The sequence below is a fragment of the Danio aesculapii genome, chromosome 9 (assembly GCF_903798145.1).
Source record: "Danio aesculapii chromosome 9, fDanAes4.1, whole genome shotgun sequence".
Taxonomy (NCBI): Eukaryota; Metazoa; Chordata; class Actinopteri; order Cypriniformes; family Danionidae; genus Danio; species Danio aesculapii.
In genome coordinates, this window is record NC_079443.1 from 17,337,199 (window position 1) to 17,401,171 (window position 63,973).

Here is a 63,973-nt window from a genome sequence, read left to right on the forward strand (position 1 = left end):
TAAAGACAAAACAGAAAAAATAAAAGACAGAAAAAAGGAAGATTTTAAAACCATTATTAAATCGGTTCCTCCACAATTATACATGGGTCAACAATGTTACACAAATATATCTAGGCCAGTGGGCGCTGGCAATATGGTGATCTTGCAGACGAAAACAGGGTTATACCTTTAAACTGTTATCCTGGGCATTTGAAAAATAATTAAAAAAGGGTTTCCAGGTGGCTTCGAAGCCGGCAATGTCATCAGAAAGATTGTGTCTTAGCCTCTCTAAATGTAAAGTGGTAGAGTATTCTGAAAGCCAGGACTTAAAAAGTGGTTTTGATGGCTTTTTCCATAAATAAAGAATCATTTTTTTTAGCTAACACCATTCCATATTGAACAGCTTTTTTAATTTGATGACTGAAGCCACAAAGTGAGTCAGATCGACCAAAAACAGAAATTGCTGCATCAGGGGCAAGGTCACAAGAATAAGCCTCAGAGTAGAAGTTGAAAATTTCGCTCCAAAACTAAAAAAGTTTTGGGCATGACCAAAAAAGATGCCCTTCGCGAGAGAAATTTAAGTTATCAAAAAGCAAACATGGCGGCCTCTGGTAGATTCATGAAAACAAAAACTGGAACAAAAAAAAACAAAACATAGCTCTTGGGATGTATTTGGCACTCTCCAGAAATGTGTACAGGGGTACGTAATCAGAATGAGCCTGGGTTGCATTTATTTGGTGTTGAAAATGTTTGCTAATAATGCTTTATTTGTCAATAATAAGTCCCTGTAAATATCATTAGTCATTCTGCCCAGTAGCTTTCATTTTTCGTACTCTAGAAACTGCAGCTGTAGAAAGTTGAAGTTTTTGTGGTTTCACAAACAAAGTAGGCTGAAGCACGTATTGAAGCAGTTTAAAAACTGGAATGTCTGCCTGAAAGTGAAATAACAGTTTTTTGCTAATTAAGAAAATGAACACCAGGTGTCAGATTAACACCAACAGCTAAGAGGAATCTTAAAAAGTTTGGTAACACTTTAGTTTAGGTCACAATTCATGTTATGGTCTATTACCTGCCTATTATCAAGATATTAACTGTTCATTAGTAGTTATAAAGTATGATCTTATTCTGCGTCCCTAATCCTACCCAAAGCCTAAACCCAACTTCTACCTTACTAACGATTAATAAACAGCTAATTAGTAGTTTATCAAGATTGTGGTTAATGGTTTGTTAGTGTCATGTATTGTGACCTAAATTAAACTCATGAAATATGCTTACAAAAATGCTCTTTTTAAAATGATCACTCCATTTATTTGACATTATCATTTAGAAAAACTATGTTATTTGATAATGTGATATTGGCATAGGGATAAAGATTTATCAATATGTTTGCTCGTTAATCGGTTGAACTACACTGTAATCAGATTATTCTTAATCTAAATATGCTTGACAGATTTTTGGGGGGATTTACTATCGTCACACTGACTGACATTTTAGTGTTTGTTTTTATGTGAAATATGGTACTTAAAAAATCAAACATGACACATTTTAGTGTACATTTTCATTGATTTTAATGCTTAAAAAACCCTCTAAACCATATATGTAGGCTTATTATCACACAACCTTAAAAGGGCACCAGACTGAAGAGGTAAGTCCAAACGCACATGTGTGTGTGACAACACAGATGGGCTTTATCTTCTGTGGTGGCGCTGTGATGTATTTATAGCTTGTCTTGATAGAAAAAGCCTGCCCAAACCCTACCACTCCAATTAGAGCCTCCATAGGTGGAGTAATTTAATCAGGAGGACCTACAACCCCAGCCGAAAGTCTGCACGATCAGTCTGGACAGACTCTTCACACGACCAGCAGCTCTGCTCCTGAGGTAAGAACCTTATACTGGAAGATACAGTCTGATACTGCAGCAAAACTACTAACATTCTTTACTAAACCTGTCAAGGTGACTCAAATATGTGTTACTATATGTCACGTCAATGTCTCTGTCACCACTTTTACCTCTCATTCTTATACTCAGAAATAAAGGTACGCGAGCTGTCACTGTCACTTTTCAAAAGGTACTAATTTGTACCTAAAAGGTCTATATTAATACCTCAAGGATACATATTAGTTCCTAAAAAGTACAAAAGTGTTCCTCTTAATTTTTTAGGTGCTATTATATACTTTTGAGGTACCAATATGGACCCTTAAAGTACAAATGTGTACCTTTTCAAAAGGTACCACCCCAGTGACAACTCGCGTACCTTTATGTCTGAGAGTATAGGATTTATCTTTTCTCAGTGAATATGTCACTCTTCCAGACCAAAAGATGCTATTTTTTATGTAAATAATGACTTACTGGTAGAAATGAAACATTTCTATATTAGTTTGTGCATTTCAAATTCTTTGGTTATGTATTTTCTTTGAATTGAAAAAGGAGTTTTCTTGCCTTAAAATTATAATTTTACATTTGAAATTTTGAAATGAAGAGTTCAGATGCAAAAACCTCTAAGTGGCATCTGAAATAGTCTTCTAAAAAAATTTTCTCAGACTCATGTGTGCAGGTTCAGTAATTTCACTTTTATGACAATTAATATGTTATTTTCATGGTTGTATGAAAAATAACTGAACATAAACATGAGACAGAAATGATAATTTTAGAAGACATTTTCAGACGGTACTTGGAGGCTTTTGCATCTGAACTCTTCAAACATATTGCTTGGTCATATTTTATCTTAAATGAATTAAAATATGCCCTCATGTGGAAATACCAAAGACTACACATACACTAGCATTCAAAAGATCTGTTTTTGACAGAAATCTCACCTAGAGTACATTTACACTCTCAGAAATAAAGATAAAAATTCTGTCACTGGGGCGGTACCTTTTAAAAGAACATTTTTGTTCCTAACAGGTCCTTAACTGATACCCAAAAACCCAAATGTGTACCTCATAGTACCTTAATGGTCACTTGTACCTGCATGGTACAAAAGTGTACCTTTTGAAAAGATACTGTCCCAGTGACCGATTTTGTGCCTTTATTTCTGAGTGTGTATTTGTCCAAAAATACAGCAAAAACAGTAGTGTTTTAAAATATTGCTACAACTCACTCATTTTTATCTTAATCACTTCTATGACAAGGTTGCTGCAGTGAAATGAATCTGCAATTGTAATAATAATAATAATAATAACAATAATTAATAAAAAATTTAAATCATAATTTAGCTGAATATTTGGCATAATTACTCTAGTCCTCAGTGTCACTGTCACGGATTGGCCAGGCTCTTCCACCAACATCACGCACCGAGCACCTTCACCTGAGTATTAACCACGCACAGCTGCACCCAATCACTCCCATTCACTATATAAGCACACACCTCACTTCACTCAGTGTCCGGTCTCGTTCCTACGAAGCGGACTCTGAGTGAACCACTTCCTAGGTTTCACTCCCCTACGATCTCAGCAATTATACTTAACTTTATTCTGTTTCCTTCTAGTCTGTCCAGTGTTCCCGGTGTCCTGTCAGCGTTGTGTGTCTCGTCAGTCTGTCTTCCCCGCAAGTCCTCTGGTGTGTGCATTCGGTCATCCTTCAGTGTTTGTCATCCCACCTGACAAAGAGGATCATCAGTTCCACTAAACTCCGTTCATCGCTCCATCAATATTCATTAATACTCTACTGTTGGAATAAACATTGTTTATACTCACTCCCCTTGTTTGTCCGTCTGCTTCCGTAACAGAAGACCGGACCTGAAACTACCAACAGCATGAGCACTCACGATCCCCTTCAGGAGTTGGTGGATTCATTGAAGAGAGTGCTACTACCATCTGCTCCACTTCCCGAAGCACCACCAGCACCGAGCACTTCTTCACCGTCCATCCACTCATCCAGTCCCATGGCTCGACCAGCGCCCTACTCTGGCGGGGCGGAGGAGTGCAATGGATTTCTCCTGCAATGTTCTCTGGTATTCACTATGCAACCCGAGTTATACCCTACAGATCGGTCCAAAATCGCTTTCATCATCTCCCTCCTCTCTGGGTCGGCTCTTCGGTGGGCTGAAACCATCTGGCAACAGTCTGGGCCGGTAACAAATTCCATTCAGTCATTCACAAAGTACTTCAAGGAGGTTTTTGGTCGCGCGGATGCTGAAGTAGCAGCTGGAGAACAGCTATACCATCTCAAACAGGGAGCCATGTCCACTCAGGATTATGCTCTCAGGTTCCGAACTCTGGCTGCTGCTAGCGGCTGGAATGAGCGATCTCTCCTCACAACCTACCGGTTCGGACTAGAGCCCAGCCTCCGGTTACAGCTGGCCGCCCTCGACGATACGATGGGATTGGAGAAGTTCATCCAACACTCTCTGCGCTGTTCCGATCGTCTGAGGGTCTACCAGCATGATCCTCCACCAATATCCCAAGCACTCCTCCGTTCGCCAGAGCCAGCCGTCCCTCCAGAACCAGAACCCATGATCATCGAATCTGGTAGACTCACGATCACCGAGCGACAGAGGAGGCTGACCCGGGGTCTGTGCATGTACTGTGGCGCCAAAGGACATGTCAGGCTGGACTGTCCCATTCGTCCAGCACGCTCTGTGGTGAGTTTGTTCAGTTCTCCTATTGAAAAGATGCATCCTCTCACCACTAATGTCCAGTTAACTACCCCTTCTGTCTCAGTTTCAGTCACAGCCCTCATCGACTCCGGGTCAGCAGGAAATTTCATCTCGCACGCCCTCTGTCGCAGACTCCAGCTTAACACAGAAGCCTCGACGCACGTCTATCAGATTCAGCCCATAACCAAAGATATCCATTGTCAGGCACGTATCCATCGAAAATGTGAACCCGTCAATCTCCAAGTAGGACTGCTCCACAAAGAGGAGATTCAATTTCTGGTTCTGGAGGGTGCATCGATGGATATCATCTTAGGGCGCCCGTGGCTGGTGAAGCACGATCCCATCCTCTCTTGGGGCACAGGAGAAATTAAGAGATGGGGAGAAGAATGCCGATCCAGCTGTTTTCCTGATCTACCCTTACAAATTCGAAGACCCCTTACCGTCTACGTCACGTCTGTCGAAAGTCCAGTCGAGAAAATATCCATTCAGATCCCGAAGATCTACTCCTCATACGAGGATGTGTTTTGCCCCAAGAGAGCTTCCCAGCTACCTCCACATCGGCCATGGGACTGCGCCATAGACCTGCTTCCAGATGCTCCTATGCCCAGAGGTAGGATCTACCCGTTGTCCCTTCCGGAGACCAAGGCAATGGAGGAGTACATCCATGAGGCTCTGAGTCAGGGGTATATCCGTCCATCCACGTCACCTGCTGCCTCAAGTTTCTTCTTCGTGGCTAAGAAGGATGGAGGGCTGCGGCCATGTATCGATTACAGAACCCTAAATCAAGGGACAGTCAAGTTCCGGTATCCCCTTCCTCTCGTCCCTGCGGCCCTGGAACAACTCAGATCCGCCAAAATTTTCACCAAGTTGGACCTCCGCAGCGCCTATAACCTGGTGAGAATACGTGAGGGGGACGAGTGGAAGACTGGGTTTGTGACCCCTACTGGACACTACGAGTACCTGGTCATGCCCTATGGTCTGGTTAACGCCCCCTCCGTATTCCAAAACTTCATCCACGAAGTCCTCCGGGAGTTCCTCCATCTCTTCGTCATTGTATACATAGATGATATCCTGATTTACTCCCGGAGTGAGGCCGAACATCGCCACCACGTTGCGGAGGTCCTGAAAACCCTCAGGAAACACCGCCTGTACCTCAAGGCTGAAAAATGCTCCTTCCATTCACCATCTGTTCAGTTCTTGGGGTACATCATCGATCAAAGAGGGGTTCGTATGGACGAGGGGAAGGTCACTTCCGTCATCTCCTGGCCCGAACCAAAAACCATAAAGGAACTCCAACGTTTCCTAGGATTTGCTAATTTCTACCGACGTTTCATCCAGAATTACAGTCTCATCACCGCTCCGCTCACCAACCTGTTGAAAAATAAACCCAAAGCACTACCCTGGCCTCCCGAAGCCGCCGCAGCCTTCCAAAACCTAAAAGAATCCTTCACTCAAGCCCCACTGCTGACTCATCCTGATCCTGACTTGCCGTTTGTGGTCGAAGTGGATGCATCGACCACCGGAGTGGGAGCCATCCTGTCCCAGTACCACGGTACTCCTTCATTACTCCATCCATGTGCCTATTTCTCCCGGAAGCTCAGCCCGGCGGAAAGGAACTATGACATTGGGAATCGAGAACTTCTGGCCATCAAGCTCGCCCTGGAGGAGTGGCGACACTGGTTGGAGGGGGCCAAACATTCGTTCCAGGTGATCACAGATCATAAAAATCTCCAATACCTAAAAGATGCTAAAAGACTCTGTCCTCGTCAGGCCCGTTGGTCATTGTTCTTCTCCAGATTTCAGTTCTCTATCTCATATCGACCAGGTTCAAAGAATATCCGAGCAGACGCACTTTCCAGAATTCACGACCAGCATGAAATTATTGAGACACCGGCCAAGATCCTTCCCGATCAGATCACTATCTGTCCCATCCAATGGTCCGCTCCTACAGTAATCGCCACTCCAGAATCCAGAACTCCGCCGGGCTGTCCCCCCAATCGACGCTTCATCCCTGAAAACCAACGGGTAGATCTCATTCATTCCAGCCATACATCTCTGGGCACAGGACATCCTGGGGCCAACAACACCCTCTCGCTGCTATCCCAACGCTTTTGGTGGCCGAACATGGCGAGGGATGTGAGAAGATACGTCCAGGGCTGCAGAGAATGCGCTATGGCAAAGAGTCCTCGCCATCTACCTGCTGGTAAACTCCATCCCTTGCCCATCCCAAACCGCCCCTGGTCACACCTAGGAGTTGACTTCATGACAGACCTCCCATTGTCTGAAGGTAACACCTGCATTCTAGTCATCATAGATCGATTCTCTAAATTCTGTCGTTTGATTCCTTTGAAAGGTATACCCACAGCCCTAGAGACCGCCGAAAACCTGTTCAACCACGTCTTTCGAAATTTTGGGTTACCAGAAGATATAGTCTCGGATCGAGGACCCCAATTTATCTCCAGACTATGGAGAGCATTCTTCAGACTCCTAGGTGTGACCGTAAGCCTCTCGTCTGGCTATCACCCCCAAACCAACGGCCAGACAGAGAGGAAAATTCAGGAAGTGGGGCGGTTCCTCCGGACCTTCTGTCACGGTCACCAAAACTCCTGGAGCCAGTTTCTGGGCTGGGCGGAATACGCCCAGAATTCCCTGCGGCAACCTACCACCGGACTCACGCCATTCCAGTGCATCCTAGGGTTCCAACCTCCACTCTTCCCGTGGGATGGCGCACCATCTGATGTCCCCGCAGTGGATTACTGGTTCCGGGAGAGCGAGAGAGTCTGGGACGATGCTCATCATCATCTCCAGAGGGCAGTACGCAGAACAAAGGAGGTATCGGATAAGAGGAGGATTCCAGGCCCCATCTATACTCCAGGACAAAAGGTCTGGCTCTCCACCAGAGATATCCGGTTGCGACTGCCCTCCCGAAAATTAAGTCCCAGATTTGTTGGTCCCTTCACCATTCTGGAACAGGTCAACCCCGTCACATACAAATTACAGTTACCACCACAGTACAGAATCCACCCCACATTCCACGTGTCCCTTCTAAAACCCTTTCACGATCCTCTGATTCCCTCCACAGAGCCTGGCCATGAAGAGGAACCTCCTCCCCCCCTGATGTTAGAAGAAGGGGCCATCTACCAAGTCAAGGACATCCTACGGTCCCGGCGTCGTGGTGGTCAGCTTGAATACCTCGTCGACTGGGAAGGATACGGTCCAGAAGAGAGGTCATGGGTCTCCAGATCCGATATACTAGATCCCGCACTTATGGAAGAGTTCCACTCCAATCACCCAGAATTTCCAGCACCTCGAGGACGAGGTAGACCACCACGACGTCGGAGGTTCAGGCCCTCAGGAGCGGGCCCTGGGGAGGGGGGTAATGTCACGGATTGGCCAGGCTCTTCCACCAACATCACGCACCGAGCACCTTCACCTGAGTATTAACCACGCACAGCTGCACCCAATCACTCCCATTCACTATATAAGCACACACCTCACTTCACTCAGTGTCCGGTCTCGTTCCTACGAAGCGGACTCTGAGTGAACCACTTCCTAGGTTTCACTCCCCTACGATCTCAGCAATTATACTTAACTTTATTCTGTTTCCTTCTAGTCTGTCCAGTGTTCCCGGTGTCCTGTCAGCGTTGTGTGTCTCGTCAGTCTGTCTTCCCCGCAAGTCCTCTGGTGTGTGCATTCGGTCATCCTTCAGTGTTTGTCATCCCACCTGACAAAGAGGATCATCAGTTCCACTAAACTCCGTTCATCGCTCCATCAATATTCATTAATACTCTACTGTTGGAATAAACATTGTTTATACTCACTCCCCTTGTTTGTCCGTCTGCTTCCGTAACAGTCACAGAATGCTTCATAAATCATTACATTTTAATTATTTGCTGCTCAAAAAAAATGAGTATTATAAAAATTCAAGCAGTTGTGGTGTTTAATTTGTTTCGTAAACTCTTAACAACTTTTTAAAGATGATTTGATGTCTTTATTGTTACTTTACATCATATAATATGCATCTTTCCTGAACATAACTATTAATTTGGTACTTTAAAAATCTTGCCCTAAATGTTTGAACAGTAAAGAATAGAATTGGTATAAGAGCAACTTGGTATTTTGTTAACCATTTGCCATAGTCATTGTACTGTATATGTTCCCCCCGTGTTTGTGTGGGTTCAAGTTCACGGGTGCTCTGGTTTCTCCCACAGTCCAAAGACATGTGGTATAGGTGAATTGGATAAAACTAAATTGTCCATAGTGTATGTGTGTAAATGAGTGTGTATGGATGTTTACCAGTGATGGGTTGCAGCAGTATGGGCATGCGCTGCGTTAAACATTTGCTGAAATAGTTGGCGGTTCATTCCGCTGTGATGACCCCTGATAAATAAGGGACTAAACCCAAAGGAAAATTAATGAATGAATGAATTGTACTGTAGATGACCCCCTAACTAACATATATGTTAGCAATAATTCCCTTTTAACGCTTTAATGCATACCTTAGATCGGCAGAAACCCAGAACATTATTCACTGCCCTCCCTTTGATTCACATTTTTTTAATGATGACATTTTTAGCATTCCTCAATATAAAATAGATATAAAAGACTGTTTTATTTATTTTTACTATATGAGGTCACAATGAATGGGGTATGAAATGGATGAATGGGGTATGAAACTTATTCAACATTCACTTCAAAATGTATTAGATTTTTTTGTTTGTTTGTTTGTTTGTTGGACTCAAAATATTTTAAAAATGTTGGTTTTCTGGCACTCATTGACTTCTTTTTTCCTATTAAAGAAAGTCATTAGGTGCCAGCAAGCAGCATTCTTCAACAGTTATTTTGTGTTTAACAGAAGAAAACTCATAAAGGTTTAAAGTCACATGGTGGAGAGTAAATGATTTTTGACTGAGCTGTCCCTTTAAATATCTAATGACTTAGTAAGGTCAATTCACATTTCTTCCTCAGGCATATATCTGATACAAAAATTTCACTCATAACTACCACAGGAGATTATCAACAGTTTCTTTGTCTCTTTGACAACATTGATTTGAAGGAATTTTAAAATAATAGTTTTGAGACAATACAGAGTATCACATGCAGCATAGTATGATTATGGGCCAGATGCTAATTGTTGCATAGATCCACAGTGAAATTTGTGTTCTTTTTTTAGTAGTCAAGAAATTTTCACAGTATTCTTATTTTGTTCTTCAGTAAAACCATTTTTAAAATTATTTAAAACCAATTGTAAGGTCAATATTATTAACCGCCATTAAGAAATATTATTTTTTACAACTGGCTACAGTACAAACCAATGTTGTTTAATCACTTGCCCAATTAACCTAACATAAACCTAATTAACCCATTAGGTCTTTATTAGAGAATTTAAATACCAGTATTTTTGCAAAATAACTAGTAAAATATTATGTACAGTCATCATGGCATAAACAAAATAAATCAGTTATTAGAAACTAGTTATTAAAACTATTATGTTTAAAAATATGTTGGAAAAATCTTCTCTCCAATAAACACTTGCAAAATATTTGACTGGGCTAATAATCTTGTCTTCAAATAGTCTGGCTTATTAAAGAACCAAAAAAATTAAGAATGATTGGCAAAACATTCAAACATTTAAGGTTTAAAGCATTTATAGAGATGATAAACTCTGGCACGGTGACCAGAGTGCTGATGGGTGGTCAGACTATTGTCTCACCCTCTCCATGGATATGTATTTTGCCGGAGCAGGAATGGGGGCGCGAACACAAGACACTTAATCTCAGGAGGGTTAGTCCTCCATCCACCTGTCCCCCAACTCTTTTTAGTGTCGTCTAAAAGCATTCCATCTATCTTTCAGACGTCCGCTGTACTTTAAATTAGCATAGTGGGATCTGTTTATGTGATAGCACTTGCAAATATCTCCAAGCACAGCTGAGGATTATAAAAAGAGAGATTAGAGGAATACCGAATGATTCCCATGAGAACAGATCTTGTTAAAAGAGATCGAATTAGATCAAGTGTGCTGGAGATCAGAAGTTTTATTTTATTAAAACATTTTTTTTTTTACTTTTTTTTTATATTATTATTTGGCATTCAGTTTTTATTTTAATTTCAAAAATGAACTTATAACATTTTACAATAATCAGAAGAATAAGTTTAACAATTATAGAATTGTATAATTTACTGAAGAATTCTTCAGTTAGATAACACTTAATTCCATTAATTATAAATTATATAGGTGGCACGGTGGCTCAGTGGTTAGCACTGTCGCCTCACAGCAAGAAGGTCACTGGTTCGAGTTCTGGCTGGGCCAGTTGGCATTTCTGTGTAGAGTTTGCATGTTCTCCCCGTGTTCACATGGGTTTCCTCAGGATTTCAAACACATGCACTGTAGGTGAATTGAATAAGCTCAATTGTCCGTAGTGCATAAGTGTGTGTAAATGTGAGTGTATATTGATGTTTACCAGTACTGCTGGAAGGCATCCGCTGCGTAAAACATATGCTGAAATTGTTGGCAGTTCATTCTGCTTTTTCAACCTCTGAAATAGAGACTAAGCCGTAGGAAAATGAATGAATGAATGAATATTAATTATATATAATCTTTCATTATTTTCTAAAGAACAGCCAGCCACCCACATATTTAACTTATCCGTCCATTCATCCATTCATCAATCCAGTCATTCACACAAACATCCATTCACTCATCCATCCATCCATTCACCCAAACCCGTCCATAATAATAATATTAATTCCCTACATTTATATAGCACTTTTCTAGACCCTCGTAGCGCTTCACATATTGGGGGGGATCTCCTCATCCACCACCAGTGTGCAGCATCTACCTGGATGACGTGACGGCAGCCATATTGCCCCAGACTGCACACCACACACCATCCATACGTCTGTCCATCCATCTATCCATTCATTCACCCAAACCCATTCATTCACCCATCTATCCACCCAACAATTCATTCATCCAAACCCATCCATCCACCATCCATTCATTAATTTACCCAAACCCATCCATTCGCCCAAACCCATGCATCCAAACATTCACCCAAACCCATCCATTCACTGACCTAAACGCATCCATTCACCCATCTATCCATCTATCATTCACCCAAACCCATTAATTCACCCAAACCCATCCATCCATCCATCATTCCATCCATTTATTCACCCAAACCCATCTATCCATCTATCCATTCATTCACCCAAACCCATCCATCCATCCATCCATCATTCTATCCATTCATTCATCCAAACCCATTAATTCACCCAAACCCATCCATCCATCCATCATTCCATCCATTCATTCACCCAAACCCATCTATCCATCCATCATTCCATCCATTCATTCACCCAAACCCATCTATCCATCCATCCATCATTTCATCCATTCATTCACCCAAACCCATCCATCCATCATTCTATCCATTCATTTACCCAAACCCATTCATTCACCCAAACCCATCCATCCATCCATCCATCCATCCATCCATCCATCCATTCACCCAAACCCATCAATCCATCCATCCAACCAACCATCCATCCATCCAATCATCCATCCATCCATCCATCCATCCATCCATCCATCCATCCATCTATCCATCCATAAATCCATTCACCCAAACCCATCAATTCGCCCATCTATACATTCGTTCACCCAAACCCCTCCATCCATAATCCATTCATTTATTTACCCAAACCCATCCAGCCACCCAACCCCCCATCCATTTATTCAACCAAATCTATCTATCTATCCATCCATCCATCCATCCATCCATCCATCCATCCATCCATCCATCCATCCATCCATCCATTCATCCATCCGTCTAACTTATATTTTAGGCAACAACTAACTAACTAACTAACTAACTAACTAACTAACTAACTAACTAACTAACTAACTAACTAACTAACTTGGATGTGCTATATATATCTAACCATCACACCTTTTTTACCATAATTAACATAAGATACACATCTGTTTGTGTGTAAAACTCTTATTAGAGTATGAGTAGACTGTAAATTAGGGTTAGTATAATAGGTTGACTTGACCTGGCAAAGTAGAATCACTGTTGAGGACCACCAAAACAAACAGCTGTTAGCAGATGTTAATCAGAGCTATAGCTGACAGGTAATTGTTCAACTTCAACTGAACATCCAAAGGAGAACATCACAATCAAGTCTTGACAACTCACTGACAGGCATCTGATTACAGCCCAAAACAGCTTACCGTATTTCCACAAGCAGATGTCTGAATAACCTGCTGTGTAAAAAAAGGCAAAAAAGGGAACCTAATGGAAAGAATTGAGATGGTTTGCCAACTGGACGGAGAAAGGGAGAAAGCCTGAAGAAGTGAGACAGCGAAAAGGGCAAGACAAACAGGAAGCAGAGGAGGGGGGGAGTGAAGGACTGACTGTGCAAGTCAAAGAATTTTCTTCGAAGGATTTTTGAGCAAAGAGCTGCTTCTGCTGCTTTCCATCTGCTGCCTTTTATGGTAAAAGTGTCGAGGGAGATTTGGTGTAGTAGTGAAGCCCGAGCCGGACGAGGGCTCAGTCAGACGGGCTCACAACAGGACAGCAGTTGGGAGACGGTGTGTGTGTCTGCGGGACACTGGGGACCCCTGAGGCGGCACTCAGCATCACTGCTCTCATGGGATAAATACACACAGCTCAGGGGGCTGCGTGAGTACTGAATGATTTAGTGGAGTTACACTTTGTTTTCATGGTTGACTTTAAGTATAACTGCATGTCAACTAGCAGTCATTGAAGTATTCTGTCTGATTGATATCTGAAAACCATTTATTTGGTAACACTTTAGTTTAAGTGGCAAGTCACTCTATTTAGTACTGGCTTATTAACTGACTATTATTAAGATATTAACGGTTTATTAGCACTTATAAAGTGATCCTGTGCTACATCCCTAACCTTACCCTAATACCTAAACTCAACTACAACCTTACTAACTATTAATAAACAGCTAATTAGTAGTTTATAAGCAAAAGATATTAGTTAATAATTTGTTAATAGCATGAATTGTACCTTAAAATAAAGTGTGAACATTTATTTAGATGATTCCTTTTCGACATTAGATTGACTTTAAACAACAACATGTCGACTAGATGTTATTTAAGTATTAAAAAACTGTCAATATCTACTAAGACTTTATTTTGATGCTTCACATTAGTTAACTTTAATTAACTATATGTCAGCCTGCAGTCATTAAACTAATAATAGATTGTGTGATTAATATCTGGTAACTATTTTTAATGGTTCTCTTTATTCAGCGGGCAAAAATCGATATCAAAAACACTTAAAAATATCAAAAATGCTAATCGATCTGATGTCAAAACCTTGACGTCTATTTGACATCCACACATTGATGCCCTTTTGACCATCAAAATAACAACACAAACAAATAATATTAATCTGAACGCTTCAATTCCAAATTCACACTGGATTTTGTATGCCTGCAATGCATGTAAACTATCTTGATGTCAAAATGATGTCAAGTTGACATCTAAAATTGACGTCAAATAACATGTCAAAAACCTCTTTTTGATCAATAAGCATTTTTACATGTTTTTGATGTTGTTTTAACACCCCCAAGTCCCCACTGGGTAGGCATTTATGTGACTATAAGTCAACTAGCAGTCACTGAAGAATTAGTAGGCTGTCTGATTAATATCTAATAACTCTTTGGTTTGAAAGCTTGCAGGTCATTCTGAAAACGTACCTCTATATACATTTCAGGAGACCGCGAAATACGTCATGAGGGTAATTTTTTTTGCAGTTTTAGTTTTATTTTATGAATCCGCCAGAGGTCGATGTGTACACATTTTGAGATCTCAAATATCTCTCCCGAGTGTAAACCCACCAGAGGCCGCTGTTGACTGACTGTTCGACTGACCCACCCACTTCACTAACCCCAACCATGAATTTTCAAAAGCAATCCAGAAAAGTAAAAGCCATTCTCACATTCTCACTCTGGCATTTACTGGTTTATTTTATTTTTTTGGATTCTGTTTTTGTCTTACCTGCTTTCTGGAACCGTTCTTCGAACAACAAATTGGTTACAGCGGGAAAACTGTCCATACGGAGGTAAGCAGTCAGCTGGTAAGCGCAAAAAAAGAATGCCGTTTAAAAAATAAAATGCAGCCATACTTATCTCTGGCAACATAATTTGCGGTTTCCAGAAACTTATATAAGGCTACATTATCAGAATGAGCCCATGTTGGCTTTAGACATTTGGTTGACTTTAAGGGTCAGTTTCACTTAAAATTTTTCTCAACCTTATGTCATTCAAATCCTCTTTGACCCTGAAAATGTGGTTTTTAACTAATTACATGTCAACTAGTAATACATTAAGTAGTACTCTCCAAATAATATATAACACTTAAAAAACACTTATGATTTATGATGCTTTATCAAACAATAGATAATTAATAGCTTTACAAAGCATGCAAACCTTTTCTAAACAGTAAAACCCAACAGTCAACTTCGAAATGAATGTAGTTAACTCAGAATTTACTGAAAGCTAATTGTACTTATTTGAAAAGAGTTTTGAACTCAGTGTTGAAGGTAAGGAGTTAATTAAATACCACATTACCTCAACTTAAATGGAGTAAGTTCACAGTACTCATATACAGTGGATTAGTTTTTTTAACTCAAATGGTTTGTTGCAATCGGTTTCCTCAAACGATTTGAGTTGCCATAACTTATTGGGTTTTACAGTGCATTAACCCTAATCTAACAGTAAAACTCAACAAATACACTAATGAGAGCTATTTAACAACAAAATCTCTAAAGGTGAGCTTCAAAATAATGGTTTCACAAGCTGAAACAACTAAAGAGGAAAGATGCTAATATTATATTGGATGATTTACGTTCTGATCAGTTTTAGATGTTATTACAGTACAATTGTGTTGCCTTTTACAAGAAAGATTGATGATACTCCATAAAAGTCAATACGTTGTGATGTTTATAGGTAGTTGCATCAATTCCAGAGTTGGCAGATTTTCATGCGCAAACTAACACAGACTGGTAGACGGTCTAATGTCTGACAGCTGGAGGTGAGATAAGAGGCTGGTTCTGGTGGTATGATGTAGTGCACTGAGGAATTCCTGTGTGTTCTGTGTGACTGATGATGCTGCAAACTTCCAGAGAATTTGACTGATGATTGAGGTTCTGGATGGCTGCATCTGTGTTAGAAGCTGAATTGAAAATAGTTTGGTATTGTGTTTTTATTTACTGTAATATTATTAATGTTGTTTAATAATAATATAAAAAATTATTTATTTAAAAACTATCAAATAATATTAAAGGCAATTTATTATAAGATTTTTTCATTAACATATCCAAAGAACACTAGAACACTGTAGCTGACTTGTGTACTTATATTATTCCAAATGGTTTGAAGAATGTTCAAATTCAGAAAGATTATTTAGTTAATTTAGTTATTTTAGTTATTTAGTTATTAATTTAGTTATTTGGTTAATTTAGTTAAAAAGTAATTTAGTTAACTTATTAAGTTAGAAATTACAGATTTAAGTAATTTGAACATAATAAAATTGAGTTGTTTCAGCTCATTTTAAACAAGTACTTTGAACAAACAGTAAATGTCATTTGTTTGAGTGAACTAATAACATCATACACCCTCAATTTCTGGTTTGGTTTCATAGAGAACAGGGAAACACCACAGACACTTTAATTTGTTGTGTGTTTTATTGGACTACAGAGAGCAGCATTAAACAAAACTCTAAAATTCACTTTTAAAAAATTCTTGTTGCCTTAAATTTTTTTAGTTAAATCAAATACAAATTTCTGGTCATCTCAAGATAACATCAATCAAACTGACTGAAAATATTAAGTTTAACTTTGTATAACATTAAAAAAATTGGTTGAAACTTGATAAACTTATTAAAATAAGTTATAGCAACATACAAATATTTGTTGTCTTGACTTTTTGTCATTATTTATTTTACAGGTCAATTGTGGCATAACAAAAGCTCTGCTGCTTTCGTGCCGCATCACATTCGTCTCTCATCAGCAATTGCTTGTACTAGCAAATTCTTGTTTCACACTGATGCTTTCAGCCTTACTTTGCTTCAAACTACTATAATAATAAGCTTTGAATACTTTAGCTCAACCATGAACGTGATTTCTGCAGGAGTCCCGTATTGCATTGAAGACAAAAACCATGATGCCACACTCAGTCACACTCTCACCAAAATATGTCTTTGTTTGTTGTGTCCTTTAGCAGCAAAAATGTCATACTGTGTCTTTAAATAAATACTAACTTAATTAAAATAAACTAGAAAGAAATTTCAGCTATTAGTCAATACAACATTTAATAATAACTTAAAATCAATACAGGCATATTAAAATGATGAAACACAACAAAGTTATAAAAAAGGAAACAAAATAATACAAATATTTTATAATTAATATATTATCAAAAAACTAGAATATTAAATATTAAAGCAGCACTGCTTTAAGCTGAATTTGAGATGTAAATCTTGATTATCTTGTTCTCCAGCAGGATTTGAGAAAGACCTTATTTTGCTTCAGTGGAAGCAAGAACATCTGGAAATGATTACACATATTTATTAGCGACCTAAAAACAGCACAGAATCTGAAATATGTTTTAGTCAGAATTGTTATCTGTTATAAAAGTTCAAAAAAATTCTAACCTGATTGTTATCTCATACTTTTGGACACTACTGTATATTTAAAAAAAGTAATCTGAATATCCAAATAGTTGGTTTAAGCCAACATTCCAACTCAATTTTCTTATATGCGTTTGTCCTTTGTCCACCACAGGCAGAAGTAAAGATGACGGAGCGCTATGACTGCCACTACTGTAAGGAGTCTCTGTTTGGAAAGAAGTATGTCCTGCGTGAGGAAAACCCATACTGTGTGAAGTGCTATGAGAGCTTGTACTCCAATACCTGCGAGGAATGCAAGAAACCCATCGGCTGCAACAGCAGGGTAACAACACCTAAAACATGTTCAAGTATAAGCCTGCCATGAATCTGCATAAAACCAGCCAACCAGATTTAAAATTGCAAAATTAACAAATAAATAAATTCCAATTTAGTTACTATCTACCTTACTGTGCAACACAAGTTTTTGTGAAAGTGCAAAAATGTACACAAATATATGTTTGACCAGTCTGATCTCACAAGAAAAAGTATTTCACGTATTTATCAGTTTAGTGGCTAATTTGTACAAATTCGTATGAGTTCAGTTGTATGTGTGTAAAATATACGATTTTAAAAAGGAGGCGTGGCACTCAACACCACCCCTAAACCCAACCGTCATTTGGTGATGAGCAAATCGTACTAAATTGTATGAATTAGATCATACAAATTCATTGGAATTAGCCAAAAAGTTATGAATTGTCGTGAGATTGTGTTGGTTTCACTGGAGTTTTTAGGTAAAATGAATGCTAAAGACTAACTTTTGTTCCTTTTTACATTAAAGATATTTACATATAATACATGACTTATTATTGACAAACAAAGTTTTCATTTTCTATTCACCACATTGACATCAGGGAACTTTGAATTTGCACACATTTGTTAAACAGTTTTTTACCCATAGTGCACAAGGGAAGTATGTGATTTCTAAAGGAGTCATCTGTTTTGAACAAATCATTTGAATGGACGATTCAGTGAATAACTCATTAGGACAAGCGCTACTTCTCAATTTGCATACTTATACTACGCCCTAAAAGTATGTACTTTTTTGTGAAGGGTGAAGGAAAAGTACATACTTTTGAGTGTGTAACAGAAGAAAATAGGTGCGTCCCAAATTGCATACTTATGCACTATTCTACGCCATTTTGTAGTATAAATAGTGTAAGTAGAATCAGAATCAGAATCAGAAAGAGATTTATTGCCAGGTATGTTCACACATACAAGGAATTTGTTTTCGTGACAGAGCTTCTACAGTGCAACAGGATGACAGGACAAAAAGTAGTGAATGCAAATATACAAATTGACAAGTGTATGTACAGGTATATTACTACACACAACGTTATATGTGCAGCTGTTATGTGCAAATTCGGCATGTAAAGTGTGTTGTTAAATAAGTGTATATGTGTATTAAAGTGTATAGCAAGTAGTGATGTTGGTTCCACAATAATTATCATCAAGTGTTCATGAGATGGATTGCCTGAGGGAAGAAACTGTTTCTGTGTCGGGCTGTTCTGGTGCGCAGTGCTCTGTAACGTCCACCAGAAGGTAAAAGTTCAAAGAGTGCGTTCACACTAAAAACTCTAAAAATAATAAGTGCACTTTTTTAAAATGAAGTGTGGAATAATGGACACTTCACACACTCAACAGTTGCGTAGCGGAAGGTGCGGAGCTATTGGCCGCATATGTTGGATTACTTTATTTATTTCGGATTGTGAAAGCAAAATTGTCCTACGAGAGTGATTATAGCACCTCCCGATTGTGAATGTGGTTATACTCATGGCGGGTATCATTTGGTACTTTGGTCATTTATTTCACTAATTTCGCAACCGTCAAACGTCATCAGGGAAATGGTTTGAATTACCGCGTAGTAAAAAAAAAATTAGAGTTCCATTTGGGACGACACTACATTTATATACTATGCCGTTGAGTGTGTAAGTGCATAAGTACACAGTGTATAGTGTGCCATTTGGAACACAGCTTATGTATGCTTTGGGACATACTACTTCCCCGTTAACAGATTGTTATGTTGTTACGTCCCCTTTCAATCATCCACACATCATCCACAAATCCTTCATATTTAATTACCCACCTTATTGGAGATCCAGCTGTGTCTTAATCTGCCATTCACAAGTCTTTCATACAAAGAAATCTCCTCAGGTGTTTGGATAATAATGCATTCAGAAGTTAATGTCCAAACATATCTTGATATAAGTTCACATTGTTGTTGCAGATGAAATATAACATGGAAAACGTTATTGAAATATTTTGTAGTTGGCTAGATATTAATTAATAGTCATTCAAACAACTTTACCAATGCCTCCCTCTACTTGACGTTTGTAGTTCTAATCAAATTCACGTCCAATGCGCAATGTATTGTGGGCAAAATAAGTGATTAAAGTATGGATGCTTCTCATTCATTCATTTATTTTCTTTTCGGTTTAATCCCTTTATTAATTTGGGGTCGCCACAGCGGAATAAACCGCCAATTTATCCAGCATATGTTTTACGCAGCGAATGCCCTCCCAGCTGCAACCCATCACTGGGAAACATCCATACACACTCATTCACACACATACACTACGGAAATTTTTTGCGTACCCAATTCACCTGTACCGCATGTCTTTGGACTTGTGGGGGAAACCGGAGCACCCGGAGGAAACCCACGCAAACACCGGAAGAACATGCAAACTCCACACAGAAATGCCAACTGACCCAGCCGAGGCTCGAACCAGCGACCTTCTTGTTGTGAGGCGAACATGCAAAAAAACGTCATGGATGCTTCTACACTTCGAATTTTTACCGGAAATAGTAAATCACCCAGGAACCTTTGACACTCTTTTTAACATACTACGATTTGGGACATACTAATTTTATTTTCGAATACTTTTTAGGATGAATAGTATGAGAATTGGGATACAGCAAAGGACTTGTCACTGACTATTGATGGCAATAGTGTCAGTTTTATTTGTCTGTTGTCCTAAACCAGCCAAGGAACAAACACAAAAACACACTTAGCAAAATTTAATTTCGGTAACACTTTATTTTAAGTCACAATTAACTACTGGCTTATTATTAAGATATTAACCATTTATTAGTAGCTATAAAGTAAGAACTTATTCTACATTCCCAATCCTTCCCAAAGCCTAAACCCAACTATACTGTAAAATATATCGGCTAATTAACTTTTTTTTTTTTTGTATTTTGTGATTCAAAAGTGTTTTTCTTTTATTTACAGTTGTGAATTGCATTATGGTAGCTTGATCTGTGCTCTGTCGACTTTTGATGTTGAAAATTTCACAGTTTAACAAAGTGACTTTTATTTACATTTTAGTAGTTTGCAATAATTAAATCTATAATCCAGAAAATAATATATAGAGAAATAAGTCTGTAAAATAACAGAAAATCACAAGGTTTTCGTACTGTAATATACAACACCAACCCAGACAAGATATCATTAATTAAGATATTAAAATGTTAATAAAAGTCACTTTTTTGAACTTTACAAGCTTAAAGTTGTTGGAAGAAAGATTAAGGTGCCATACTTTTAGTGTACTACCTGACTAAATATTAATAAGCAGCTAATTAATATTTTATTGAGCTTATAGTCTGATTTAATGGTTTGTTAATAATGTAAATTGTGACCTAAAATCAATCATTAGCATAAAAACTTATCGAAACCTAAAAAACGTAAAAGATAATATTATTTCCCACTATTACACACTCCTCTTGGAAACTCTATAATTCAAACAGAACAGTCCTCAAAGTGCATCTTTTGCTGTTTTAGGATTTGTCCTACAAGGACCGTCACTGGCACGAGGATTGTTTCCACTGCTTCCAGTGCAAACGCTCACTGGTGGACAAGCCTTTCTCCACCAAAGACGAGCAGCTGCTGTGTACCGAGTGCTACTCTAACGAATACTCCTCCAAATGCCACGAATGCAAGAAGACCATCATGCCAGGTAAGACACTCTTCACAGTGGGAGAAAAGCTTAACCTCATATCAGTAGAAGTTTTTCTTCTTCTTCTTCTTCTTTTAAATGCTCGGCACTTCCATAAAAACATAATAATTCATTCAGTGGCACATTCTTTCCATTAAAGTGAAAGAAAACGACTTCCTTTCACACAGGGTTGATCTGTGCCCAGATCCAGTGAGGAAGGAATAACTATCATTGTACAGATAAATTACAGGCCCAGCATGACGTCAAAACAATAAAACGATCTGCTAAATGGTGATAAATATTATCCATAAATCTTAGAAGGCAGCTTCTTGTGACCATGTAAACGTGTTACGTTTTTATTAACCCTTTACATTTTATGATCAGATGCATCTTTTATCATATCAATCAATCAATTTGTTTTCGTTGAGTTATGTGTAGATGAAAGGTATTTGGTTGTTTATTTAATATAATTCAGTACTGTGGAATGTTCCAGTTCTCCCATAGTGACATTTTAATATTTTAAACACTTGGCTGTAATAATATACAAGCCAGACTCTTTAAAACAATGAAACTGCTGTGTCTGTTTACACTGCAGCACTGCTGATATTTACTGAGCTCTCATCTGGATATGCTGGAAGAGAATGTATGTTTTGTTTGATGCCTTAACAGCTCAAATGTGCAGTTGCAGTATGGATGTAGAATAATGAATAATTATAGATAAAAAATCATTATCCTTCTGCATTTGATAACTAAATCTAATATATATATATATATATATATATATATATATATATATATATATATATATATATATATATATATATATATATATATATATGTATATATAATAAAAGGGTGGCACAGTGGGTAGTGGGTAGTGCTGTTGCTTTACAGCAAGAAGGTTCAAGCCTCAGCTGGGTCAGAAATGCCCTGTTTGGAGTTTGCATGTTCTCCCCGTGTTCATGTGGGTTTCCTCCAGGTTATCCAGTTTCCCCCACAAGTCCAAAGACACGCACTATAGGTGAATTGGATAAGCTAAATTGTCTGTAGTGTATGTGTGTGAATGGGAGTGTATGGTTGTTTCCCAGAGATGAGTTGCAGCTGGAAGGGCATAGTTATTTTGTACTGTGTATATATATACCTGTATAAACAAAATAACTACAGTACCCTGACTTTTCCTAAATGTGTGTATATTTCATTAAATCATTGGAATTTTATTCGAATTACAAAATACAAAAGAGTATAGTAAAAACAAAAGAGTATTTCTACTTTGAATGTCCGTAATGGTAAAATTGAACACATGCCTTTCAGCATCCGTTACTTTTTCCTGTGCTTTTGAATATGAATTGCTTAGTTGCAAAAAAACAACAACATAACTTTCTGATAGCAAAATTACAAAACACATATTTCAAACTTCCAAAATCAACATTTTCACTGATATGAAAAAAAAAAAATCCTTAGAGGGTCATTAGAATCATTCTAACTTTCCCTCCCTCGTGCCTCCCCTGTAGTAACTCATACACAATTATAGGCTACTGTAAATTATAAAAAGGTTGTATTTTTATGGTAATGTTGACTTTATAAAATATGATGACAGACATGCAAAGCTGAATTTTAAAATTGCAATAAAGCTTTGAATGTACTGTAAATGTAACTTTTTTATTTAATATGGTACAGTGTCATATGAATGGTCAAAATGACCATATCTAGTGGTTATAAAATTCTGGTTCCAGTGTTGAAACAACATTTTGATAAATAAAAAAAAACAACAACATTGATAACAGTATTTTATGAGTACAACTCATCATGTTTTATGAAGGATTACAAGCCATCATGCTGAAAATGTAAAATTTTCATTGTCACCTTTTTGTTAAATACAATGAAGATGAATTAAAAGTTGAATCAAAATTAAGTGAAATCGTTAAAAATATTTTTAAAATCCTAAAACCTCAAACGTTTGAATGCTATAGCACAAGACAGCAAGGTATTAATAAGCATAATTAAGAGTGCATGCTGATTATCTAAAACTTGTTCTTTTAGATATTTTGGAAGAAGACTTAAATCTTTATTTTTAATTATAGTTTAATGAAATGTTGAGTCTTATGAATCTCAGTACAGTTTTTTAACATGCTTCACTTCATAAGCAGAACACATTATGGATAAGATGGCTCTCTTCCACTCCCTCAGGCTCCAGGAAGATGGAGCATAAAGGAAACAGCTGGCATGAGACCTGCTTTACCTGCCAGCGCTGCCAGCAGCCAATTGGCACCAAGAGCTTCATCCCCAAAGACAACCATAACTACTGCGTGCCCTGCTACGAAAAGCAGTTTGCCATGCAGTGTGTTCACTGCAAGAAGGTAGAGTCCACAGTTAACTGAAATCAGCTTTACATGGGCTACATGAGGTATATTACACTCTCTAAGGCCACACACACACACACACTACAGGCTGAATAACAAAACTTTTTAGCTTTTGTCTGTATAGTCTAATGCAGCGGTGCCCAAACTTTTTCCTATAAAGGGCCAAAACCCAAACTTGATTGAGGGCTGTGGGCCGAAGGTAAATATATCAAACTGTATTACATTAAAGATGCCATGGGTAATTAATAATATTTTTAATAACTAAAAAAACATTGCTTTATATTAACTAATGCAGTATATCTTTTTACATTTTTATAATTAACAGTAAAAACTAAAACAATCCCAACAGAATGGAGTTCAGTGCCCAATACACCAGTCAAACTGCATCTGTTTTTGCCTTGATTTGCTCGCCGATGTCTTCAGCATTGTCCTTTGTCCGAAGAGTGACGGTAATTACTGTTTTTAAATTAAAATCAGATTAATTTAAACATTTAATTTCAGTTTTCTTTTTTATAGCTCATTGTTATGGTCCCTACTTAAATATGACTTGTAAACCCAAGACAACGTTACATCAATGAACCACAGCCAAAGTGCTCCAACTAAATTATTGATTAACATAACCAGCAAAACAATCTAAAAAAAACAAGAGATGGGGAGCCAAAGAACATAAAAACTAACAACCAAACAAGCCTAAAGCAGGTTGGGACTCCCCACTCCAAACAAATATTAAAAGGAAAGTATAAAGGAGAACACAACAATAAAGCCGTCAAAAATTGTGGTGGCATGGAGAAATGATCGAGAGCTAAAAGTCCACTTCCGTCTGTTTAAAAAGCCTTTAAAGCACCAAACAAAATAATATAAAACTGAAAAGGAAAAAAGACAAAGAAGACAGAAGTGAACGCCACACGTAACACTCAGCAATAAAACAAACAAACAAAAAAGGTTAAATTATATATTAAATGATAATATCTGTTAAAGGCATTCGTCCAAACCCTCCCAATCACTCTATTCTAAGATTGGATAGTGGGACAAATCAAAGGTTACCATGGGCCAACTTTGGCCTGCAGGCCCTAGTTTGGGCATCGCTGCTCTAATGTTTCAAGGATTTGTTTTCGACATTTTATTAATTTGTGTCTGTAGATTTCAATTACAATACATACCTTGGTATCACTTTACTTGAAGTTGGTGTTCATAAGACTGTCATCACATCTTTAAAATGATGACATAACGCATCATGAATATGAATGAGATTTTATGCATGCTAAACTGTCATTAAGTGTCAATGAGTCAGTTGTCATGTTAATAATAATAATAATAATAATAATAATAATAATAATAATAATAATAATAATAAACTTTATTTTATATATCGCCTTACAGACGTAAAATGTACAGCAGTAAAATACACAAGGTTAATTGAAAAAAGTAATAATAAAAATAATTAAAAACACGTAAAATATTAATAATAGTAATAGATCTAAAAATCATTAAAAGTCAAATAAAACCAGATAAAAGCTACCCTAAAAGGTAAGTTTTAAGATGACATTTTAAATTCAGAGATGAAATTGCTTGAAAAGTCTTTGTTTTGACAATTAGACACAAGCAAATACATCATAACTAGTCTGCGTCCTGACAACTTGGCATTACTAAGATAATATAACTTGTCATAAATCTCTCATAAACATGATTGCCATGACGCCATTATAACTGTCGTGAATATTTTTCTGTTCACTTTTTCAGACTTTATTTATCATTCAAATTTCAGTGTAAAAAAACAGCGTCATTAATATTTAATGACATTTAAAGACATTTTAATGACAAATTAGATCTACCACTGTAGTTTAGGAAAAATATTAATGACGCTGTTATAAAATGCATGACAGTTGTACTGGCCTCATGACAGTCATGTTTATGAGACATTTATGACAAGTCATGTTGTCTTGATAAGGTCAAGTTGTTATGACAAAGACAGGTTATAAAGTATTTATGTCAGATTGTCATAACAGAGACGGCATCACGGTGGCGCAGTAGGTAGCACAATCGCCTCACAGCAAGAAGGTCGCTGGTTCGAGCCCCGGCTGGGTCAGTTGGTATTTCTGTGTAAAGTTTGCATGTTCTCCCCGTGTTCATGTGGGTTTCCTCTGGGTGCTCCGGCTTCCCCCACAGTCCAAAGACATGCGCCATAGGTGAATTAAAGAGGCTAAATTGGCCGTAGGGTATGTGTGTGAATCTAAGCATGTATGGGTGTTTCCCAGTGTTGATTTGCAGCTGGAAGGGCATCCGTTGCGTAAAAAATATGCTGGATAAGTTGGCAGTTGGCGACCCTTGATTAATAAAGGGACTAAGTCTAAAAGAAAATGAATGAATGAATTTAAAGTGACATAACTTAGCTAATGACTCATAATGACATGCCATGTCATGATTATAAAAGTTTCATAACAATCTTATGAACACCTTTTCAATGAAAGTGCTCATATTTTATTTAGGCAGTTTACTTCTCTTGCATTGAGCCATACATTTCAAATTCAGCAGTATTACATACATCAAACTGCGGAGTTTATTAATTACTGCATTCTGGAGGTTTTTTACAAAGAAATAAATTCCTATATAATTTAGCCTATGGAGTCAAAAAAAAAAAAACTGTTCTGCTAGAGATATATGTGGATATTTAATTAAGTAATATCTTGTTAGCATATTTAAACACAATTTTAACATACAAAAAATATATATAATCAATCAATGAGAGAAGTATGATGATAAATATCCTATTTTATTACTCTTTTCATCTACAGTGTCTTGCTTTACCAACAAAATTAGACTGATTACATTGACTCAAGAATAAATGGCTGCTTATAATATATTACTTACTTTTTTTTCTACATTTGTGTTTGACGTATGTTATATACACAGTTTGAAAAATTATTTGAAAATTGTAACCCAGAAAGAGTATGTTATTGTGATTATATGTCTTCGTATTGTCCTGTTGTCTGTAGCCCATCACCACTGGCGGTGTGACGTACCATGACCAGCCGTGGCATAAGGACTGTTTTCTGTGCACCGGCTGTAAGCAGCAGTTGTCTGGCCAGCGATTCACCTCTCGAGATGACTTTGCCTACTGCCTCAATTGCTTCTGCAACTTGTATGCCAAGAAATGTGCCTCCTGCACCACCCCCATCAGTGGTATGTACAGCACAAGATGCATAATATTTTACCTATTAATGTAACTACAGAGTAATCTAAATTAATTAATAGACTTACTCTATTTTTTAGGGTTAGAATGCAAATTAGGCTTAGGTTTAGTTGAATATAAAAAAAAAAAAAAAAAAAAATATATATATATATATATATATATATATATATATATATATATATATATATATATATATATATATATATATATATATAATAATAGTTATTATTATTATTAATATAGTAATATAATAATTATTATTATTAGTAGTAGTACAGTAAGTACGTGGAACATAGGACTTAAAATGAAGTGTCTGTGTGAAACCAAAATTGACAATGTTTATTTTGCTAGCACACATTGTTATACTTTAAGTGTACAATTAATCCGTGCTAGTTAATCCACTAAAACAAAAGTTTGTTTTGGTAATCTTCAATCAAAATCAGAACATTTGCTTCTGTGTTTGGGGTGACGATCCTTCTCTTCTGCAACAATATTGTTAGCCGCGCCCCTCTTACCATTAGTTTGCTATGAGGGAATAATGTGAAAAAAGAAAGCCCCGCCCCCTACTCAATATTCTGTTTCAGTTGGAAGCACATCAACAAACAGAAATAAAATCTCAGCAATGTATGTTAACACTTCTATGAAGTCACGGTGGTGCAGTGGGTAGCACGATCGCCTCACAGCAAGAAGGTCACTGGTTCAACCCTCGGCTGGGTCAGTTGGCATTTCTGTGTGGAGTTTGCATGTTCTCCCCGTGTTCGCGTGGGTTTCCTACGGACAGTCCAAAGACATGTGGTATAGGTATTTGGGTAAGCTAAATTGTCCAATGTGTGTGAATAAGTGTGTATGGATGTTTCCCAGTGATGGTTTGCAGCTGGAAGGGCATCTTCTGCATAAAACATATGCTGGATAAAATGGCGGTTCATGCTGTGGCGACCCCAGATTAATAAAGCCAATAGGCCGAAAAGAAAATGAATGAATGAATAATAGTGTTATTAATACTTATAACTGTACTTAAAGCCATCAATGATGCATTTCTAAAGATTAATAACCGTATTATGACCCACATTTATATTATTTATAAGAAATAGGGCTTTAATCAACAATATAAAACCAGAACAAAATCTGTAGCTTTAACAACATTAACATTAAAGACTGCATCTTTATAAATACATTCATGACTGACTAATTAATATTTATAAATCTGTGTATAATGTGATATGAACATGTACGTATATTGAAAAATTAAATGCAACAATAATAAGTAATAATAAAAAATATAATTTTAGCTATACAGTACCTGTCATTATAAGGTTTGTTGTGTCTTATATATAAACACATTTAAATAATTGTTATAATTGGTTATAAATAATTCATTATAAGCTTAAGCTTCATAGAAAGTGTTACTGAACTTAATGAAATAGACGATAGTAAATAAGCCTTCATATTTCCTAAAATTATAGGTATCATTCGGCCAGTATTAGAAATATGGACTCTGTTGACAATATTAAATTTGTTGTTACTTTTCACTCATCCTCTATATAACATATTTGCTTGCATGTAGGACTCGGAGGAAGCAAGTATATCTCCTTTGAGGAGCGCCAATGGCACAACGACTGTTTCAACTGCAAGAAGTGCTCGGTGTCTCTGGTGGGCAGAGGTTTTCTCACTGACAGAGATGATATCCTGTGCCCTGAGTGTGGCAAAGACATCTAAAAGCAGGCATTGAAAAATTCAAGTGTGCACGTCACTTAATATGTTAAACCAAAGCAATGGCAAAGCATGAAACAGTGTGAGCAATAAATGCATTTAAGGTACCCCATGGAAAGAAATTGTCATGGAAAAGATTATAATGTTGTATGTATAGCGAGCTATGAGCTTTTAAAGAAGGAACACTCCACTTTTTTTTGGTGGAAATTAGCTAATTTTATGACTCTACTAGAGTTAACAGTTGAGATTTACCATTTTTATATCCTTTCAGCCTCTCTCTAGGACTTTTAGCTTAGCATAAATCATTGAACTGGATTAAACCATTAGCATCTCACTTAAAAAAAGGAAATGTTTGGAAATAAATAGATAAATGTTTGTGTGAGATGCTAGGACTACTTGTCTGATCCAATTCATAAGCTAAACAGCTACGCTAAAAGCAAAGCTAAGTTTTATCATTCGAAAATGGTCATTTTCAATTCGAGGGGAGTTAAAAAATAAGCCTTTTTAAACAAAAGTGGAATGTTCCTTTAACTCAAAGGAAAGAATTGATAATAAAGATTATATTGTGAATGAAAATAATAAGCATTATTATGTCTTTCAAATGTCTGACTGGCTGTCTTTTTGTTGCATAATCCATGTCTTAACTTACAAAGAGTATTTTGGACTTTCTGTGCTTCTAACAGCTATATATTAACTCCAAATACTGAAATAAAAACTTAATAAAGCTTATTAAAACAAACTGATTTCATGTTGTTATTAATTGAATAAAGCAGGCAGACCATTGCACTAGAAAGCACTCATTGTACTCTATAGAATAAGACAATAGCGCCACCTAGTGTTAAACAATGTCCATGCAAAACAACATGCACCCTATTATTCAGGTAATAACAATACAGTTATCAGTTGTTGGAGTTAACTGCTACAAGTAACCTGAGTGATCAGATAACTTTTTTTCAATTAACTAGTAAAGTAAGCATTACTTTTTCATTTACAATACTGCAAAAAAAAAATAATAATAATAAATTACTTTTTTCTGTAATACCAGTTACTTTGTTTTCCCATTTATTGACTGACATCTCTCCAGTTCTCATGTTGAGAGAATGTAATTGTGGATGAAACAGGTGGGTGTGTAGATTTGTAAACAAGAAGCTTAGTTTAAATGAGAACATGTGTTTACTCATCTAAATTGCACCAAAAAAATAGTAGCCTTCAGTATCCTTTAAAGGAACAATCCACATTTTTGAAAATAGACTCATTTTACAAGTGCTATAGCGTTAAACAGTTGAGTTTTACCATTTTTTAATCCACTCAACTGATCTCCAGGTTTGGAAGAAGCACATTTAGCTTAGTTTAGCATCATTGAATAAGATTAGATTATCAGCATCTCACTCAAAAAAACAAACCAAAAAAAAAGTTTATTATAAGAATATTATTATAATAAAAGTGTTATTAAAAGAGTATTGTTATTATTTTTATAACATTGTATATATTACTACATTGCACCTGTCAAAGGGTGAGATATGTCAACATTCAGTCCTCCAACTTTTTGTTTTGTGTGACACTGTCTAGAGTACTGGGTCAAAAACTCCAAAACGACAAAAGTGGTACAAGGAAGGGCAACCAATGAACTGCCATCATGGTCATCATGAGCACACAAGACTTATTAATACACATGGCAAATGAAGACTGGCCCATCTAATCTTATCACACAGAAGAGCTACTGTTGCTCAATTAGTAGAGTAACTTTGGACATGATAGAAATGTGTCAGATAAAAGTGTATCTATTTGTTGTGTGACTGCAGCCCGTGAAACCCATGTTCAACACCAAAAGGGCATCAGAACAGAAGGGTATTTGAGCTTCAGAACTGGACCATAGAACCCGGAAGACCTTGGGTCTTGGCATTCAAGCGGAAACTATTTTTTGATATTACCTACCTACCTTTAGTGGTATCAACCATCGCTAATGTGCAACCATTCACCTGCAGAGGCTTAGTTTGAATTCTAATAGCTAACCGAAAGCTTCAGACTAGAAACTTCCAGGCAAGTGTAATGGATTTGGCCAGAGATAATTTCTCTTGGATATCTTGAACATGCCTTTGTACTCCCTGATAGAAGAGGCCTCAAAATTGCTCAGGAGTAGAATGAAAGTGTTGCTTTGGCCTCCGAATTTCCCAGATCTCAACCCTAAGGCCCATGTATATTTCAAGCTAAATCGTAGAACAAACTGAAATGTAATTTCAGCAAATTGAAACAGATCACCCCGTGTCAGTGCCCAATCCAACACAATCTCGCGGCAATTCGTAACTTTTTGATTTAGTGGCTAATTCGTATGAATTCGTACGATCTAATTCGTACAATTTAGTACGATTTGCTCATCCCCCAATGACGGTTGGGTTTAGGGGTGGGGTTAGGTGCCACGCCTCCTTTTTAAAATCGTACAATTTCGTACGACTGAACTCGTATGAATTCGTACGAATTAGCCACTAAACTGACAAAACGTAAAATACTTACGTTTTCTCGTGAGATCAGGCTGCCCAATCCTGTTCCTGGAGATCTACTTTCATGCAGAGTTCAGCTTCAACGCTGATCAAAAACAACTAAGTAGGATCTGAAAGAGCTCTTGGTAATTAAAGAAAGTTGCAAATGATCAAAGTCACTTTAAGGCAAGTCATTTCACCAGGTGGCCATCTTTGAAAAGCCTCTCGGTCAGTATGCTCAGACATTCTGTCTGAAAGGGGAAACATCAAATTCTCCAAAACTGTTTGCCAAGCTTACGATTACATTACATATTTACTCACCAATAAAATTAAATAACTGAGTTAAGAGTTTTTCTAGACGTTTGAATCAAATAAAACTTTTATTTAAAAAAATCTAAATAAAAATGAATCAAATAAAATTTTTGTCCTCAAACGAAGAGTGAAAAATACTGTAATTAGTTTGAAGTACACGAGGGTCTTGATTGAGCATCACTTGCAATACCGTCGAACTCTGTGCAACCCTTGAAACTTCAACTCAAAAGGAAAGAGATCACAACACAGACCTCATTTATGGCCATTCTACAAATTATCATGCTCTGAATAATGATCATTTGATCGTGCTGATTTTGTGAAGCAATTCACAATCAGGTCTTGATGGCAAATCTCCTCCAGAAATGACAGCGACTCGTTGTTTACAAGTTTGTGGGCGTTTGAGTAGTTGCTATCATGTGATGTGGATTTGAAAGGATGGACTGTACCTCGCATTCATTTTATACAGAATTAATTTATTATTACAAAACCAAAAAAAGTTTGTTTTTAAGAGCAGTTGGTTCATTTAAAAGTACAGATTTCTAGCTTTATGTAGATATATTTCTTATGTCTGTGAAGCAAGTATTCGCTGAGATTCCATTACATTTGTTGACCACAAAAAAACTGTTGTATAAGCACACACCTGGTCTGAGCTTTTCCCCAGAGAAATGTCAGTCTATAGGGATTGACGATTGGCTCCTGATACTAATAGGTGGGGCTTCATTCGCCATATTGATCGTTATACTTTTCCCCATTCTAAATGTCATGTGTATTCTATAGTCTTTGGATTGATCAAGGTTGCAGCTGAACTCTGCAAGAAGGTAGATCTCTAGGAACAGGATTGGGCACCCCTGACCAGTGATCTTTTGGAGCAAGATTGTTTTAACTCCTAAACTCCTTTGAGCTTCGTTTTGTCCATGGCAATTTTGCAATTGGTGGGTGTTTTCTGGAACTATGCCTTTTCTGATGTGCATCCAACACAACAACACCAAGTTAATAACATGAATAAACAGGAGAGTGGAGTAGCAGAGCTTTGTATTCAAACCTGTATGAACACTCAAAAGAGAGATTTTAAAGACTAGAAAAGAGTCACACCAGACAAGAGCAGCCACTGTGTTGCACAATGTCTTAAAGTTCTAAACATAAAACTCTAAATTAAAATAAAAGATTATTCAAAGATGAAGTGTGCCACGGTGGTGCATTTACAACCCTAACTAGGATGGGGCGTTGGAGTGTTTCAAAACAGTCGCTCAGCCAACTTTTTTTTCCCACAAACGAAGAATGAAAAATAATTTGTTTAAACTGTCAATGGTTAGAGAGTTGGACTTGTGATTGTAAGGTCAACAGGTTCGAGTCTCGGTTCCGACAGGGATTGTCGGTGGTGAAAAACCAGCGCTCTCACTAGCACGGCTAAGGTGAGTCCCTAGAGCAAGACACCAATCCCCAATTGTGCTGCAGCTATGCCTGCCCACTGCTTACTGTGTGTTCACTACAATGTGTGTGTGGACTTGGATGGGTTAAAAGCAGAACACAAATTCCAAGTATGAAACACCGTACTTGGCCAAGAATCACTTTGACTTTAAAACTCTATTCAACCATTGAAACTTCGACCAAACTTAAAATCCCATGATCGATCTATTCCTGTTCTTCAGGCTTATTTGAATACTGCATGTATTGTCAAGGTCGGTAAGTGGAAAAAGGGGTGAGGACTCAGGTGCAGAACTAAATGGGTCTTTATTAATAGTAAAAAATAGAACAAACAGCAAAACAAACTACACTGAAGGGGAAAACACCAATGAAATAAATAAACAAACAAGACTGGGCAGGCTGGCAGGGAACAGGACTCAGGGCTGGAACACACAGGACTGGAAAATATTGAAGATATACGATGAGGCAACATACGATGAGGCAAACATGCACCATGTGCTAAACACAACACCAACAGAAGACTGAACGCAAATCCCGAGTACACGGTGAATGAAAACACTCACCGTGCACTCACACATGCAGCGTGCATGTCTTATCCCAGCACCGACCAAAACTGAAACCTACTAGACTGAGACGCTGGGAATGAAACCCCACACTGCAGACAGACGAACGTAAACACCCGGACGGGAGCGTGCAATTGCAAACACGCACAGACCCCACGCGCCCACATTAAGCGGGAGCGCGTTCAGTCCAAGCGCGTTCACAAATGGCGCTCCTACAGAGACGCACACGATGACAAAACAAGTGCTCGACCCAAGAAAACTCGAGCCGAGCACAACAGGACAGGACAAGATAGAGCTAGTGTCCATACTCTGCCACCAAAACAAGAATTTACAAGACCAGAGTGGCAGAACCCTGACATGTATGGTTGTTGGACCTAAACTCTGTGGCCATCCAGGAGCCAAGAATGACACTGCTAATCCATGAGATGAAATTGTCCCGAAGGTTGTGCTCTGACAATAATCAAACACTCCAAGCTAATCAAGGTCTAAGTGTTACTAGAAAGCCAAAGGGAGGTGCGTTTTTAACAAGGTTGGATCAAAGCTCTCCAGAACTGCTGCTCCCTACAGTCTCTCTGACCAAACTGGGCCACCTCGGTGCTGGATAAAAACTGATCCATGGAGGCTTAAAAGATTTTCTGTTAAATGTCTTGGTTAGCTGAGAATACAGTTCTGTATAACTTAATTTAGCCTTCTTTCATGCAACTGAGTCAGGGATACGTTTCGCCAGGAAACTTTTAAATCCCAGCTTTTTCTTGCTTTTGTGCAATACCTCTCAACTCCTGGAGTCTCTCTTATGTGACCCATATGATTCTAGTCTTGGAGTATCTACTAAATGTGTCCAGACCCATAGGTTGAGCATAATAATGACAGTGCTTAGTTTTAGGAATCAAATGAGTTAAGAGTTGGTTTAGATAAATATCGGTGGAAGTGAAATTCAATGATGTGACAATTTTGTGTTCTCTGTGGTAAAAACCACAGAAGCAACTGCATGAAAAACAAGAATCTCTGATAAGAGGCAGTGGAGTGTTTGAAAGTAGAATAGAGGCAGACAAGAGTGAGGGAACAAGCCAGCTGATAAAGAGGGTGTGAGATGACAAGAGTGAAAGAGAACAAAGTGCCCGGAGATAACCTAAAAGAAACAAGACAATGATATTTAGACTAATCAACGAGCACAATATGAGCCATAATGGTCAAACAAAAAAAGAAAAAAAAGGCTAAATTAAAATGGCTTTCAGGACTTTGCTAAAATTCCCTAATTAAAACAATTGCAGTGCAACCAGCTTGTGTATCATTCAGAAATTTATGTCTTAAAGGTAATATAAAAATAAAAAAAACACATACTGAATTTAAACTGGGAAACGATCATCCACATTTAACATTATTAAGTTATACTTTTTAACTACATACAGCCAAGTCCATAAATATTAGGACATTGGCACAATTCTTACATTTTTGGCTCTATACACCAACGCAACGTATTAGAAATGAAATTAATAATACGTGCTGCAGACTGTCAGATTTAATTTGAGGGTATTTACATCCAAATCAGGTGAACGCTGTAGGAATTACAACAGTTTGCATGTGCCTCCCACTTGTTAAGGGACCAAATGTAACAGGACTGAATAATACCCATAAATCAAACTTTCACTTTTTAATGCTTGGTTGCAAATACTTTGCAGTCAATTACAGCCTGAAGTCTGGAACACATAGACATCACCTGACGCTGGGTTTCATCCCTGGTGATGCTCCGCCAGGCCTCTGCAACTGTCTTCAATTCCTGCTTGCTCTTGGGCAATTTTCCCTTCAGTTTTGTCTTCAGCAAGTGAAATGCAAGCTCAATCTGAATCAGGTTAGGGGATTGACTCGGCCTAAATACGAGCAGAAAATATTGCCTGAAACACCTCAGAATTCATTCCGCTGCTTTTGTCAGCAGTCACATCATCAATAAATAAGTAAACCAGTTTCATTGACAGCCATACATGCCCACGCCATGACACTACCACAACCAAGCTTCACTGGTTAGGATCTTGAGCAGTTCCTTTCCTTGTCCATACTCTTCTCTTCCCATCACTCTGGTCCCATATCTGTGCATAGAATGTTGTTCCAGCACTGTGATGGCTTTTTTAGAACACTAATCTGGCCTTCCTTGAGGCTTACCAATGTGTGACATCTTGTGGTGAACCCTCTGTATTCACTCTTGTGTAGTCTTCACTTGATTGTTGACTCTGACACACATACACCTACCTACTGGAGTGTTCTTGATCTGGCCAACTGTTGTGAAGGGAGTATTCTTCACCAGGGAAAGAATTCTTTGGTCATCCACCACAGTTGTTTCTGTAGTCTTCCGAGTTTTTTGGTGTTGTGGAGCTCACTGGTGCGTTCTTTCTTTTTTAGAATGTTCCAAATTGTTGTTTTGGCCATGCCTAATGTGTTTGATATCTCTCTTATGAGTTTGTTTTGTTTTTTTCAGCCTAATTATGGCTTGCTTGACTGATAGTGACAGTTCTTTGGATCTCATCTTGAGAGTTGACAGTAACAGATTGCGAATGCAAATAGCACACTTGGAATGAACCTGGATCTTTTATCTGCTCATTGCAATTGGGATAATTATGGAATAACACAAACCTGGTCATGTAACAGCTGAGAAGCCAATTGTCCCATTACTTTTGGTCCCTTAACAAATGGGAGGCACATATGCAAACTGGTTTAATTCCTACACCGCTCACCTGATTTGGATGTAAATACCCTCAAATTAAAGCTGACAGTCTGCAGTTAAAGCACGCATTGTTTGTTTAATTTTAAATCCATGGTGTTGGTGTATAGAGCCAAAAATGTACAAAATTGTGTCGATGCCCCACTATTTATGGACCAGATAATACATGTTTAAACATTACATAAAGTTTAAAGCTATATTTTGAATTTTTTTATTTCATTTTTATTTATTTTTTATATACTTTGCTTAAACGGGTATTAGACAATCCTACTGACCACAACATTTTCAAAAGTTAAGCAGAATAATAAAACAAATAATAATGTAGAACAAATATCCTATTTCAGGTGAACTTAACTAATAGGTACTTCCATCAAAAAATAAACACAACATTCTTCCTGTGTTCGTAACGTATTGTATGACACTTCTGAGGTGGAAAAAGAGTAGGGTTAGGGACAGGTTTGGTGGTGTAAGGGAGGGTTAGTGTAATTACAAATCTATTTACAGAAATTAATTACAAATGCAATTACATGCAGGTACACTAGAAAATGATCAATTAGTCATGACAGCATATGTTTTAGTTCATTGTAACTTATTAAACTAAGTTAATCATGTTCTGACAATTTTATAAGTTCCGCAAGCTGTTTTAAGTAAGTTTAACATAATGAGTTCAATAGACTCTTAAATTTAATCTGATTCAGCCTAAAATTAAGGCAACCAAGATTTTTTACAGCGTATTTTATCAATTGCAAGTACAACGTAAAAACATATATTTACACAAGAAGTACATTGTAACAAATGATTAATTCCAGTGTAAGTACATATTACTTGGATCAGTTGTCATTTCTGTGTGGAGTTTGCATGTTCTCCCAGTGTTTGCATGGGTTTCCTCCAGGTGCTCCGGTTTACCCCCACAGTCTAAAGACATGGACTATAGGTGAACTGATTAAACTAAATTGGCTGTAGTGTGTGTGTGTGAGAGAGAGAAAGAAAAAAAATAAAATAAAAAATGAGTGTATGGGTGTTTCCCAGTACTGGGTTGCAGCTGGAACTGCATCTGCTGCATAAAACATGTGCTGGTATAGTTGGCGGTTCATCCCGCTGTGGCGACCTCTGCAATAGAGACTAAGCCAAATAAATGATTGACATACCATGTTAAATGCTCTCAGCCATTTATTTATCATTTTTTGGTCACCGAGGAGCATTCCATGCAATGAGGTGCGTTCAATAAAAACTGAATTCATAATGTCTAGAAAACACCTGCACTAAAACACTCACAAGTGAAACAACCTTCATTCACCAATGCATAATGCAACACACGGAATTGCATTCTGGCCCCATGGGGCTATAAATATGAAACGGTCAAGGGTTTTTACTTGATATTGGTCAAACCACTTAGACAGGCCATCTCAGATCTAAATAACAGAATGCCTTTTGAAAAACACCACTCAGTAAATGCAAATCCAGTTACTATGCCAGTAAAACACATCTCTGACAGACCAAAAAGCATGTCAGTTTGTCATCTAATTCCTTTAATTGGCCAACATGATTAACTAAGAAACAAAGTTCTCTAAATGAACTGCTAAAAAGTGAAAATTGTATAAGTCCAACATAAAACTGCTAGGAATGTCTCAGTTCTTTCAACACTACAAGCCAAAATTTGAAGCGTCTCCAACAGTGAATTGAACTGGAGGATCACAAGTCACTTTTCTTGAGGTTGGTAAGTAAAGGTGAAAGTGACAACTTGAGGTGTTTGATAAGAACCTATCTTTCCAATTCACATGCGTCTGTTGGCCAACACACGGAGCCAGTAGACGATATCAGTGGCGTTAAAACATCCATCCTAGAAGACACCAGATATTATGGCCATGTGACATGTTGGATCTTTTTCTTTGTTTCAGGTGACTTAATGTCCTTCTGCAACGAAAAAAAAAAAAGATATCAGAACACCAACAACATCTTATTTACATCACACCAAAATTCATGATTTATAACAGACATCATTTCTGAAAGTCCTTTTTTAAAAATCCTGTTAATACTTTCCCTTCAAAAACATACTGCAGGGTACTTACACCTTTTCCAAAGTCAAGTTTAAGCAGTTTAAAGTACTTTTCAGGTGCATTTTCAAATTTTCCAGCACTTTACATGTGACACACTACATTATTTACATAAATCTACATATTCATCACAATTCGGATGCTATTGTTATAGTATTTAATACTGCATTATTTACATACATCTACATATTAATCACATATCAGATGCTATTTCTTATAGTACTCAATACTACAGCATAATAAACTAAGGAAAAGATTTTCATGGAACGCTTGCCCTAATCCCAATATTGAAATGCTTTAATTCATTAATTTAAATGTCATCTTTCATCTTAAATGTATGTTAATTTCATGCATTATTCACTCATGAAGCAGTAATCTCCATGCATTTTGTCTTCTCCCACTGTTTAAGCAAAGGACGCAAAAAAAGGTACATGCAGATGCCAGAGTTAATTCATGTAGTACATTTTACGCAAAAAGGTTTATGTTATTTGATTGAAATATCTAAATATCATTACCAATGTAGCAACATTATTTTGAAAGGTACACACTTACATTTTCAAGCAGTTTATCTAAAATTGAAGCACTTTTCAAACCTTGAGTTGCTTGGAAGGATTTCCAGCACACGTACAAACCCTAATACATGTGAAAAGTTGGAGCGGTTGAGTTTCACTGCTGGGATTTATTTGATAAACGTGTTTCCGTCATAGTTTATGCCAATTTTTTCTTATCGGAATAAAAGGTTTATCCTACACATTTGTGCACAGAAGTATTTTATCCTAGTTTCTTCATTTTGATTTGTTTTTATATTTGTTTGTGGGGCGACAGAGTCAGTTGGCATTTCTGTGTGAAGTTTGCATGTTCTTCACGTGTGTTTCCTCCGGGTGCTCCAGTTTCCACCACAGTCCAAAGACATGCGCTATATGTGAATTGGGTAAGCTAAATTAGTCGTAGTGTATGTGTGTGAATATGCATGTTTCCCAGTACTGGGTTGCAGGGCATCCTCTGTGTAAAACATATGCTGGATAAGTTGGCGGTTCATTGCGCTGTTACGACCCCTGATGAATAAAGGGACTAAGCCAAAGGAAAATAAATGAATAATTGTTTGTTTAATGCCATGCCAGCTTCTATGGCTATTTTCATGGCAAGAAAATGTATACCTTAATAGGTTACACTAATGTTTTACTGTTTATTTTTATCATGTTTTAAAAATGTATTTGGATTAACAGTGTTTATAAAAGTTATAACAATTCACAGAATTAAAAAAACAATCTAATAGTACATGCTTCATAGTTAAAGTACTTTTACAAACAGAAAATGTGGGAGGATTTGGTTTATATTTTTTATTGAATACTCCATACTTCTCAATGAACTATGACTGTGGTATAATGTTGTACATGAAATTACAACATGTAATAGCATACATTTACTCTAATCCCACCTCTAAACTACAGTAAAGTCTTTGAAATAAATCATTCCATGAGAACGATAGTGGAAAAATCGAACATTTCAATAATTCAGCGAAATAATTTCACCAGATCTTTCTAATTGGAATGTAATGTAATGTATTTTTATTTAATGCCATGTCAGCAACCCAGGCTATTTTCATGCCAAAAAAAATTTCAATAATAAATATACAATTTAAAACCTCAAAGAAACGAATATATAAATTAAATAAGATGTTGGGTGTTGATACATGATAAAAATTCAAAAAATCTTTCCTGGTGACACTTGTTAAAAATGTGCTTAAGAGTATTCATCTTTAAGTAAAAGGTCTTGGGTTAATCTTGCATGTCCAATATGACATCTGTTAAAAAATAAATTATAAATAATATACAATTTAAAACAACGAACAAACGAATATATAAATTAAATAAGATTTTGGGTGTTGATACATGATAAAAATTCAAAAAACTTTCCTGGTAACACTTGTTAAAATGTGCTTAAGAGTATTCATCTTTAAGTAAAAGGTCTTGGGTTAATCTTGCATGTCCAATATGACATCTGTTAAAAAAATAAATAATAATAAAAATAAATAAATAAAAAATAAATAAATATCACCTGATCAAATCTACTCTTAAAACGTCTTGGAACACTGTTTGAGATTTCAGGTTGTATTTCATACAGTTTATTATTTTCCAATGCATCCCAACTCGTCTTGCCACTTATTTAAAGTGTAAACATTCTTTCTATTTGGGAAGAATGTCTCATTTTAGATTGATTGGAATGATTCTTTAGAAAAGTACATCTGCATAAAGGCTTATAAAAAATAAAATAATAATCTACAAATCAACAGTAAAGAGAAAATACAATTGAAATAAATTGTTTATTGTTTTTATTATCTTTTTTGTACAATTTTTAACTACTATTTCTTATGCCTGAATTCTTTCAAAAATTGCTATACAGTCACAGGCTTCAAAAACACTCATAAATGCACATTTTGCATATCGCTGCATAACATTGAATATCCTGCGATGCGACTATTGCGAATGATCACATTGCGATATCGATGCTAAAACGATATATTGTGCAGTCCTACATAAGTCTATTCCACAGTCATGCATTTCTTAGTCACACTGATTCAAAGAAAGAATTTAAATCTTCTGTTTATTCAGCAACTGCTTTTTCCCTTAAGGGATTTCCTGAATTTTTGGTGTGTATTTGCACATTTGGTTTCGTGAGAATATAATATAATCATATAAATCATACCATGCTTCCAAGATGTGCATGACAATTATAGCTTTGCTCAATCGAGTTTACCATTTCGATTCAATGAATTGCCTGGCCCTACATAAAAATAGTTGGATGGAAACATGGCTATTGGTACTAAATTTCATACTCACAGCAGTGTCTGGTTCTCCTTTGCTGGGAGACGTGCGCTTTAGCTTAGATGTGGCATTGTTTGAATGTACTGAGGTGTTGGAGTGGTTAGGGGGGCTCTTGGGCCCGGCTCCTGATGTTGAAACTGGGGTCCTGTTAGAGAAGTTTGAGGAAGAGCAGTTTGTGGGTGCCCCTGAGAGCTTGCGTATAGGGTTTGTGAGACTGACACTGGAAACAGGGGGCTTTAGTCTGTCTGTGGTGACAAGTGCCGATGAAGAATCCGGTTTCTTCAGCTTAACACTGCCAGTGCTAGTAGAGCTGCCATCAAACACTATCAACGGCCTCTTCCTGCAACTATCAGTGCTTGAACTGAAACAAAACAGAAGAGTGGTGTAAGAGAAAACATTTTGGACACAGTGCATCCGGAAAGTATTCATAGCACTTAACTTTATCCAAATTTTTTTTATTCCAAAATGGATTCAATTCAGTTAGTTCCTCAATTCTTCACACAATACCCCATAATGACAATGTGAAAAAAGATTTTTTGAAATTGTTGCAAATTTATTACAAATAAAACAGCTGAAAAATCACATGTACACAAGTATTCACAGTCTTTGCTGTGAAGCTCTAAATTGAGCTCAAGTACATTCTGTTTCCACTGATCATTCTTGAGATGTTTCAGCAGCTTCATTGGAGCTCACCTGTGGTAAATTCAGTTGATCAGACATTATTTGAAAAGGCATAAACCTGTCTATATAAGGGCTGACAGTGGATATCAAAGCACAAACCAACCATGAAGACAAAGGAATTGTCTGTATACAGGATTGTCTTGAGGCACAAGGCTGGGGAAGGTTCCAGAAAATTTCTGCTGCTCTGAAAGTTCCAAATAGCACAGTGGCCTCCATCATCCATAAGCGGAAGATGTTTGGAACCACCAAGACTTTTCCTAGAGCTGACTGGCCATCTAAGCTGAGTGATCGGGGGAGAATGGCCTTAGTCAGGGAGGTGATCAATAACCCGATGGTCACTCTGTCTGAGCTCCAGCGTTCTTTTGTGGAGAGAGAAGAACCTTACAGAAGGACAACCATCTGTGCAGCAATCCACCAATCAGGCTTGTATGGACAGATGGAAGCCACTCCCTGCCTGGACTTTCAAGAACTCTCAGACTATAAGAAACAAAATTCTCTGGTCTGATGAGACTAAAATTGAACTCAGACTGGGGCGACGGGTAATCTTCCAGCAGGACAATGACCCAAAGCACACTGAAAAAAATCAATGGAGTGGCTTCACAACAACTTTGTGAATGTCGGTGAATCCTATTAAACCTCTCTGGAGAGATCTGAAAATGTAAAATGGCTGTACACCATCACTTCCCATCCAACCTGATAGAGCTTGAGAGGTACTGCAAAAATAAATGGGCAAAAATTCCCAAAGCCAGTGTGCCAAGCTTGTGGCATCATATTCAAAAAGACTTGAGGCTGTAATTGCTGCCAAAGGTGCATCAACAAAGTATTGAGCAAAGGCTGTGAATACTTATGTGCATGTGATTTTTCAGCTTTTTTATTTTTAATAAATTTGCAACAAATTTCAAAGAAATCTTTTTTCACATTGTCATTATGGGGTATTGTGTGTAGAATTCTGAGGAAATAAATGGATTTAATGCGTTTTGGAATAAGGCTGTAACATAAAAAAATGTGAAAAAAGAAGCGCTATGAATTCTTTCCGGATGCACTGTGTACAGGCTGCAATTTGCTGATTTGAGAGCACTCGCAAACCAAATTGTTTTTATTCTGTATATTAAAGAGCATATTGTAGGTTAGACACCCCAGAGAGTCAATGTGCGTACGAGTAAAGTAGGAACTAGATTTTCTATTAAATATCCGTTAAAGTTTTATTACCTACAACATGCTCTTTAAGAGTAATCAGTTCACCGAGTTCAGTCAAGTAGTGAGCTCAGAAATCAGTTTTTACAGCTAATAATAAATAAATCAAACTTTCAAATCTGAATATGATGATGAAATTACAGAGCTATAGTGAAAGGAGTTAAATCAGAAAGTTTTGAAAAGATCTGGCACTTTAACCAAATATATTGGAATAATGACAGTTCCTTGAGAAATCACTAAATAATGACAATTTGCAGCTCCAAAAGCATTTATTATTAAAATGGTTAAACTATATGTGAGTGGTGAGTAAGAGGAGTAGTGTGTGTGTGTGTGTGTGTGTGTGTGTGTGTGTGTGTGTGTGTGTGTGTGAGAGAGAGAGAAAGCTGTACCTGTGTGTGCTGCTGGAGCTCAGGCGCGGTCTACTCCTCTCCATCCTCTTCCCCCAGCGGCTGCGTGGCAGCTCTCTCTGTGGGAGAGGAATCACATGCTGCAGGTATAGGCCTGTGAGCCGGTCCCGGTCCTCAGGATCAGACACCGCTATATTCCTCTGAAACACACAGTGGTGGATGAAACAGTCAAAATAAAATATTATAAAATATTACTCAGGTAAAATTATAAGTCCTCTTTTTTTATTTTTACTTAAGTCCGAGTGCTGAACAACTTAATTTTAATGTACTCAAGTATAGGTTGTTTTCAATCATGTGGTTATGATGACGCGCGAAATTCAGATGGAGGACAGGAAGTAAAAAATCTGAATGGGAGACATACTGTAGAAGTCCGTATTTTTGCGATTTCTAAAATATTTCAAAGGAGATATAAATAGAAAATAAGCGCACATGTTGGACATGAAGAGGACTGAGTTTTCAACTGAACTAAAATATATTTGCCTGTCATCGAGGTGGTAGCGTTATACTGGATGACATTACGCTATATGAAAAATACATTAGTAAATACTATAGTGTTTAGAAGCATAATATAGATAGTTACTTGACTTAAACTGTCGTAGTAATTATATTGTTGCTGTGGTACAACACAACTGTAGTAATAAAATTATTCAATAGGCTTCAGTTTTCTACGCTATAATTATACACCATCACAATGCACCACAGTTTACACTAACGTTGGATTGTACAACAGGTATTGGCTGTTTCTCAATATGTGTTCTTCAGTGTTCTTGCGTCCTCATTTTCTCGTGTAACGTCATCATCAATCGCCAAAGTTCAGTTCCAAAGCTCAAGACTGCAAGTACAGAGGATGCGTGAAAGTTCCCGAATGTGTTCTTGATATCAAGGACGTATTAACACAGACTTGAGTGCAAAACTCGCTCTAGAAGTCCCAGAAGTCATTGCGGCTGTATAAAGAAGGTGCAAAGTGCAGCATTTTATATAGATTTATTATTAAAGTTCAGAGATATAACTTATTTATCTCAGGAGTTTCCCTAAATGAGATGGCGAAAGTAAACATTACCATGAAAATCTTAATAAAGAATTAAACACATTAAGGGTGTTTATTTGCTGAAATTACTATTAAAATTAGTTTTATTTGTATTGAGCGATGTATATTTATAAGGTCTTTATGGAAGGTATATATATTGAAAAGGGGGTAAACAATAAATTGTTGTATGAATACTGTAATGTTTAAAGAAATTTCCTTAAAAAATGCGTGAAGGTCATGTGACCATCAGGAAGAATGCAGCATCTCATTTCTCACAGGACGCGTTCTGTGTTCTTGCGGTCTCCTAATTCGTTCTTCCGAGATAATTTGGCAAGACCGGTCTTCACAAGAACGCGAGTCCGTTCTCTGCATTCTTGGAATTGAGAAACAGCCATTCACCCAGAGAATGATCACACAAACATGCTTGGTGGTCGTTTGAGTGCGCTGAATAGCGAAAAGTGTACAAACATGGTTAGCCTACGTTACAAAATTCAGTTTGTTCACAAAAAAATATGCTAATAATAAGTGCAGACAGTAAAAATATATAAATACAGTTGTGTTAGTGAAGTAAAAATAATACTAATAATAAATATTACGGTCCACAATTTAGATAATGATGGTTTTATATTCACAGTGACAACTTGTGCCACGCTCCCTATAGTGTTTACCATGGTGAATTACTTTAAATATATTTGACTGAAACCACATGCAAGCATGACTTCAAAACAACATTAGCACTATTTATTTGACTGTGGACTTATTTGATGTTGTACTTTGATAGTCATTGGCTGCTAATATGATTACACTATTTACGTTAGATCTTAAAAGAAATACCTTCTGAAATTATGATATAAAAGAGAACTTCCCAATGTGTGAATATAAAACCAACTTTACCTCAATCGGTCCATAATTGTGAACACAACAGATGCAAGAATTACATAATTACTCATAATACGCATACTTAAAATCGAATAAAACTCTACAGAATTGTCTAACTGGCCACAGAGATCTAACGTAAATATAATAATTATTATTATATAATGATATGATGTTGTGTATCTTGTAGTTGTAATAACGCGACCGGTTTCGCGTGACTTCAGATCCCACCTCTTGTAACATGAGCTGAATGAAGTCTTGAGAAAGAAGCTCTGGATGAAGCAGAAGGTCGACTTTTGAAACATCTCCAGCATTTGATGTGGGGTTTTTCGTTCTGTCTGTCCTATGCAACGCCATGTTTTTCAGTGTATTTCCGGATGGCGCCGGAAGATGGGCTCTTGTTTTGCGCTTATGATGTGAGAAGCTTTTAACAAATTTGACCATTACTGGCACCTACAGTAAAATTTGTGTTACCACATACAGTTTAAATTAGGGTCGAAGAAAAGTTCATCTTCCTCTTTTAAATTAGAACGTGTCCTGTTTAATTTTTTTCACTATAAATGGTAGGTTATATTTAGACAATAATCATTTAATGGCGTTCAAACGAGCTTTAAAAAATTGACAGGCTATTCTTGTCTGTCTGCATTTTGTACAAATTTACATTAGCACATTTAGCTAAAGAAGACTAGGCTTATCGGTTTGTAAACATTTAGGATACGCACGTAGCGAGGTTGCAGAAAAAAACAGGAGCGCTAGCTTTTACAGCGAGGGAATGACATCTGATGCGTTACAGCTTGTTGTTGTATTAGACATAAGTTATATTGATTATATATTATATATATCATGTACATAATGCTTTCAGCTTATTATAACATCTTGTCACCCAGTGATAAGCACAGCTATTCAGCAAAATTAACGTTAAAGTGAGCGGCGTTCGTCTAATAGGTCCATCTGCGACAGCACCCTCCCAATGGATATTGGATTAGAAATGGCCAAGCATCCAGCCCGAAATATACACTTATCCCATTGAAACTTCAAGTGATTTTACAAGAGAGTAGTTGAAGGCCTACAAGTCTTTGAATGCCAACAATTAGTTGTGTGTGGTCATGTGCAACAAATAATTTTCCATGATTACCAGATTCAAAACTTTGTAGTGCTAAAAACCGAGGTTCTGTCTAGCCAAAGACAAGGAAAGAAGATGGAACTGTACAAGACCTGGGTAATCATCAACAAGCAAAACATCTGCATTCTGACAGCGAACTACACCTGTATGGCAGGGTATGTGAACTTATATTTTTACATTTTATTCTAAACATTCAGTGTCCGCAGTTTAATTAACCATTTAACTGTTTTTGCTGAAATCTTTGCTGCAATCAAAAACGAGTAACGAGAATGATTCAGCATAGTGTGAACTTACCTGATATAACTGCAGAGTCAAGCATTTTTAATTAGGTCCTCACTCCATTCAGCTCTTATGATGGCTGCTAGCAGGTGGACGGTAAAATTTAGGTGTGGCCCTCCAGGAATTGAGTTTATGAAAAAATGATATTTTCCAAGATCTGTTTTTCTTACTTGCACTCTTTTTAAGACAGTAATAGTTCTCGGTGTTCTTATCATATTTACTGTCATGTTTGACTGGTAAATGTGCTTGTTGCATTTGTGCAACATTGTTATTTTTGGGACATTCTACCAGAAACATACATTTTCACTTATAAAAATGTGACAGGACCTGAATTTGTCGTCCTCGAAAAATCATACAAAAACAGCATAAAATCATACAATTTAATGATAGAACGCATCCTTGATCCACATGACATCACTTCTGAGTCACAGCCTTAAAGGTGTAAATGTGACAGGACTGACAGAAACATGGGGACAATTGTACATTTATTTGTATTATATATTTGTAGTATTTAAATCAATATATTTACATCAATATATTTGTTGTTTTTAATCAATTGATGTGAATGATTACAACTTAAACTTTCTATTTCTGAAGTATTTTTTTTCTTCTAAATAACAGTTTTTAGCATGACAACAAAACTATTAAAGCTGTAGGTTCAGTTGGGTTGAGGACAAGGACAATGACAGGGTTTTTACATTTGTAAAGTGTTTTCAATAAAGAAAAAGTAAATCTGAGAACAAAATTTATGATATATTCCTTTACAGAACAACTCACAGAAATCAACCATCAGTCCATTTTAGAATATTTTGGGGGGATAAAATACTTTTTATTTACTGTATTTATGTTTTTACTTCAGGGATAGATAATGTACGTTTCTGGTAGAATGTCCCTTTACCATAACATATGGACTGATTAAGCTGTGTGATCACAATAACTAAATATTGTGATCACTACCAAAACTTTACCATCACTATACCAAAAATGTGCAGTCACTGCTGAAACATGGGAAATTTTGTCAGAAATAAATGTATACTGTATTATCATCTTATGAATGATCAATTGGTCATTTTAAACTAATGAATCCTGTTTTACAACGAAAGATTAGATTAGAAAGGCTGCAAATCTCATATATTACACTTCATATATTTTTTCAATTTGAATTGATATTGATGTACATGTGAAAATTTCAAAAAAGAAGTAATACAAGTGATAATATGTTAAACGATCAATATAAATCTTCTTAATAAACTATATTTAGTGTGGTTTGGAATAGTTACAGTTTTGGGGAAAGGAAAAATATTCAAAAACTTTCTGAAACGCAATATAAGAAATAATAACACAATTAATAGAAATGTGTATATAGGAGATTAGCCTATACAATTTGCATACATACAAATTTCCTGGGAAAAACACCTTTTTCACAACTATTTTTTTTTTCAAAAATGTTTCTTTGTGTTTGTTCTCTTTGTTGTCACTTTGTATACAATTCTCTCAATTTGTTGTCAAATTGTACAAATTCTACAATAAAAATGTAGCAAATCATCAGTTAAATTTATTTGCCAATATCCATGTTATACAAAACTGCAGAACATGTCAAATCTTTTCAACAGAAAATAAAGAAATTACTCAACTGAGGAATATACATGAACGTGTAAATTAATATTACTTATTTTTCAGACAGCTGATGTGGTTTTCTTCATCCCAAAATAACACTATAACAGGAAATGTTATTTCTCAGGTACAGTTGAAGTCTTTATTATTATTTTTATTTATTTATTTATTTATTTATTTTATTTTACTTTATTAATTATTAGCCCTGCTTTGAATATTTCTTTCTTTTTTTAAATATTTACCAAATGATGTTTAACAGAGTAAGGACATTTTCACAGTATGTCTGATAATATTTTTTCTTCTGGGGAAAGTCTTATTTTTTTATTTTGGCTAGAATAAAAGTAGTTTTTAATTTTTTAAAAACCATTTTAAGGTCAAAATTATTAGCCCCTAGTCTACAGAAAAAACCCTTGTTATAAAATAACTTGCCTATAATTACCCTATCCTGTCCGGTTAACCTAATTAACCTAGTTAAGCCTTTAAATGTCACTTTAAGCTGTATAGAAGTGTCTTGAAAAATATCTAGTCAAATATTATTTACTGTCATCATGGCAAAGATAAAATAAAATCAGTTATTAGAAATTAGTTATTAAAACTATTATGTTTAGAAATGTGTTGAAGAAATCTCTCCATTTTCTCAGAAAATGGAGAAAAAAATAAACAGGGGGGCTAATAATTCTGACTTCAACTGTATATAATTCATAAGGTGACACAGGCAACATTTTTATCAAAATTGGATGATGTTAAATAGATGTGTAAAAAAGGTCTAACAATGTTTTAAGCTTATCTACTGTCGGTCACTTTCAGAGTTAGTCGAAAACACATTCAATATAATTGTTTCTATGATGTAAACACAGTGATATTTTTTGGGACTTATTGAGCACACCAAAACAAGGTATTCTTTCTTCATTGTACCAAACATACACACATTAACAAAATTGTAGTTGTCATTCACATCCTTTTCCTCCACTTACTATTCCGCTTGCTTATAAGCTGCATACCTGATGGAATTAAAGGGAAGCACGTCAATGAAATCTGAAGACAAATGGTTATAAGAGGCAAATTTGAAAGCAGGAAGAAATGATAATGCAACTTTTCTGACTGCTTGTGATTGAATCACTGGAAATGTGTCTGTTAAAGGGTTAGTTCACCCAAAAATGAAAATTAAAACACATGAATCAAAAATAAAAATTTTATCTAACAGTGTCTTCTCCTAGCTGTCAGTACAGGGCATGTGTGTTCATAAGCACTGTGCAATGACGTATATCCCATAGGATGCCTATGTGCGACCTCTGTTTAAAACAAAGCATACTGTAAAAAATATCTGTTAATTAACCCTTCTGTATTTTGTGATTCACAAGTGTTTTCTGTTTATTTATGGTTATGAATTAAATTATGGGATGTTGATCTCTGCTCTGTTGACTTTTGATGTTGAAAATTCAACTCTACAGTTTAACAAAGTGACTTTTGTTGACATTTTGGTAGTTTGAAGAAATGTAATGCCTAAGAAGTAATATTTAGAGAAATAAGTCTGTATAATACACTGGCAGTTTATTACATATTGTAATATTGTAATATACAACACCAGCTTAACAATATATCACTTTAAACCAGGGGTCACCAAACTTGTTCCTGGAGGGTCGGTATCCTGCAGATTTTAGCTCCAACCCTAATCAAACACACCTGAATGAGCTAATCAAGGTCTTACTAGGTATACTTGAAACACTCAGCCAGGTGTGTTAAGGCAAGTTGGAGCTAAACCCTGCAGGGACACCGGCCCTCAAGGACCGAGATTGGTGACCCCTGCTTTAAACTATTAAAAATGTCAATAAAAGTAACTTTTTCCAACATATGAAGGTTAAAAGTAGTTGAAAGAAAGATCATGGTCTCATAATGTAATTCAAAAGCATAAATAAATAGGGAAAAATAAAAACATGAATCACAAAATACGAAAAAATGCTAATTTATGGATATTTTTTACAGTGCACAGGGGCACTCAAGATATTACAGTACATCAGAGATGTGCCTAAGCCTGACACATAAATGTGCGCCCATACGCTGACACTGAGGAGAAAAAATTTATGAATAAAACAGTTATTTTTGTTTTATGTGCTCACAAATGTATTCTCATAGCTTGCAAATGTTTTGATTGAACCGCTGAAGCCATGTGGTCTGATCTGAGGATTTTTATTTTGTTGTTGGAGGGGTATTTTTCCAGATTATACAAGTCAGGAACCTTGCTGACAATGGAGGATGAGGGAGCTTTCAAATGTAAAATAGCTTTATTTGATTTTAAAGGTCTCAGGGGTTTGAAATGACATAAGTATAATAATTAATAACAAATATTCATTTTTGGGTGAACTAACACTTGGTGCCCTCCACAACACTGACCTTCCCCAAGAGTAACTGACGAATCCCGCATGGGAGGCAGGTGCTCTACTGAGGATGCTAAAGACCGCAGCCTCTACTATCTGTTAGCAGTGGATCATTTGAGAACAGAGGTAAACCTGTGTTTACCTTCATTATACTCAGCCCCCTAAATCTCACTCCAATCCGGTTCATGGCACCAATGCAACCTTTCCTATTTTACATTGATCCACCATGAGTAGGATTCTAACTGGCGATCCCTGCAAGGGAGGCATGAGTTTCAGCAAGGACACTACAGACCACATCCTCTACCATCTGATCAGAGGAGTGAGGTTTAGTGGCACAGCTCTCACTAGCTGGCCACAGTTACAAAAACATCATCTTTCATTCTTGGCTTTTCAATATTTAAGCTTTGGTGCAAATTCTAGACTGAAGACTGAGTCTCGCTGCTGCACACATAGATGTTGCTGGGTCTTATACGCCTGCGACTTCGACCAGGAATCTTGGGACAGAGATGAAAGGTCTTGGGCATAAACTCCAGACAGGCCTCTCGAAACTTTCGGATTCTCCAGCAGTATATCACCGGGTTAAAGACCGCTTTTAGGTAGCTCAACCAAAGAGCCCCGATGCTCACTGGGTAAAACGCAGGACTGAGGTAGAAGCGTCTGCTGAACACGGACAACAGACTCACCACTGTGTGTGGCAACCAGCACACGGAGAAGCCGATGAAAAGGATGAGGATGGTAGTGAAGGCTCTTGTTTTGAAACTCATGTCTATGTTGACTTGGGGCCGCTGTAGACCGGTTAAACCCAACTTGCTGACATGGCTGATCGCAACGCTGGCTTCACTTGTGTGATTGTGGATGCGCAGAGCATTCCGTCGAACCGTATTGAGAATACATAGGTATGAATACAACATCACACCAAACGGCACAAAAAACACAGCAACCGCAAGCAGCACCGTGTAACCCCGGTCTGCCAGGGATTCGCTGTATCCCAGAATGCACTGCGGCACTTGTGCCCCAATCCCTGCTGTCCTCCAACCAACAAGGGATGGTAGGGACACGCAGAGCGACAGAGCCCATGATGCACCAATGAGGATTTTTGCCCGATGTGGGGTCAGCTTGTCTTGCCTTTGAACTATAATGAGGAATCGATCAACGCTGATGATCAGAAGGATAGACACCCCTTCTAGAACAAACAGCCAATATAACATGACTGAAACCCGACAGAATCCCACTCCAAAGCTCCAGTCCGTAGTTGCAAGAGTGACCGCAGTGAATGGCATGCATAGCAGTGACAGCATGATGTCAGAAAACGCCAGCGTGGCCAGGAGCAGATTAATCGCTGAACGCATTGCTGGCTTCTGATACACTATCAGACACACAATAGCATTGCCAAGGAAACCTATGGTGATCATGAAGATCATTATGGCAGCCAGTGCCACCCTGAGAGTGGTGGGCATGAGGGCAGTATCAGCCTCTTGCATCTCAGTTTCTATTGGTTCGAGAAGGCCGCATGCCTCCAATGAGCTGCCATTACATGCAAACATGGCAGCTGTTACCAGGATTCATCCATTCAATGCTGGAAAGTTATAGCTAAACATTTCCCATGGTGTGTTGTGATTCCGCCGAGTAGATTGCTCTCCACATTGAAGACATTGCAGAACTTTACCTGCAAGAGAAGAACATGAGTGTGAGTTTTGTCAACACCAATCTTCATTTATATTTCTATTCAAATGTTTAAGGCAGGGGTCACCTAACCTGTATCTGGAGGGCCGGTGTCCTGCAGATTTTAGCTCCAACCCTAATCAAACACACCTGAACACGCTAATCAAGGTCTTACTAGGTATACTTGAAACACCCAGCCAGGTGTGTTGAGGCAAGCTGGAGCTAAACCCTGCTGGGACAACGGCCCTCCAGGACTGAGATTTGGTGACCCCTGGTTTAAAGTAACATTTTTACAAAACTACATGAATACTTTTAATTGCACTTCCTGATTGATAATTCACATTATTATAAGCTTTGGATTTTTAAAGTTGGAAGGATTCTTATTGGGTGGCAATGATTTTATTGTGTATTAGATGGAAACCAAAAATGGTTCCAATGTCATTCATCTGTATTATAGTTGAGGTGTGGATGTCTTTTTTTCTTTTTATAGTTGTAACAAAGGCCAGATAATGAAGTGCTGTGCAGGTAAACTTCACTCCTCGGAATCGCCGGCTCAATCCCAGCTCAGATCAAGTTGAATACAGTAGGACTGTTGGGTTACATGTGGGGGCTCATCCGGGAAGGGAGTGAGGTTTAGGGGAGCGAGTGTAACAGGCCAGCTAGCAAAGTGCTATCCAGGTAAACCTCACACCTCTGACCTCAAAAGGTGCTCTAGTGACAGAACGCTAGAGGCCATAGTCTTTAGCCTCCTTGTTAGAGCAACCAACTCCCATACAAAGAATCGCCGGTTCGATCCCAGCTCAGAACGGGATGGGTGCAACAGGACCAGTGGGTTACATGTAGGGGCTCGTCCAGGATGGGAGTGAGGTTTAGGGGGGTGAGTGTAACAGAGGCCAGCAAGCAAAGTGCTGACCTCAAAAGGTGCTCTAGCGACAGACGCTAGAGGCCATGGTCTTTGGCCTCCTTGTTAGAGCAACCGACTCCCATGCAAAGAATCGCCAGTTCAATCCCAGCTCAGAACAGGTTCAGTGTAGGATCGGTGGGTTACATAGTCAGGGTTACATCTGTACAGTATATAGGTCTTTATTTAACCGTGATGCATCAGATTGATCAAAATGAAAGTAAAGATATTTATAATGAAATGTGCATATGATAGACTATTGTTATTATTAAGCTATTATCTTTAGAGGTTACATGAAGTGCTTTGAAATGTGCATTTTTAATTCGATGTTTGACAATCTCAACTGTAAAACAGAGAGGGCAGGACATAAAGTAGCTCCTCCCCTTTTAAAAAAGCAGCCAATAGCGTCTTGTTTTATCACAGCTCTGCCTGTGAGTGTAGTTGAGCTCAAGCACATCAAATGAAAAGCAAATGAAAAGTGTCTTGATACTAAAGAGCATTTTATTGGTCAAAATAAATTGAAAAACTATAGTATGAGGTGATGTGAAAAAAAAACAAACGTTGATCCAATTTGGTGGAAGAGACAAACTGCAAGCTTTACATGTTTATATCGGTTTTATATCTTATAAACACAAATTTTGTCATTGTTTTGTACCACACTAGCTTTTAGATATCCTTCAAGACTAACACACAGATACTAACATCCAAAAACATTATTTTAATTTTACTGGACCTTTAAACCATTGTGGTCAATTCCTATTTCACACCAAAATCTGTGGTTACACTCGTGGGTGTGATTGTGATGTTGATGGTGTAAGTATATATTGTGATGGAAATGATAGTTTTAAAACAGTATGATGGAGAGTAAGTTTTTATTTATATTTTAGGTGATGATATGACTTTTTTACACCAGCTGAGCTGATTATTCTATAAAGCACTTATAGCAATATATTACTCTTTATGACTTATAATATATATTCAACAGTATTCTTCAGGCACACTACTTTTTTCAGGCATACTCATACTCATTTTTTATAACAGATATTTAAAATACTACATAAACATCTGTAAAGCAATCTGTGTGCAGCCCAATATGAACAATATGGTGAGCACATCTACACACCACAATCATTGTGTTTACAGATGAAAGAGGCAATGATGCTCACTCTGACGATGCTAACGTTGCCATGGTGATTCTGGGTTGCTCTTTGCTAAGAAGAGTGCAGATATACACTGCAATCCAATTTATTATGCAAATGTTAGATATCTCTGATATTTAGCTGATTTTCCTAATTCGTCCTAACACACAAAATATTTGTTTATTTGGAATTAATAGCAGCCTCTTCACATCCTGAGCAATTATTAAATTAAGTGGTAATATAAAATATATTACCACTTATTAATATATATATATATATATATATATATTTTGTGGAAGGTGTAGGACCAAGAAAAATTCATCCAATCAGTGTCTATATGTCACACCCTGTGCCAGTGTCTCATAAAATATAAATAAATAGTAAATATGAATAAAACTAAAAGAAAATCCGTCAGTGACTTATGTGAACCATATGTTCGTTAACCTTAAGTTTTTTGTTCCAGCTGTTTTGAGCCTCAGTCTACATGCATGTGCTTTACAGTATATACTAATATTGCTAATCCATATGAGATGATGAATATGTTAAACGTTATGATATGATTCGATATAAGGCTATATTCCAGCACTTTGGAAATTAACAGTGACTCCTAAGTGGCATGTAGAGCAAGTTCTTGCACAATCATGTTATGTGCATTTTTGGGAAATGCATGTGGAGTTGCAATTAGCGTTTGCAACCTTACAGAGCTATTTTAAGAGCCAACATATGTTGTTATCAGGAAACCCAGCCCAGATGGATGGAGTAGTGTACAGTTTGTTGATGGTCAGCATGGCCCAATAAAGCTGCGATGTCAGCAAGGAGGTGGCAAAGTCTTTTTTTGGGCCGGAATTATGGGGAGAGAGCTGGTAGGCCACTTAAGGGTTCCTAAAAGAGTGAAATTTACCTCAGCAAAGTAAAAAGAGTGTTTAACTATATAACCTTCCATAGCATAATCATCTTCATGTATGACAATGCACCATCTCATGCTGCAAGCAATACTTTTGTGGCATTGGCTGCTATGGGCATAAAAGGACTTCAACCCTATCGAGAACCTTTGGAGTATCCTTTCAAGCTAAAAATCTATGAGGATGGGCAGCAGTTGTCATTCAAAAAGCAACTCTGGGAGGCTATTCTGACAACCTGCAAAGAAATTCAAACAAAAACTATCCAAAAACCTATAAGTTCAGTGGATACAAGAATCATGAAGGTAAAATCAAAGAAGAGGTCCTATGTTAACATGTAACTTGCCATGTTAGGATGTTTTTGATTGAAATAGCTTTTAATTTCAGTAAACATGACACCCTCATGCTGCACATTTAACACATTACTATTTTCATAACACAACTGTTTTCAAACTCTGTTGTACAAAATAATTTGGAACAGTGAATTCTGAGATTTTTTGTTTTGTTTTTTAAATTAATACTGTTATCTTTTGGAAATTTGTTCAGTAAAAATTTAATTATACCAAAACAGATCTGCCTGTGTATGACTATATTATCATATTATTTGAATTAATAATTTCCTTGGCACGATTCATTGACATTAAAGAAAAAAATAACTCTCTCTGCATTATCTTGAACATAATCAGCATTTCTTTTATGAATGTCCTTTCCAAATGAGTCTAATAATTTCATAAATCTAGAAACTCGATGATGTTTTACTTATTTTAGGTTTTATTACAAGCTCAACACATTGGGCAAAAATAAAACAACAACAAATTATTTCTTTCTTTTTCAATCTCCTTTAAAAGGGCAGTTCACCCCTAAAAATATATGTAATCACATTTTTTTATGTTTGAAATAGCATCTTGTGTTAAATAATAATAATAAATAATAAAAATATTGAAAATAATAAAGGTCGCTTTTAGTGACTCACTGCTTTGGATTTACTCATGGATTTACTCTATAGATTTAAATATATATATATATATATATATATATATATATATATATATATATATATATATATATATATATATATATATATGTATGTATGTATGTATGTATGTATAGATAGATAGATAGATAGATAGATAGATAGATAGATAGATAGATAGATAGATAGATAGATAGATAGATAGATAGATAAGTCAGAAGTCAAAGGGGCTAATATTTTTTTACCTTAAATGTTTTTAAAAAATTAAAAATTTAAAACTGCTTTTATTCAAGCCGAAATAAAACAAATAAGACTTTCTTCACGAGAAAACATATTATCAGACATACTGTGAAAATTTCCTTAGGAAATTTCATTTGGGAAATTTTTAAAAGAAAAAAAATGCAAAGGGTGTTTAATAATTCTAAATTTAATTGTATATAAACATGTATGTATACATATCATTTTATATAAATTATTTTTAGTATTATTTGATATTTCCACACAACAATTTATAGTAGTTATTATTATAACAAAAAATGTATATGCATTATGGCTAATCATATTATTGTTGTTTTCCAACCTGTTCAGTAGTATGTTTACATTATTGCACACGGTAATTTCCAATTTTTTGGATATTGTTACAAGCTATTTACTTCTGAACGCGTGAACACATTTGATGTAAGATCGAATGCTTATTTGTAAAAAGCGCTTATGTTAATGTTGACATGAGGACTGTTTTTAGAGACTCGCTAGAATAAAAACACCAGTGCAGCCAATACAGCGAATGTGTGGTCAATCTCAAATATCAAACAAACAAAACAAAAACGGTCTTATTAAAACACAAAACAAATCAACAATATCCTTAGCATTGCAGGTTGTCCATAATGCATTTGAAATAAATACGCTTCAATAATGATTTACAAATGCAGCGAAACACCCAGAACTATGCTACTAAATATTGTGAAAATGCCAAAACGTGATGTGCATGACAATTAGCATCACTATCGCACCCTTGTGATTTATGCACTGATCACACGATTCGTGTCAATGATGCAACATTGCATTGCTCACGTGCACTCGATCGCGCGCTCAGCAGATGTGATTCACACAGACGGATTGTGCGGTGGTTTTACCTCTTATGTCAACAGAAGTCCGTGTGTTTGTTGGGCGGTGAGCCGTAAAAATCCACACAGGTGAAGGGCAAGCTGTTGTAGCTGCTGCCGTTGTTGTTATTTTTACACGATGTCTATTGTTTCCAGTGAAGCGATTTCTTTGCTGCATGAAACACATCCGTCGGGGTGTGGAGCTCTGGAGGTGTGACAACGACAGACAGTCAATCACTGAACTGAAAGCTTCATCCTTGAGGTACACAAATGACAAATTGTATCAGAAGCCCATTGACGTACACGCTTAATTATAAAGCTCAATGGTTCCTCTGAAAACCCTCGTATTAGCAAGAGGTGTTTGCTGCTTTTTGAGTAAGCTTCATACTGATTTGGGTGTAAGAAGCAGCTACTTAAAGGGTTAGTTCACCCAACAACAAATATTTCCTCAACGTCTCCTTAAATGATTCTAAACTTTGATGAATTTCTTTCTGATGAAGTAAAAAACCAGATATTCTGAAGAATGTTTGGGAAAACAATTTACATCCATGCATTGCAGGAGCAAAACAATATGGAAGTCAATATCCAAAGATGTGAATTAGACTTTAGGTCAAAACTAAAACATAACATAAATAATATTAGAAAAAAGCACTATTTTCATTAGATGAGTCAAAGAGAACAAAATCATCACTTCATGATAAATAAATTGTCAGCAAAAATCGAAATTGGCAGCACTTTATTTTCTACTATAGCACCTTATTGTTGTTTTCTGTTCTGTTTTTATAAAGATCTAACTTGATGCCCTGAACAGAGAAAATGTACCTGAGAAGATTTCCTCCTCAAAGAATATTAACTACCTGACAAAAGTCTTGTCGTTGATTCTAGTTGTAAAAGAAACAAACAATGTCTTGACTTCTAGTTGATCATTTGGAAAAATGGCGGAAGGTAGACTTTTCCCAATGAATAGTCTGTTGAACTGCATCCCAATCATCACAAATACTGCACAAGACCTATTGGAACCCGGATGGACCCAAGATTTTCATAGAAATCAGTCAAGTTTGATGAAGGAAAAATCATGGTTTGGGGTTACATTCAGTATGGGGGCGTGCAAGAGATCTGCAGAGTAAATGTAGGTATCAGAGCCTGAGGTATCAAGACGTGCTGCTCATTACATTACAAACCACCGGAGAGGGCAAATTTTTCAGCAGGATAGCGCTCCTTTTCATACTACACATTACTACATTGAAGTTCCTCAAAGCAAAGAAGGTCAAGGTGCTCCAGGTTTGGTCAGCCCAGTCACCAGACATGAACATTATTGAGCATGTCTGGGGTAAGATGAAGGAGGAGGCATCAAAGATGAATCCAGAGAATCTTGATGAACTCTGGTAGTCCTGCAAGAACACTTTCTTTGCCATTCCAGATGACTTTATAAATAAGTTATTTGAGTCATTGCAGAGATGTATGGATGCAGTCGTCCAGGCTCATGGGAGTCATACACGATATTAATTCTTTTCCACTGCCCTATGACTTTATAGTCTATACTCTATATTATTTATGTTAAGTGACAAGTCTTTGTCTAAGCAAAGTCAGACCTTACTGTCCTAATGAAATATTTAAAAATCAAGGCATGATCATATTTTATTTTGGTAAAATAAGTGTAATTTAGAGTCCTTTGCCTTTCATATAAGCCACTTCCAATACTAAATGATCAACTAGAAGTCAAGTTATTATTTTTTGTTCTTAAAACTTGCATGGGCGACAAGACATTTGTCAGGCAGTGTATAATAATACTGTAGCCTATATTGTGCCTCAGAAGATGAAGACAAACCACAGTGTGTATGAGGTGGCTGTTAGCATGAGACAACTCTTTAGGACCGCACCCTGTCAAGACAGTTCTGGGAGGTAACAGTACTGGACCACTTTGATGACTTTGGCTAAGAGATTTTAGAATGACCAAAACAACATTTCCGATGTTTTACAATGTGGTTTGTCCATTAATCATGTCCCATTTTTATTATCACATGAACTGTTAAAACAAAATCACATGGCCTTTTTGATGTGCATTCTGGAATTGTTTTCATTAAATGCATTTCCATTGTAGTTTATATTGATATTACAAAATGTGCATAAAAAAATAGGTGGATGGAAAACATAATGGTTGCTTTTTTCCAACATTCTTCTGTATTTTTGTGTTCAGCTGAAGAAAGAATCTCAGGTTTCGAACAAGTAGAGGGTGAATAGACCATAACATATTTTTTTGGTTTTGGGGGAACTAAGTAATTAGTAGTTTATAAGTATGTAAAAAAACTATTTTAAACACATTTAATGTTTAATACATAAAACTATTTCATTTTACTGTTTAACAATTTTATTGTTTTATACAATTTAATACATACTCATTTCATGCACAACTTGGATATTTGAGGTCAGAAATTCAGTTTAATTTAGCAGAAATGTATTAAATGAGATATTACACAGTGTTGCCAAATATTTCTCTTAATAATATATTTTTTGTGTCTTTTCATACAAAACAACACATATAAAAGTTTCCAAAATATTAAACACACAACTAATGATAATAAGAAATTTGTTTATTAGAGTGATCTTTAAAGGATTGTGTGATATGGAATAAAATACAGGAGAGTACATAAATAAAAAACATTAAAAAAATGTGAAAAAGAAAGAAAGAAAGAAATATTAATTGATACAATATTTCAGAACATTATTTATTTTACTTATAACTGTATTGCCAAATAAATTAGCACACATTTTGAATGACACAGTACATGTAAAAATATGTCCAACCCCTGATTTTTTTGTCTATAAATAATATTTATGTATATGCACAGTAGTGCGCAATATAAATGATTAAATATTTCTCCAAAGAACTTTAAATTAATATAAATAAATGAATGTAGATGCATGCTCTGATTTCTTTGATGCTCACTGAAATGTCACATCATGCACACATCATGTGATATTGACCACAAGAAACACCTTCAAAAGATTGAAATGGCTTTTAGGTCATTTATTGATTTAAATAATTAAAATATTAATATACACTCATGATATTACTCTGTCAGCACTAAATCCTATAGCCAAATCACAATCATGATGATATAAAGCCACACCACACAGTTATGAGTGTAATAATCTGTTTATACAAGTTCAATAACATAAGTGTTAGTGTCAGGAAAAAACATTCTGTTTGACAAACACACTTTCGACATGGATTATATATGGTTGATGCCGTTTATTATTTTTATATGTATTATACCAATATCTTTGCTGCAGTTGCAACAATATTGGTATTAGTGATTTATTAAAATGGTAATATGTTTATCATTAAACTTAAAGGAAAATCACATCCACATGCCACATTCTGGTCATTATTAGCAAAAGCAAATATGAGGACAAATATAACATTTGTTTCAAATAATACAGTACAGAGATATTGCAAAGTATAATTATTATAACAAAAACCAGATGAGCACAAATTTTGCCTAGGGCATTTTATAAAGTTCTTCTGCATGTTTTCTGGATCAGTACAGTCAGATTTTCATAACATGTCACTTTTGAGACTTTATTTTTGTACATTTATCTTAAGAAACATATCTTAGCATTTTAATTAAGCATTGGATTAGTGTTTTTTTTTTAGCTTTAAAAAAAACATTTAAAAGTGATGCAGAAATGCACATACTGTACATCTTTTGTACGGATGTGAAGTCTTCTTGATGTGTCCATTCTTAAAAAGCTGCTGACTGATGTATGTTTCTACAATATAATAAACATGACTCTGACTCAGCAGTAGATTCCAATATAATAAACAACACTGACTCAGCAGTAGATTCCAGATTAAGTGTCTGAGGTAAGTATTTAGATAAGGACAAGTTTCCAGTGGGCTTATGATCACTCAGCTGCTTCTGACACCCTGAAAATCATATGTTGAACATTGTCATTTTCAGAGAGGCACGTTTTTATAATTAAAATGCATATTTGTGGTTTAAACAACTACATTCTCACCTGAAAACACCACTCTTTGTGGCACAAATAACGTAATTGTAAAGTTGTTTTGACACTGGTGTAAGGCTGGTAAGACCTCTCAGCCAATCAGATTATAGACTGAAACATGGTATGACCTTTATTCATGCATCCATAGGTGTTGATTGCTCTTAGCTGCTGTTACCTGTGTAAACTCTAAAACAAACAGTTTAGTCTTACTTATACTTTTTTATTTTTAAATGATGGTGAATGTGAAAACACCAGTGTCAACTTGAGTAGGAAATCTTGTGAAATTAAATAACAGGTTATTAGTGATAATATAAAATCACTTTTACTGATTGTTGGTGACAGTTAGTATTTTTTAGTTTTTATTTTAAATTTAATCAATGAAAAGTAATGCAATGATTACATGGAACATGATCTATGCAAAATGCAAAGTACACGCAGTTCTGTGTCAGACCACAAGATGGCGGCATTGTCCAGTTTTTAAATGAACAGTTTAAAAACGTTCGTTTTCACTTTTATGGAGAGAAATGCCTTTTACAGTTTACAAGCAGTGAACTGTATCAACTAAACAAGAAACTTGACGAGTTCTATTTTGTGAACCTATTTTATCGTTAAAAAATATGTGCTCATAGAATTTCATCATCCCTTTGGCGATGACTTCTCTTTACTGAAGGTGTTTACTGGCACAAAAGCAAGACAGCCTAATAATAACACGAGATCCACTAATAGCAAAACACAACCATTAAATTATTCAATCAACTTCCAGCTGCCAAAGTCATGTTTCCTGAAAAAACGTCGAGTTATTTATAGCAGGATATTCAATGTGGTTTAATTAGTTAAGATTGTTATTGGTTCCTCTCCTCAGGCTATTGTTGGGTTTAAGAAGTCATACAGACTACTTTTATGGTGCTTTAATGTTACATTTTTTTTTGTTCTACAGAAGAAAGAAAGGTTTGAAATGACACAATTAAGGGTAAGTATAAAGCCATAATCCTGTTTTGTACATACAAAATTTTTATAACCAAATTAATTATGCAATGTTAAACAAGCAAAACGGATGATTGTGGTAATGTCTTGTTCACAGCCATTCTCTTTTGTTTATCATCTGACTGTTGACCATGACGATGATCCTACAGGATGGTCAGAGTGCGATTAAGATGTGCACATGCACTGATTCATTGGATGATTCATTGGATTGACTCAATTTTTTAAGGTAACTGGTTGCAAACAATTTAAATGGTCTTAATTTAATAATGTTCAACTTATATAGGCTATAGGCTACTGCACATCGATGCAGGAACTCTTTAACATGTCCTCATTTTTACTTTGAGTAAGACTTTAGCCAGATTGAAGCAGCACAACCTTTAGAAAAAAAATGTCAGTGGTAAAATAACTTTAACTAGATAAATTCTGATGATGCTTTGGGTGGGTGACCCAGCCCATCTCCTGCCTTCAGAACCATGCCCATATGTAGAAATGCCTATGATCTTAGTAGCCTATGTCACAATAGGTAACCTAAGTAAAGTTAAAGAAACCTAAGAGGGTTTTCTTGGAAGATGTGAAGAAAAAGCCAGAGACTGATGAGTAAACACCCCCCAAAAATAGATTTGTATCGGACTTGTGTTAATCTGTTACTATCTGAATATTGTTGGCCATGTAAACATACTGAATGAGCGTGTTTTATGTGGGCATTGCAGCACAGCCATGCTAACAAAAAACCTCGACAAGCCTCTGTTGTCAGCTGGTTAATTAAATTTGACAACAAGTTTAGTTACAATAAGTTGCAATAACAAAACATCAGATCTTCACTTTAATTAGACAGGCTCTGTTCACACATGGGAAAATAATTTAAATACTTTTTAATTCAATCCTAATGATTTAAATTCCGTTCAGTCTACTAGCATTAATTTGGATGGGTATGAAACATACATAAGCTTGATTTTGGTAGACAAGATCTGCTACGCTGTTATAGTGTAAGAATACAATATTTAGTTCAGATGCTTTGCAGGAAGTAAATAAAACCCTAGTAGAACACTACAGTTGACCAGTAACAGTAATAAGTTTTTGTAAACATGTATATACTAGACTGTATGCTATTTATGTGCTTTATGCGGGATTTAAGTGAATTAGGAAGCACTCCTGATTGGACGGTACTACACCATGTGCATGAACCAATAGGCAATTGTTGAGTGTTTTATGTCTGAACTACACTCAAAAAGTGATGTTTGCTGTTTACACGAACTACTTATTTAAAATGAGCCGAAACAACACAATTATTAAGTTTTTTTTGCGACAACTTAATTGTTAAATGTTTAATCAACTTAAATTTGTGAAAACTAAAAAGTTTAATTCCTTTACGTTCTCTCAACACAAAATGATTGTGTGAAAGCAAGCATTTTTTTTTACAGTGCATGTATTTGTGACTCTTGAAAGTTATAAAAAAAAAAATTCTGGTTAGCAATCTGTTTAATGTAAGTCTACATCTACACTAATACAGATTTGAAAAAAGTGTTTTAGTCTAAAAATGCCTTGCATCCCCACAATTGTTTTTAATCATTTGTCAGTATTTGTAATCCACACTGAAACAACTAAAACACTTTCGTCCATGTACTGCATATGCGTTACGATGCAATACACATTCAGCTGCATTTTTACATCTGCCGTTTATTTACTTTCCTGCTCTTTGAATTATTGCAGCAATATATTCAGGAAAAGCACAGTTTTTTTAAATGGACTGAAAGTGGGTCGTTTCTGCGATTTAAGAGTATAAAGTTGCAAAAGCAAACAAGAATATAGACAGTAAGACTTGCCAAAGTAACAGCTTTGAATAAACATTCCTTGTTCTTTGAAGAAAAGCAATCTGAA

At 36.5% G+C, this 63,973-nt stretch overlaps 3 protein-coding genes across 4 annotated transcripts; 1 reads left to right on the top strand and 2 right to left on the bottom strand.

Moving 5' to 3' along the window:
• Nucleotides 1-1,749: 1,749 nt before the first annotated feature.
• fhl2a (four and a half LIM domains 2a) lies at nucleotides 1,750-29,221 on the top strand. 2 transcript variants are annotated; one of them, XM_056465051.1, is made up of 6 exons: nucleotides 1,750-1,858; nucleotides 17,402-17,569; nucleotides 21,065-21,239; nucleotides 23,406-23,575; nucleotides 26,572-26,758; nucleotides 28,333-29,221. In XM_056465051.1, exons 2-6 carry the CDS (start codon nucleotides 17,414-17,416, stop codon nucleotides 28,482-28,484), a joined length of 840 nt encoding a protein of 279 aa, XP_056321026.1. In that variant the 5' UTR covers nucleotides 1,750-1,858; nucleotides 17,402-17,413; the 3' UTR covers nucleotides 28,485-29,221. The 2 variants fall into 2 exon arrangements, with proteins under 2 accessions (XP_056321026.1, XP_056321025.1); XM_056465050.1 differs by lacking the exon at nucleotides 1,750-1,858 and adding an exon at nucleotides 12,803-13,264.
• Nucleotides 29,222-37,120: 7,899 nt separating this feature from the next.
• On the bottom strand, nucleotides 37,121-45,422 carry c9h2orf49 (chromosome 9 C2orf49 homolog). Its single transcript, XM_056465953.1, has 4 exons — nucleotides 45,264-45,422; nucleotides 43,112-43,269; nucleotides 40,863-41,208; nucleotides 37,121-37,882 (listed from the first exon to the last, which is right to left on the bottom strand). The coding sequence occupies exons 1-4, from the start codon at nucleotides 45,387-45,389 to the stop codon at nucleotides 37,826-37,828; spliced, it is 687 nt and encodes a 228-aa protein (XP_056321928.1). The 5' UTR covers nucleotides 45,390-45,422; the 3' UTR covers nucleotides 37,121-37,825.
• A 4,516-nt stretch (nucleotides 45,423-49,938) lies between these two features.
• Nucleotides 49,939-57,391, bottom strand: gpr45 (G protein-coupled receptor 45). The gene is made up of 2 exons (XM_056465348.1): nucleotides 57,131-57,391; nucleotides 49,939-52,089 (listed from the first exon to the last, which is right to left on the bottom strand). Exon 2 carries the CDS (start codon nucleotides 51,965-51,967, stop codon nucleotides 50,840-50,842), a length of 1,128 nt encoding a protein of 375 aa, XP_056321323.1. The 5' UTR covers nucleotides 51,968-52,089; nucleotides 57,131-57,391; the 3' UTR covers nucleotides 49,939-50,839.
• Nucleotides 57,392-63,973: the final 6,582 nt, after the last annotated feature.

Bases quoted from the DNA above. Each gene is read 5' to 3' on its own strand.
- fhl2a (XM_056465051.1), top strand. From the start codon at position 17,414: ATGACGGAGCGCTATGACTGCCACTACTGTAAGGAGTCTCTGTTTGGA. The intron at 17,570-21,064 runs GTAACAACACCT...TTGCTGTTTTAG, and splicing joins CCATCGGCTGCAACAGCAGG to GATTTGTCCTACAAGGACCG. The intron at 26,759-28,332 runs GTATGTACAGCA...GCTTGCATGTAG, and splicing joins CTGCACCACCCCCATCAGTG to GACTCGGAGGAAGCAAGTAT.
- gpr45 (XM_056465348.1), bottom strand. From the start codon at position 51,967: ATGTTTGCATGTAATGGCAGCTCATTGGAGGCATGCGGCCTTCTCGAA.
- c9h2orf49 (XM_056465953.1), bottom strand. From the start codon at position 45,389: ATGGCGTTGCATAGGACAGACAGAACGAAAAACCCCACATCAAATGCT. The intron at 41,209-43,111 runs GTACAGCTTTCT...GTTTTGTTTCAG, and splicing joins AGCTCCAGCAGCACACACAG to TTCAAGCACTGATAGTTGCA. The intron at 37,883-40,862 runs GTGAGTATGAAA...TTTTCGTTGCAG, and splicing joins AAGGAGAACCAGACACTGCT to AAGGACATTAAGTCACCTGA.